Raw genomic sequence first — 71,362 nt, forward strand, 5'->3', positions numbered from 1 at the left:
TCCTCCCCAAACCCACTGCTTTCACACCTTCTGCTTTTGGTTCCATCTGTCTGGGCAGCCCTTCCCTCATGGGTCTCTGGACAACTCCTATACATCCTTCAAAGCCTTTCCTAAATGCCCTCTCCTAAGTATATTAGTATATTCCGAATCAGTGTCTCCCAACACACCTGGACTCCTACATTCCCTCCAGCCCACAGTGTGGTGTCTCTTCACTCCCTTGTATTGTTGATGTTGTGCATGTTACTTGCTCAGTGGTGTCTGACTCTTTGCGACCCCGTAGACTCTAGCCCATCAGGCTCCTCTGTCCTTGGGATTTCCCAGGCAAGAATACGGGAGTGGCTTTTCATTTCCTTCTCCAGGGGATCTTCCCAACCCAGGGATCGAACCTGCCGCATTGCAGGCAGATTCCTTACCTTCTGAGCCACCAAGGAAGACTGATGATGTTAAATGTCATGGAAAAAACCAAGTAAACTTTCTGGCCAAACCAATGTCATCATGTCAGTTCAGCTATGTGTCCCCCTGACACTGGTCCTCATCTCCAGGTTTTTCCATCCCCACAGCTACTCCTTCAGGCCTCCACATGTCTCACCAACACCCTGGTACCACCTCCTCACTGGTCTCCCTGCCCCAGTCTGGCCTTCCAGCGCATCACCACTCTGTAGCCTTGGTACTCAGGTCTGCCATGTCACTCCTCTGCTCAAAAACCGTTTGTAGCTCCCCACTGCCCTAAGGAAGGTGTCCACAGGAAAGGACACTACTTCCAGTGATCCTTCCTCCCTCTCACTCCACCCAACCGATGTCCATCACACCCTTGTGCAGCACACTCCTGGGCCTTTGCATAGACAGGGTCCTTCACCGGAAAGCCCTCTCCGTGTCTGCCAGGCACGCTGTGACCCATGTGCTGACCACACACCAGGGGCTGTTCTAAGTACTTTACATGAGTGAAATCCTTTAACTCTTACAACAGCCCAAGGAGAATGCTCCATCACTGTGTCCAGTTCATAGCTGGAAAAACTGAGGCCCAGATGGGAGAGGAACCATTCAGAAGTAGCAGAAGGATCTGATTGCAGCCCTCACTGTCATTTTCCTGGTGTGGGCCTCAGAACCGCCAATATCTCACCCCGCTCCCCTATGCATGCCACAACCACCCAACCCCAGATTAATGGCTCTCTCCTCTGTGGATTCTGAATTTGGTAAACCCATGCCTCACTGCACTGTGCAGGAATTAGCCGATCATACAGTAATCTCCATAGCAGGAAGCTTCTGGATAACTTCACTTTATTTCTCTGGGTCTGTGGTAACTGGGGCAGTGTATGGGGTTCAGTAAACTAGAATGAATGAGTGAATGGTTTCCAGGGATGTCAGGTCCTGAAGCTTTCTCAGTCTCGTCAAAGAAAATAATACATTATGCAAATTTTCTGAGGCCAAACCTCTTCCTTCTCCTCTCCCCTGCTCCCTCCTCCTGCCCCGCTCCCCAGTTTCTGGGAGGGCACTGGACCCTCCAGAAAATGCCCCAGGCTCTCTAGTGGTGCGTTTCCTGATTACTGATGAAACCAAGGCTTAAAGCTGATGAATCATGAGCCACCGCCAGCCAGGGCATGTTGGAGTGCCAAGCGGGAAGGGAGAAGCCAGACTCCCCACCAGCCTCTCTTCCCACCACTGTGTGGCCTCCCCCAGACTCTGGAGTCCTGGTGACACTAGCTGGAAAAGGACTACCCCTGGGGACTTCCCTGGTGGTCCAGTGGTTAAGACTCTGCTCTGCCAATGCAGGGGGCATGGGTTCAATCCCTGGTCAGGGAACTAAGATCCCATGTGCCATGTGATGCTGCCAAAAGATAAAAAAAGAAGAAAGAAAAGGACTAGCCCTGGAGGTAGGCGACTTGAGCAACTCCTAGACTGTCCCCAATCCTCCCACACCCATCCTTGGCCACTCCCAGATCCAAAAGAACCCACAGCCTAACAGTTCACAACCCGTGTCCCCATCCTTGATCTTCTAACTTGTTGATGATACCTAGGGAGGTGCTGCACCCCCATTTAGAGATAGGAAAACCAGTTCTGGGAGAGAGAACTATCCAGAGGAAGTAAGCAGGGCACAGGAAGTTGAATTCCATTTTTCTGTTTCCCAAGGTGGTCTGAAGCAGGACTGGCCATTTCTTGATTCAAAGGTCACACCCTCAGAGCAGGGGTTTCCAGCTTCAGGGATCTAATTCCTGATGATCTGAGGTGGAGCTGATATAATAATCATAGAAATAAAGTGTACAATAAATGTAATGTGCTTGAATCATCCCCAAACCATCCCCATTCTTACCCCGTCTGTGGAAAAACTATCTTCCACAAAACCAGTCCCTAGTGCCGAAAAGGTTAGGGACTGCTATCTTAGAGGACAAAGGAGCAAAAAATATGACCCCCCCAGCTCTGACCCAAGACACCTGGAGGAATCATATCAAACAGCCCAGGGACTGGAGAGAGGTGGGGAAACTACAATCCAATGGTTAAGGACTTATGTCCAGGTTCAAGTCCCAATCTGACTCCTAACAAGTCACAGAGTTCCTGCGACCTTGGACAAGGTCCTAGTTTTCGTAGGCCTCAGTTTCCCCATCAGTAAGATGGGAGCAATCCTGAGTACCTACACATCACAGGATTGCTGTGAGGATTGTCTGAGTTAACGCAGAAAGGGTTTAGAATAGGTGCTGCTGCTGCTGCTGCTAAGTTGCTTCAGTCGTATCCGACTCTGTGTGACCACATAGATGGCAGCCCACCAGGCTCCTCTGTCTACAGGATCCTCTAGGCAAGAATACTGGAGTGGGTTGCCATTTCCTTCTCTGTAGAAGAGGTGAGGCATATTCAATAAACAGCACAATTTTTTTAAAGCGTGTTTTGAAGGAATTGTCTCCCTGAGGAGGAAGCATTTGGAGTGAATTCTTGTCATCAGAGAAGAATGTTCCCCACACCTGCCTGATAGAAGGTCCAGGCCTGGGGCCTCCTTACAAGTCCCACAGCTTGTCTCACCCCAGACCTGGCAAGTCAGAGACTAGGCATGGGAAACAGCTGTTTTTAATAAGAGCCCCTGGGGGTGGCTTGGATCGTGCAAGTCTGGGAATCCCAGGGGCTGAGTACCATGTCTTTTTCTGTAGACTCTTCTGGTAAAACACTTGCCACCCACCTGTCGTCATATCCTTGGGGGAAAACCAACTTTCTCTTTTTCCCAATTAGTAATAATATTTAGCTGGTCAAAAAGACTCATGAGGGACTTCCCTGGTGGCTCAGTGGTAAAGAATCCACCTTCCAATGCAGGGGAATTGGGTTCAATCCCTGGGTGAGGAACTAAGATCCCATGTGCTGCAGAGCAACTCAGCCCGCACCTGGCAACTACTGAGCCCGCATGCTGCAACTAAGACCTGAAGTAGCCAAATAAATAAATAAATTTTTTTTAAAAAGATTCACTCGTGCCAGGTCCTATGTGGGGCTTCCTAGGTGGTGCTAGTGGTAAAGAACCCACCAGCCAATGAAACAGACATAAGAGATGTGGGTTTGATCCCTGGGTCAGGAAGATCCCCTGGAGAAGGAAATGACAACCCACTCCAGTATTCTTGCAGGGAAAATCCCATGGACAGAGGAGCCTGGTGGGCTACAGTCCATGAGGTCACAGAGTCGGACACAACTGAAGTGACTTAGCACACAGCACACACAGGACCAGGTGCTGTGCTGTGTGTGATGCTATCATGTCCAACTCTTTGCGACCTCATGGATTGTAGCCCACCAGGCTCCTCTGTCCATGGGATTCTCCAGGCAAGAATACTGGGGCAAGGTGCCATTTCCTCCCCCAAGGGATCTTCTTGACCCAGGGTTCAAGTCTCCTGCATTGGCAGGTGGGTTCTTTACCACTGGCGCCACCTGAGTGCTATGCTAAATTAATTCCATTCATCAACAGCCATCTGATGCAGGTCCTCTCTTTAACCCCATTTTATAGAGCCCAAAACTGAGGCCAGGGAAGTTAATAACTGGCCCAAGGTCACCACTGTGGGGAAGTGCCTAGATGCTCTGGCTCAGAACAGGTCTATCAGGAACTGGAAAGTCTTCCGTCTTTTTCCTGTCTTCCACTTCCTGGCCTGGGGCAAAAGAGGGCACTCCAGAGCCACAGAAAGTCTAGGCTTTGAGGCCCTGAAGACTGATCTCATCTCCCACTCCACCCATAATCTCCCCTGGCTCACTCATCTGCACCTTGTTCCAGGTCCATCATGTTGCTAGAATTTCTCTGGAAATGTCATGCCTTTGATCAAGCTGTTTCCAAGGTCAGGCACATCCTTCCTAATTTTAGGTTTCTGTGTAGAGAGGGTAGCCTCCTCCAGGAAGCCCTCCCTGACTGCCTTCTCTGGGATAGCTGGCTCCTGGGGCCCCCACCGCCCACTAGGGGATGACTGCCTCGAGCACTAAGGACGTTGTATCCTATAGGTCTGTCTCCAGGTTCTCTGAGCAAGAGAGTGAGATGTTGGAGAGGTGAGATAGAGAACAGGTGTCACTGATCTTCTTCTGGGTTAGGTGAGGGAAGAGGACAAGGTTAGGGCTTCCTCTGCCCAGCCTCTTCACTGGACATGACCCTCAGGCCCTCGATCAGTACTTCCTGTTGGGCAACCACAGGCTGGGACTGCCTGGAGGTGAGGAGGGCAGGGGCTATTTGCTTCCCCTGGGACACTTTGGCCGGCCTCACCTCTGTCTGCCCCCACTCCAGCTCTTCAGACCTGGGCTTTGAACAGAGGGTGATACTTCTTGAAGGTGTGAAGTGACATCTTGGTACCATTTTCTCTGGCTGGTCCCAAGGCCCCTGGGGGCCCTGCCCCGTCAAATATGGTGCATACAAGATGAGGCTGATGGAGTTACCGGCCCATCACCCCCACCCAGAAATGGGGGACTGAGGCCTCCAGAGCCTGGTCCAGACAGAGCTGAAGCCTTGTGACCCCACTGGGGCAGGATAAGACCTAGCCTCCTCCTTCCCCACTCTTTCAGGCCTTTCCACCGGCAAAGCAGGGGAGGGCTTTGGAGATGGGGAGGAGAATGAGGCAGGGCATGCAGATTGGGAGGAGGGCTGGGTCCTGGAGCCAGTGATGGTTCCTGCGGACACTAGACACTCTACTCCCACATTTCCGGCTATTCCGAAGACTGAGTCCTCCTTCCTTCTGGCCTTCCCCAGCAGGATAGGGGAGGGCAGTACCGGGGCCTGAGCTGGTTGCTTGGGGGCCCCTGCAGGGAGAGACTGAGGTCTAGACTACAGGGGGTGCCCGAGACACCTGTCCAAGGCACCTCCCTGGGGGCCCTTCTGATTCTCATAAACAGGAAGTCCGTCCCCCTGAAAGGTTGTTGCTGAACCACGGAACATGGGATTCTTGGCCTCCGGAGGAGAAGAATTCAATCCAGGGCCAGAGACGAGGCTTGATCACTCAGAGCTTTTGTGTAATAAAGTTTTATTAAATTAAAAAAGAGATAGAGAAAGCTTTTGACACAGACATCAGAAGCGGGCAGAAAGAGTGCCCCCCTGCTAGTCTTTACCCAGATGTTACATAGCTACTAGCAGTCCCCTAATTAAAGAAAGTAAATGTCTCAAAACTCAGAGAATGGCATCAGGCCCCTCACCCACAACACGCATTGAGATAACATTGGCACCAGATGAGTCATCCCGGGCCATAAAACGATTGACATGAATCTTGAAGAAAGGCAGATTTCCAAACAAAGATATGGTTTCATTAACATAGGTTAGGAAAACAATGTATGAGTATAACATACTGGTTTGTCAAGTCGGTTCTGAGCCTTTAGGCGGAATCAACTTGAAGACAGAGTCTAGGGTAAATACATAATACATTAACATAGTTTAAGACAAACATTTCTTAAGAAAAATGTATTGGTTAGCTCAAGGTTTGAGAAAAGTTAGCTCAAGGTTTGAGAAAAGTTAAGTTCAGGTGAAACCAGGTGTTATTATGGCAACACAGAATTTTAAGAGAAACCTCTTTTTAAATTTGTATAGAGAAGGGGAAAAAAATACAACACTAGTTTGTTTCCTCCTGCCGCTTAAGAGAGAGATAAAAAATGTGAAACGTGCAGCCTATTTCCTCTGTTTGGAGACCCCTGGTCTTCCTGCCTGTTACCCTCTCACCCCCACTCCACCTCCCTGTTAACAGGCCCCTGTGTATGCAGACACTGGACTCTGGAGGCCCAGCAGCCCTTGGCCTCTCAGGCTGCTTCCTATTAACGTGGCCAGAGGAGAGAGAGGCAGACGGAAATGGCCTGAGATAAGGGAGAGGCCTGGGAGAGTGTGAGCCCAAGAGGAGAAAAGCCCAGAGAGGCTGAAAGGAAGAAGGCCAGAAAAGGCCTGAGACATAGTAGGTGCTCAATAAATAATCCGGCTTGAGGTCAGAGATGGAGGAAAGGGTTGCTCTGGGGAGAGCAGCACAACTGGGAGAAAGAGAGGCTGGAGGTTCCCAGCCCAGGGTCCCTGAGTCTTGGCACATAGTAGGTGCTCAATAAATATCTGAGATGATGTTTAGGATAGGCGAGGAGGGAGTGTCCTTGGGAGGGCAGCACTTTTGGGAGGCAGGGAATAGGGGGCTCCCCTGGCCTGGTTGCTCCCTGTAGGTGGACAGCCCCCGAGAATCGACATCCCATTGTCCCTGTCTGGCCCCCACCCTGCCCTGTGGCCGGCTGGACCAGGCCACTGTCTCAAGCCTCTTTATTTCCACCCCAGACCAAAGGAGCAGTGCCAGCTACAGATCCGCCTGCAGCCTGGGCTTGGGGCTCTGCAGCAATCACTTCGGGGAGTGGCAGCATCTGCTGGATCGCAGTTTGGGGAGCCCTCATTCACATTTGGAGGCCAGAAATCACTGATGACTGTGACATTTCTTGTTATTAATATGGAAGGAGATGTTTTCATTTCACAATTACCGTGTGCACAGTGTCCTCAAGAGCTAAAGGTGAGTCCTCACTTACCTACATTTTTTCGTAAATATGAAGAATGGAACTCCAGAATAGGTGACCTTCTAACTATTGTATTGGGGGCTTAGACACTCAAGTCTAAAAGGTAAGGCTGTTTGTTTGGTTAAGGTTACTGAGGCAGGACATAGTCTCTCCAAGCAGGTTCCATGATCTTACAATGGGGATAAAAGCGCATGATGTCAGTACAAAAATCATGAGTAAAATATCGGCAAACGGAGTCCATACTACGTTAAAAAATATAGCACGACCAAGAGGGATTTAATAGAGGAATTCAACCGTGGTTCAGTGTTGGGAATTCTATCACTCTAAAGGCCAGCATCTTAACAGGGAAACACCAAAGGCCTTCTACCAAGATTAAGAAGAGGCACTGGTAAAGAATACCAAGTATCTCCACTATGATTTGTGCATTTTTTTTTTAATTAAATAAATTTATTTATTTTAGTTGGGGGTGCATTTGTTTTTAAATTAAAAAAAATTTTTGACTACACTGGGTCTTCAGTGAGCCACGAAGCCTCTTCCTTTTGGGGTGTGGGCTTTCTCTGGTTGTGGTACTCCAGTTTAGCTGCTCCTTGGAATGTGGGGTCTTGGTTCGCTGCCCAGGGGTTGAACCTGCATCCCCTGCATTGGAAGGTGGACTCTTAACCACTGGACTACCAGGGAAGTCCCCCTCCATGACTATTTAAATGGTACTGAAGTGTTAGCTAATAAAATTAGATCCGGGACAGTAATTAGAAGAAGAATTGGAAATGAAGAATTAAAACTATCTCTATTTGTAGATAATTTGATGGTACATTTGGAAAATTCTATGTAAGAAGACTAGTTAGGATATCTGTAAGGGAGCTGGATATTGAGTTAACTTCCAAGAATTAACAGCCTTCATTTTACAAAAGCAACAAACAGCTAAGGATATAGTAGAAGAGAAAGCCTCCATTTAAAACAACAGCAGAAATAGAAATTCTTAGAAATAACAAGAAATATTTAGAAGCCTTTAAGAAAAAAACTTAAAACTCAGAACCAAGAATGGACTTGAACAAATGCAAACTCATTCCTTAGTACTGGATAGTATCTCAACAAAATGGACATATCACTTTCCCTAAGTTAATTGGTAAATTTAAGGCAACCCAGTAAAAAACACATAATCAATAAAGCAGAAGTATATGTTTTTCTGGAATTTTCTTGCTTTTTCCATGATCCAGTGGTTGTTGGCAATTTGATCTCTGGTTCGTCTGCCTTTTCTAAATCCAGCTTGAAAATCTGGAAGTTTACGGTTCATGTACTGTTGAAGTCTGGCTTGGAGAATTTTCAGCATTACTTTGCTAACATGTGAGATGAGTGCAATTGTGCGGTAGCTTGAACATTCCTTGGCATTGCCCTTCTTTAGGACTGGAATGAAAACTGACCTTTTCCAGTCCTGGGGCCACTGCTGAGTTTTCCAAATTTGCTGGCATATCGAGCGCAGCACTTTCACAGCATCAGCTTTCAGGATTTGAAATAGCTCAACTGGGATTCCCTCACCTCCACTAGCTTTGTTCGTAGTGATGCTTCCTAAGGCCCACTTGACTTCACATTCCAGGATGTTTGGCTCTAGGTGAGTGATCACACCATCGTGATCATCTGGGTTGTGAAGATCTTTTTTATACAGTTCTTCTGTGTATTCTTGCCACCTCTTCTTAATATCTTCTGCTTCTGTTAGGTCCATACCATTTCTGTCATTATTATGCCCATCTTTGCATGAAATGTTCCCTTGGTATCTATAATTTTCTTGAAGAGATCTCTAGTCTTTCCCATTCTGTTGTTTTCCTCTATTTCTTTGCATTGATCACTAGGAAGGCTTTCTTATCTCTCCTTGCTATTCTTTGGAACTCTGGATTCAAATGGGTATATCTTTCCTTTTCTCCTTTGCCTTTTGCTTCTCTCCTTTTCTCAGCTATTTGTAAGTCCTCCTCAGACAACCCTTTTGCTTTTTTGCATTTCTTTTTCTTGGGGATGGTTTTGATCATTGCCTCCTGTATAATGTCACGAACCTCCGTCCATAGTTCTTCAGGGACTCTGTCCATCAGATCTAATCCTGTGAATCTATTTCTCACTTCCACTGTATAATCGTAAGAAGGGTCTTTGACGTTGACTGTGTAGATTACAACAAACTGTGGAAAATTCTTAAAGAGATGGGAATACCAAACCATCTGGCCTGCCTCCTGAGGAATCTGTATACAGGTCAAGAAGCAACAGTTAGAACTGGACGTGGAACAACAGACTGGCTCCAAATTGGGAAAGGAGTACACCAAGGCTGTATATTGTCACCCTGCTTATTTAACTTAATGCAGAGTACATCATGAGAAACGCTGGGCTGGAGGAAGCACAAGCTGGAATCAAGATTGCTAGGAGAAATATCAATAACCTCAGATACACAGATGACACTACCCTTGTGGCAGAAATTGAAGAGGAACTCTTGATGAAAGTGAAAGAGGAGAGTGAAAAAGCTGACTTAAAACTCAGCATTCAAAAACTAAGGTCATGGCATCCGGTCCCATCACTCCATGGCAAATAGATGGTGAAACAATGGAAACAGTGACAGACTTTATTTTCTTGGGCTCTAAAATCACCACAGATGGTCACTGCAGCCATGAAATTAAAAGACCTTTGCTCCTTGGAAGAAAAGCTATGACCAACCTAGACAGCATATTAAAAAGCAGAGACATTACTTTGCCAATAAAGGTCTGTCTAGTTAAAGCTATGGTTTTTCTAGTAGTCATGTATGGATGTGAGAGTTAGACTATAAAGAAATCTGAGTGTGGAAGAATTGATGCTTTTGAACTGTGGTGTTGGAGGAGACTCTTAAGAATCCCTTGGACTGCAAGGAGATCAAATCAGTCAATCCTAAATGAAATCAGTCCTAAATATTCATTGGAAGGACTAATGCTGAAGCTGAAAGTCCAATACTTTGGCCACCTAATGGGAAGAACTGACTCATTTGAAAAGACCCTGATGCGGGAAAGATTGAAGGCAGGAAGAGAAGGAGATGATAGAGGATGAGATGGTTGGATGGCATCACCGACTCAATGGACCTGAGTTTGAGCAAGCTCTGGGAGTTGGTGATGGACAGGGAAGCCTGACGTGTTGCAGTCCTCGGGGTTGCGAAGAGTTGGACACAGCTGAGTGACCAAACTGAACTGAACTGAATAAAAAGGCCCATGACTTAAAAGCAAACCAAATGCTTTATTGTGAAATAGTTGTAGATTCTGGGGAGTTGCAAAGTTAGTACAGAGCGGTTGTGAACATTGCTCAGTCGTGTCTGACTCTTTGTAACTCCATGGACCATACAGTCCTTGGAATTCTCCAGACCAAAATACTGGAGTGAGTAGCCTTTCCCTTCTCCAGGGGATCTTCCCAACCCAGGGGTTGAACCCCGGTCTCCTGCATTGCAGGCAGATACTTTACTAGCTGAGCCACAAGGCAAGCCCACAGAGAGGTTCAGTGTACCCCTAACCTAGTTTCCTCTAGTGACCACAGTTTTCATAACATAACAACCAGAAAAGGGACTCTGGTACAACGAGTGTGAATGTCTATGCCATTGCATAACGTGTGGGTTTGTGTAACTATACACCACCAAGACCAAAAACTGTTCTATTGCCACAAAGATCTCTCGCCCTTCCCCTAAGTACCCTTAACTACTAGCAACCCCTAATCTGTTAATTTTGTATACATCTCTGTAATTTTGTAACATTGAAAATGTTATGTAAATGGAATCATATAGCATGTAAATTCTCCTCTGTTCCTACTTTCTAAGAGTTTTAAATCATGAGTAGGAATTGAGTTTTGTTAAATGCTTCTTCTGCGTCAGTTGATATGATCATGTGATTTTCTTCTTTGGCCTGCTAGTATGGTGGCTTAGCTTGATTTTTTAATATTAAACCAGCTTTGCATCCTTGGAATAAAATCCTGCTTGGTCAAGATGTAGATGTCTTATATATTGCTGAATTCTATTTGCTAATATTTTATGACATATTTCCCCCTCTCTATTCATGAGGGATATTGGTCTGCAGTTTTCTCTTTTTTGTGCTGTCTTTGATTTTGGTATCAGAGTAATACTGATCTCATAAAATGAGTTGGGAAAAGTTTCTGTCTCTTCTATTTTCTGGAATTGTATAATTGATGTTTTTTTTATAATTAATTTATTTATTTTAATTGGAGGCTAATTATTTTACAATATTGTAATGGCTTTTGCCATACATTGACATGAATCAGCCATGGGTGTACATGTGTTCCCAACCTGAACCCCCCTCCCATTTCCCTCCCCATCAGATCCCTCAGGGTCATCCCAGTGCACCAGCCCTGAGCACCCTGTCTCATGCATCGAACCTGGACTGGCGCTCTGTTTCACATATGATAATATACATGTTCAATTGACATTAATTTTTAAAACATTTAGGGTAATTCTGTGAAACCAACTGAGCCTGGATATTTCTTTTTTGGAAGTTTTAAAAATTATAAGTTGAATTTCTTTATAAGTTATAGGATTATTCAAATTATCTCCTTCATATTGGTGAAATGTGGTAGTTTATGCAGTTCAAAGAGTTGGTCCTGTTCAAATAAATTTTCAAATTTATGTATATTGAGTTCATATTTCTTATGCTTTTGTATCTGCTGGACCTGTAGTTGTATCCCTTAATTTCTGATATTGGCAATTTGATCTTCTTTTTCTCTTCAGTCTTGCTTGAGGTTTGTCAATTTTATTGATCTTTTCAAAGAAAAAACTTTCTGTTTCATTGATTTTTTTTTCCCATCGAGTGTCTGTTTCTAATCTCATTGATCTACACTCTTTATCATTTCCTTCCTTCTGCTTGCTTTGGTATTTTAAATTATTTAATTACTGGCTGCGCTGGGCCTTCACTGCTGTGCGTCAGCTTTCTCTAGTCGCGGTGCCTGGGCTCTTCATTCTGGGGGCTTCTTATGTTGTGGAGTATGGGCTCTAGGGCACACGGGCTTAGTTGTCCCTCGGCATATGGAATGTTCCTGGACCAGGGATCTAACCGCATGTCCCCTGCACTGGCAGGAAGAGTCTTAACCACTGGGCCACCTCGGAAGTCTTTTTCTCTCTCTCTTTTTCTTAATTGTTTCTTGTGGTGCGAGGTTCGCTTACTGCTCTGAGAGTTTCCTTCTTTTTTAATGTGGGCGTTTGGTACTATGAATTTCTTTCCCATCACTGCTAGTATGTCCAACAAGCTTGGTATGTTGTGCCAGTGGCCTGATGTGGTCTGTCTTGTGCACATGAAAAAGTATTCCGCTGTTGATGGATAAAGTGTTCTACGAATATTGATTAGATCCTGTTGGTTGGTGTCATTGTAGAGTTTATCTGTTATACTTGCTGATTTCCTGTTTAGCTGTTTTATCAATTACTGAGAGAAATCTCAAACTATAAACATGGATCTGTCTATTTCTCCTTTTAATTCTATCAGTTTTTGCTTTAGAAATTTGGCATCCGTACTTTTGGGCGCATATACATTTAGTATTTCTAGGTCTTCTTGATAGAGTGATCCTTTTTGTTGTTATTGTTCAGTCACTCAGTCGTGTCCAACTCTTCGACCCCATGAACAGCAGCATGCCAGGCTTCCCTGTCCTTCACTTTCTCCCGGAATTTGCACAAACTCACGTCCATTGAGTCAATGATGTCATCCAACCATCTCATCCTGTCTCCCTCTTCTCCTGCCCTCCATCTTTCCTAGCATCAGGGTCTTTTCCAATGAGTCAGCTCTTCAAATCAGGTGGCCAAAGTATTGGAACTTCAGCTTCAGCATCAATCCTTCCAACGAATATTCAGCGTTGATTTCCTTTAGGATTAACTAGTTTGACCTCCTTGCTGTGCAAGGGACTCTCAAGAGTCTTCTCCAGCACCACAATTTGGAAACATCAATTCTTCGGCACCCAGACTTCCTTATGGTCATCCCTCTCACAAGACTACTGGGAAAACCATAACTTTGACTATACAGACCTTTGTTAGCAAAGTGATGTCTCTGCTTTCTAATATGGTGTCTAGGTTTGTCATAGCTTTTCTTCCAAGGAGCAAGCATCTTTTAATTTCATGGCTGCAGTCACAATCTGCAGTTATTTTGGAACCCCCCAAAATAAAGTCTGTCACTGTTTCCATTTTTCCCCCATCTAGTTGCCATGAAGTGATGGGACCAGATGCTATGATCTTAATTTTTTGAATGTTGTGTTTTAAGCCAGCTTTTTCACTCTCCTCTTTCACCTCCATCAAGAGGCTTTTTAGTTCCTCTTTGCTTTCTGCTGTTAGGGTGGTGCTATCTGCATAACTGAGGTTATTGATATTTCTCCCAGCAATCTTGATTCCAGCTTGTGCTTCATCCAGCCCAGCATTTCACATGATGTACTCTGCATATAAGTTAAATAAGCAGGGTGACAATATACAGCCTTGGTGTACTCCTTTTCCAATTTGAAACCAGTCTGTTGTTTCATGTCTGGTTCTAACTCTTGCTTCTTGACCTGAATACAGGGTTCTCAGGAGGTAAGTAAGGTGGTCTGGTATTCCCATCTCTTTAAGAATTTTCCACAGTTTGTTGTGATCCACACAATTAAAGGCTGTAACATAATCAGTGATCCTTTTATCATTATATAATATTCTTTTCTGTTCCTCATAATTTTCTTTGCTCTAAAATCTATCTGATATTAATATAGCCCCTGCTGCTTACTTTTGATTATTGTTTACATGGCATATATTTTGTAGTTTTACTTTCAACCTATCTATATTATTATATTTTTAAAATTAATTTTTATTGGAGTATAATTGCTTTACACTGCTATGTCAGTTTCTACTGTATAGCAAAGTGAATCAACTAGACATATGCATATATCCCCTCTGTTTTGGATTTCCTTCCCATTTAGGACACCACAGAGCACTGAGTAGAGTTCCCTGTGCTATACAGTAGGTTCTCATTTGTTATTTGTTTTATACACAGTAGTGTATATATGTGTCGATTCCAATCTCCCAATTCATCCCACCCCTGCCCCCACTTCCCCCCTTGGTAACCGTAAGTTTGTTTTCTACATCTGTTACTCTATTTCTGCTTTCCAAATAAGTTCATCTCTACTATTTTTCTAGATTCCACGTGTAATCAGTATTGTACACTATATTATTATATTTGAAGTCGGTTTCTTCTTTGTTTTTTTGGCCATGCTTGCAGCTTGGCCAGGGATGCATAGCTGTGGGTTAGTTCCCTGACCAGGGATTGAAGTGAAAGTGGTGATTCCTGACCAGTGGACCACCAGGGAATTTCCTAAAGTGAGTTTCTTAAACACAGTATATTATTGGTTCATTTTTTTTAACCCACTCAGTCGATCTGTTTTTAATCACTAAATACATAAATTAATTATGTATTTAGATCATAAACATTGAATATAATTATTAGCATGTTAGGGCTTATATCTACCATTTAATTTTTGTTATCCTCCCTTTTTTAATGTTCTTTGTTTTTCTGTTTTCTTTCTCTTGCCTTCCTATGGGTCATTTGTACCCTTTTTAGAATTCCATTTTGATTTATCTGTAGTAATTTAGAGTGTATCTCCTTGTGTATATTCTGTAACAGTTGCTCTAGCTATTACATTAAACTGGTATCACAGTTTGGGGTGTTGACATTTACCAGTTTAAATGAAATGTAGAAAACTTACATTCCTTTAAGTCTTTTTTACTTTCCCTCATATATAATGTAACTATCTTTAATATTACTTTTTAAAATATTTATTTTTATTTATTATTTTGTTTGGCTGTTTTGGGTCTTAGTTGCAGCATTTGGGATCTTTCAGTTTCAGCATTTGAACTCTTAGTTTCTGCATGTGGGATCTAGTTCTCTGACAAAGGGATGGAACCCAGACCCCCTGCATTGGGAACCTAGAGTCTTAGCCACTGGACCACCAAGGAAGTCCCTTAGATATGGTGTTATTTCTGTCTTGTGGCTTTCAAGATTATTTTCTTCTTTTGTTTTTAGAAGTTTGATTACAATGTATAGTGATGTAGATTTCTTTGGCCTTATCTTGGGAGTCCACTCAGTTACTTGAATCTGCAGGTTTATGTCTTTTGCCAAATTTGGGAAATTTTTAATTTGTCATATCTTTGAATAGTTTTCACTCTCACACTTTCTTCTCTTTTTTTGGAGCTCAGTGACATAAATATTAGATCTTTCATTATATTAATAGTACCACCTTTGCCATCAAAGGTCCCTAGAGGCAAAACTATTGTTTTCCCACTAGTCATGTACAGATTGTGAGAGGTGAACCCTAAGGAAGCCTGAGCGCGGAGAAACTGTAGTGTTGAAGACTCTTGAGAATCCCTTGGACTGCAAGGAGATCAAACCAGTCAATCCTAAAGGAAATCAATCCTGAATATTCATTAGAAGGACTGATGCTGAAGCTGAAGCTCCAATACTTTGGCCAACTGATTTGAAGAGCCAACTCATTGGAAAAGACCCTGATGCTGGGAAAGATTGAGGGCAGGAAGAGAAGGGGATAGCAGAGGATGAGATAATTAGATATCACCAACTCAGTAGACATGAGTTTGAGAAAACTCTGGAAGATAGTGAAGGACAGGGAAGCCTGGCATGCTGCAGTCCATGAGGTTGCAAAGAGTTGGACATGACTTAATGACTGAACAACCACGAGCCACTGAAACTCTGTTAGTATTTTTCAGTCTATTTTCTCTCTGCTGCTAATATTAGATAATTTATATTGCTTAATCTTCAAATTCACCAATTCTTTCTTCTGTTATCTTCTGTTGAGCTCACGCAGTGATTTTTTCTTTTCCTTTTGAAACTTTGACGTGACCAAACAATTTTTTCTTTTTTAATAAGCTTTTTTTTGTGCATTGACTTTAAATACAGGTTTTAATACACTGCATTTTGCAACTCAGTGTTAATAGTGTGCAATGTTATTTCCTTTCCCTGTGCACATATTTCCTAAGTAATAAGAAAGCCAGTAATTCAGTATAGTAACTCAGCCTTAATGACTGTCACTGAATTTGCTGTAAATGTGGCTCCTTAAACGTGTTCTTTTTACTATGGAACAATGCTAACGTGTTTATGCTCAGGTTGGCCTCTCACCTTCAAAGGTGGGCCCAGTGGAGGCGCTCCGTCACCATGGAAGCCCCGGGCATTCCTCCTGGCATGCCTCTTGCACCTGGTACCACTTGATAATAATGAGGTAGGCAGAGTTTCTCCAGTTCTTTCTGCCAGTGTTTAAATTCTTCCTTTTCTGCAGCTGGATTCTTATTGAACCAGTTAATGATTTCATTATACTTGTCCAGAATCTTCTATTTGTCCTCATCTTTGATCTTGCCTTCAAGTCTGTCATCTTCAGTCTTTGCTTTCATATAGAATGCTCAGAATTCAAGCGAATTTCTGGAATACATCTTGTTTCCTCTTCTTCTCATATGCAGCTTTGTCCTTCTAAGCCCCTTGGACCATATCCTCAGCATCTCCTTTGCTCAAAGAACCCTTGTCATTTTTGATGATAATATTGTTCTATTTTCCTGTACTCTCATGCATAGCAGAGTCATCTGGGATACCAATGGAATCCTGAAACTACTTCACTGGAAATAAATACGTTAAACCGTGTATCAAGTGAATACCACAACCGCATAGAAGAAAAAAATACAATCCATGGCACTGAACACAGTATTTTGATTATATATCTTCTGTGTAAAGATATAAAGAATAGAAAAAAATACCTTGAACTTCGTAAGTTTCCCATTGGTAGACAGTGTAGCTATTCTGAAACTCCCACTGTGTGTTCTCAGATTAAGCAAAGAAATAAATAGATTGATGCTAATGGGGGCCAAAGTTCTCAGTAGAAGATGGAATACACAATTATGAAATGGGATAGAGCACAGAACAACTCTGTAACGGTGGATCATATTTCAAATTTGGAGTCTTCAATATGAACTCATGTTTGCTCCTTTGGATTTTTTTTTTTTTTTTAGATTTTCTTGATATGGAGCATTTTTAAAGTGCTTATTGAATTTGTTACAGTATTGTTTCTGTTTTTATGCTTTGGTTTTTTTGTCTGAGAGGCATGTGGAATCTTAGCTCCCTGACCAGCGATCGAGCCTGTACCCCCTGCCCTGGAAGGCAAAGGCTTAACACCTGGACCACCAGGAAAGTCCTCAATTTTGTTTTCTTAGCTCTGCCATTGAAAGAACATAGAATCAATGGCATACCATAGCATTGAGAACATCTTGGTTTCTAAATACCATTCCCCTCTAAAAGGAATTATGACTCACTGGAGAACTGGCTGACTTCAGAGGTGAGTCAAAAAAGTATTAATACAAGATGATCCTGGAATATCTTGGGCCAGAAGATAAAGAAGTGCTCAAAAAATGATGGGAAACATGTCATAAAGACACAGGAGTCAGTGTGACAGAGCTCCTAGTGGCCAATTGAGCACCAAAATTGACAAAGAAAGTACACGTTGAATTTAAACGAGTTTTTGCATCCGAAGAAACAGAAAAGCAAAGAGAAGGAGAAGGGAAAGCCCTCATTTTTAGCAGAATGCCAACTAACAAACATAGAAGAACCACGGCAGAATCATTAGGAAGTCGAAGATAAAGGCAGCTGTTAGTTTAAACAGTGAAAACAGATTTTATTTGGTAACCACTGACAGTAAGGGAAAGAGCTAAACTCCATTCTGACTGGCACAGAGGGGACTGGGTGTTTCAAGGAGAGAATGGGAGTGGGGTGGGGAGGAGGCTCAAGTGAAAAGTCACAGAGAGCGGTCTGTAAATGTGATCAGCTGCGTCTGCTGCTGGCAGGGCTCCCAGGAAGGGTTCTGTCCCCACAGAGACTGGGGATAGAGGTCCACGTCTCAGAGGTCCTTGAGACCTCTCAGGTCCTTGAGAAAGACACTCCTGAGTTGAAGGAGGTACGGATACATCTCCAAGGGACAGAAAGGATTCTCAATTTTAAGCCCTTTTGAATAAATACTCTGGGAAACTGGGGCATACCACCTGGTATCAGTTAGAACAGACAGTAAATTATTTTGACAGCCTTGAGGCTTTTTCAGGCAAGAACTCAAAAGAGGGCTGGGTGTCCCAAGGATGTGGCTTTGCTGCCAGAGGCTGCGTTAAGGTTTGATCTTGTATCTTTGCTCTGCCTCCCCCCACCCCGCCCCTACCTCTACTCGATTTTTTTTAATCAAGTTTCTTTGTTCAGGGGTTTGGATGGAGTGTTTGTGTGCAGTTTTTATAATTCTCATGGGTTATATTACATATTCTCAAACATCTCTCCTCAGATTACTCATTAATTAAAGGGGGATTAATTTTACAGTGGAGAAATCTGGTGGGCATCCTCTTAACCTGGGGTGGACGTTATCATCACCAAGAGCAAGACCAATCAATGGTCATTGGATGGCCTCTGACTAAAGGCATAGAGGATACATCATGTACACAGCATGGCTGTCAATCACACGGAACCCAAATCCTATCAGTGGGAAGAAAGCTGATAAACCCAAATTAAAGAACATTTTGGGAAACAAGAAGCCTATACTTTTTTTTTTAAAGGCCAGTATCATATAGGACAGTAAAAAGTAAACTCCAGAGGAAAGGAATCTAAAGAGACATTAAAACTAGATGAAAAACCAGTGATTGATATTACTATAAACCTATCAGAATGGCTGAAATGAAAAATAGTGATAACACTAAGTGTTGGCAGAGATGCATGAAAACTGGATCACTTACATACTGCTGATGGGGATGTAACATGGTATAGGCACTCTGTAAAAAATTTTGACAATTTCTTTAAAAATTAAACATGTATCATTATACTAGAAATTGCTCTTCTGGACATTATGCCAGGAAAATAAAAACTTAGGTCCACACAAAAAACTCCCATAAAATTGTTAATAGTACCTTTATTTGTAACAGACAGAAACTGAAAATAACCCAGATATTCTACAACAGATGAATGGATAAACCAACTGTGGTCCACTAAAATAAAAAGATGCAAACTGCTGATACATTCAACAACCTGTATGATTTTCTAGAGTGTTAAGCTGAGTGAAAAAGGCCAGTCTCCAAAGATTACATGCTATGTGATTTCATTCAGATAGCATTCTGGGTTTTTTGGCCACACCCGAGGATCACAGGAGATTGAACCTGTGCCGCCTGCATTGGAAGAACAGAGTCCTAAGCACTGGACTAGTAGGGAATTCCCCTACGTAATGTTTTTGGAATGACTAAGTTATACAAATGACGAACACATTAATGTTTGGCAGAGGTTGAGGTGGGGGGTGGGGGGATGGAAGTAGGTGTGTTTATGAAGGGTGACCTATGGGATGCTTGAGTCCATGGACATGTTCTGCATGAACATTGGCTGCATTGGTGTTAATATCCTGGTTGTGATATTGTTGCAGAAACCAGTACTTGAGAAACCAAGCACCACCCTCGGAGAGTTGGAGAACTCAGGTTTATTATGCCGGCGGGCCCAGAGGAGTTAACACTCCAAGCCCTGAGCCCCGAACAAAGGAACTACAGAGTTTTTATAGACAGACTATAGTGGGCAACACTAACTGTTAATAGGCTGGATTAAACTAAGGGGTTTTGCGCACACGGGAACAGCAGTCAGGGTGGGAAGGGGAATGCCTGGCCTGGACCGGCATGATTAAGCAGGTTTGCAGAGGCTAGGTGATTGCAAAGAGCAGGACAAGGGTGAGTGAGATAAACTCCAGTTCCTAGTATTGCAAGTCCCCACTTTCTGAGACTACGTGACCTACGTGATCTAGCCCTTGCAAGGGGCAAACTGAGCTAGAGGCAGAAGGAGAAGGAGGTTATGTAAAATTTTAAATTTTCCTCTTCAATATGTGCCACAGTCCTACTAGATGGGAGAACTCGAATCTCTCTGCATGATTTCTTACAATTATCTCAAAATCAAAAATTTAATCATAAAAAACATAAATGAAGGAGATTATGGCTTAGATTCTGTATTGGAAAAGAGTTGATATAAAGGACAGTACTGGGATAGCTGGTGAAGTTTGAATATTGAATATTTTGAAAATAACGCACTGGTCATAGCAAACACCCTCTTCCAACAAGACAAGAGAAGACTCTACACATGGACATCACCAGATGGCCAACACTGAAATCAGATTGATTATATTCTTTGCAGCCAAAGATGGAGAAGCTCTATACAGTCAGCAAAAACAAGACCGGGAGCTGACTGTGGCTCTGATCATGAACTCCTTATTGCCAAATTCAGACTTATATTGAAGAAAGTAGGGAAAACCACTAGGCCATTCAGGTATGACCTAAATCAAATCCCTTACGATTATACAGTGGAAGTGAGAAATAGATTTAAGGGACTAGATCTGATAGAGTGCTTGATGAACTATGGACGGAGATTCGGGACATTGTACAAGAGACAGGGATCAAGATGATCCTCAAGAAAAAGAAATGCAAAAAAGCTAAATGGCTGTCTGAGGAGGCCTTACAAATAGCTGTGAAAAGAAGAGAAGTGAAAAGCAAAGGAGAAAAGGAAAGATATACCCATTTGAATGCAGAGTTCAAAGAACAGCAAGGAGAGATAAGAAAGCCTTCCTCAGTGATCAATGCAAAGAAATAGAGGAAAACAATAGAATGGGAAAGACTAGAAACCTCTTCAAGAATATTAGAGATCCCAAGGGAACATTTTATTCAAAGATGGGCACAATAAAGGACAGAAATGGTATGGACCTAACAGAAGCAGAAGATATTAAGAAGAGGTGGCAAGAATACACAGAAGAACTGTACAAAAAAGATTTCACAACCCAGATAATGAAGATGATGTGATCACTCACCTAGAGCCAGACATCCTGGAATGTGAAGTCAAGTGGGCCTTAGGAAGCATCACTATGGACAAAACTAGTGGAGGTGATAGAATTCCAGTTGAGGTATTTCAAATCCTAAAAGCTGATGCTGTGAAAGTGCTGCACTCAATATGCCAGCAAATCTGGAAAACTCAGCAGTGGCCACAGGGCTGGGAAAGGTCAGTTTTCATTCCAATCCCAAAGAAAGGAAATGCTGAAGAATGCTCAAACTACTGCACAATTGCACTCATCTCACACACTAGCAAAGTAATGGTCAAAATTCTCCAAGCCAGGCTTCAACAGTACGTGAACCATGAACTTCCAGATGTTCAAACTGGATTTAGAAAAGGCAGAGGAACCAGAGATCAAATTGTCGACATCTGTGGGATCATCAAAAAACCAAGAGAGTTCCAGAAAAACATCTACTTTTGCTTTATTGACTATGTCAAAGCCTTTGACTGTGTGGATCACAACAAACTGTGGAAAATTCTTCAACAGATGGGAATATCACACCACCTGACCTGCCTCCTGAGAAATCTGTACGCAGGTCAAGAAGCAACAGTTAGAACTAGACATGGAACAACAGACTGGCTCCAAATTAGGAAAGGAGAATGTCAAGGCTGTATACTGTCACCCTGCTTATTTAACTTATATGCAGAGTACATCATGAGAAACGCTGGACTGGATGAAGCACAAGCTGGAATCAAGATTGCTGGGAGAAATACCAATAACCTCAGATATGCAGATGCACCATCTTTATGGCAGAAAGCGAAGAACTAAAGAGCCTCTTGATGAAAGTGAAAGAGGAGAGTGAAAAAGCTGGCTTAAAGCTCAGCATTCAGAAAACTAAAAGCATGGCATCCGGTCCCATCACTTCATAGCAGATAGATGGGGAAAAAGTAGAAACAGTGACAGATTTTATTTCTTTGGGCTCCAAAATCACTGCAGATGGTGACTGCGGCCATGAAATTAAAAGATGCTTGCTACTTGGAAGAAAAGTTATGACCAATCTAGCTGCTGCTGCTGCTAAGTCGTGTCAGTCGTGTCCGACTCTGTGCGACCCCATAGGCTACTCCGTCCCTGGGATTCTCCAGACAAGAATACTGGAGTGGGTTGCCATTTCCTTCTCCAGTGCATGAAAGGGAAAAGTGGAAGTGAAGTCGCTCACTCGTGTCCGACTCTTAGCGACCCCATGGACTGTAGCCTACCAGGCTCCTCTGTCCATGGGATTTTCCAGGCAAGAGTACTGGAGTAGGGTGCCATTGCCTTCTCCGGTATGGATGTGAGAGTTGGACTATTAAGAAAGCTGAGCGCGGAAGAATTGATGCTTTTGAATTGTGGTGTTGGAGAAGACTCTGAGAGTCACTTGGACAGCAAGGAGATCCAACCAGTCCATCCTAAAGGAAATCAGTCCTGAATGTTCATTGGAAGGACTGATGCTGAAGCTGAAACTCCAATAGTTTGGCCACCTGATGCGAAGATGAGTCATTTGAAAAGAACCTGATGGCTGGGAAAGATTGAAGGCGGGAGGAGAAGGGGACAACAGAGGATGAGTTGGTTGGGTGGCATCACCGACTCAATGGACATGGGTTTGGGTGGACTGCAGGAGTTAGTGATGGACAGGGAGGCCTGGCGTGCTGCGGTTCATGGGGTCGCAGAGAGTCGGACACAACTGAGCGACTGAACTGAACTGATTGTTTCTGTTTTATGTTTTGGTGTTTTGGCCGTGAGGCATGTGGGATCTTAGTTCCCCAACCAGGGAGACCAGGGACCAACTCAGTCCCCCTGCTTTGGAAGGGGAAATCTTAACCACTGGACCACCAGGGGAGTCCTACTTAGCCTTTCTGAAAATTAGTATTCTCACCTATAAAACTGAAATAAAAATGGGGCCTCTATTAGGAACCTGTCATATAGACTGAATTAGGTTTAGAGCTTAGTAGCGAGCCTGGCATTTCTCAGGGACCCAGTGTACGTGAGGTTCTAAGGTGGAAGCGTTCACTTTCTTTTCCCCACCGGCTCTGCGTCACAGCGGGGTCCCCGTCCCCGCCCCTGCGCCGCCCCAAGAGCACCAGAGAACAGCGGGCTTTGTATTGTATCTATCTACCAGAAGTCATCGAATCTACAAGCCATTCAATTTTAAGATACCCAATTTAAGAAATTACATCATTGCTTCAAGAAAGAAATAAAATGCTGCCACGTGTATTAAATGTCAAACGATTGTAAAACACCTCCGAATGACTACGGAGATCTTAAAATGTCCAAACAAGAGCTTATTCTAAGAACCAGCTTAGGCCTTGTTCTGCAAACGGCGCTGCACATTCAAACGCGAAACCAGTTGCAGAGGCACGGACTCGGCGTCACGGGCGGCCGCCTCCGCTGAGTTTCGCTTTCAGTTCGCTGGAAACGAAAGCCTGGCTGCAGGGCGGGGGCGGGGACGGGGCGGGGACGGGGATGTGGGCGGGGACAGAGATGCTGGCGCCAGGGCGCCCGGTGCGCGGGGACACAGAGGGCCAGAAGTAGGGCACCGAGGTGAGGACAGGGGCGCGGGGACAGACGTGGGGACCGAGGTGGATTGACAGGGCCCTGCCCGCCGCGCCAGCCCCGCATCCTCCTGGAGGGCCCGACACTGTGGCTGAGCTTCCCCCACATTCGACTTGGCAGCGCGGGTCTGACGCGTTGCGGCTCTTAAGGCAAGTTTGGTGGTACTTACTGGAAACTTTATCTCCGGGGAAGATAAGGCGGGACTCTGCTCGTTGCCTCGTGGATACTTACGGGATTTATTTGGGCTCCGCGGATTATAATAATGGTCTGTATTCGTTAATAGGTGTATTGGATCGATGCAGTTTTCCCACGCTGATGTACTGATTTAGACTTTTTGCATGACTTAAAGAAGAAATTGCAAAACTGTCGAAGTTTGTAAAAAAAATTCCAAAAAATGCAGACAAATCTGTGAGATAGAAATAAGGTTTCTTTTAATCCTCAACTCGCTATCATTTTATTGGGTACCTTGCCAGAAATTTTTATATGTACAACTCTTCAAAATTGCTCTGTAAGTTTGCTTTCCCCATACCTAACAGTATATTATGGACATCTTTCCATGGCAAGAGATACGGTAGGTCCACCTCATTGTAAAAACTGGTGAAAAATATGAGATGTACGTCTTTCTATTTAAACACTACATGGACATTTAGGTTCTTTCCCGTTTTTACTGGTATGGATGATACAACAGTATCGTTTATAGTCACAGTTGTGCGAATATATGAGCATATTTGTGGAGAGTTCCTATAAGTAGAATTGCTGGGTCAGTGGGCATACAAACTGAGAAATTTGAAAGATTTTGTTAAATTGTGCAAATCAGAATATTTTAGTCTGAATTTAGACCTTTAAACCTAAAACTATTCTATGACCCCTGAAAATCTGGACTTAAAGTGTTTTGAAAATTAAAGCAGAGCCTTTACTTGCATGCTTTACGGCATTGAGGTAGCTATACTTTGAAATCGTTGAAATAGGGGCAAAAATTTAAAACATTTCTTTTTGGTGGCTCAGACGGTGAAGAATCTGCCTGCTATGCGGGAGACCTGGGTTTGATCCCTGGGTTGGGAAGATCCCCTGGAGAAGGAAATGGCAACCCACTCCAGTATTTTCACCTGGAGAATTCCATGGACCTAGGAGCCTGGTGGGCTACAGTCCATGGTGTCACAAAAGAGTCAGACATGACTGGGTCACAAAAGAGTCAGACCTGACTGAGCGACTGACACATACTTTCCATTTGGTGTTACACTGTGAGGGTGAGGTGGGGGCTTCAGCCTGGACATTTAGGAGGTCTGCTGTGCTCATAGGAACCGACAGGCCATCAGCTAACAGGGACACAGCTCCATCCTGGTTTTTGGATCTCTATCAAGGAACTGGAAAAAAAAGAAAAAAAGACTTTTTATATTTTTTTAACCAATAAAAATTCGGTGCACAGTATGGATGCTTTTATATTAAATATGGTGATGAGCTTGCAAAGAGGTTTCATCTGGAGTGTTTCAATATGTGTGCCCAGCGCATTACCATTACTGGAGAAGCACACACAAACGTGAAATATGAGCTCTGAATCTGTTGCCATGATGGGTTGGATTTGGACTGTGAGGCTTGCATCACATTCCAGGCTGATAGGTTTTGTTCCTCTTTGGGCATTTAAGGACAGAGTTGGTTTTCCTTGCAGAGAGTCTAGTAGTGAGTGAAGAGCCCAATTAGAGCCCGGGCCAGCCCAGGTTTCCTACATCGCGTCTTATGCTGTTTCTCTGAAGTCTCCGGTTGTTTCTGTGGCTACAATGGTGGCCAGTCTAAGCCAGCTGTTTCTGTCCTTCACATCTCCCATTTATTTATAAGAGTAAAAATTTTAGGAAGAGTGGGTTTAGTTTTGTTCTTTGGAACCTAAAATTTTATTAAATAAGAGACTATTTTTCAGAGCAATTTTAGGTTCGCAGCAAAATTGAGTACACAGAGTTCCTATATACCTCCTGCCCCTCCAGCCTCCTCCACAGTAAACAGTTTGTTACAATTTATGATCGTAGGTCATTATCATCCAAAGTCTGTGCTTTATATTAGGGTTCATTGTTTTGTGCTTTCTATGAATTTTGACAAATGTATAATGACATGTATCCACCCTGTATCAGACAGAATTGTCTCACTGCCCTAAGAATCCTGTGTTGGAGCTCATTTTTCAGTCAGGCATTGAGTTTGAAAATTCAGCATTCTTAAAATATTCCTCAAAATATATCCATTCTCCTGTCCCCCGTTACCACCTGCTTAGCTCACTTTCCCCATCCTTCTCAGATCTTTAAGTTTCGCTTTCCTCTCTTTTTTGCCCCACCTACCAGTGTCCTTTGTGACTAGCTCTGAAATTCCCTTCCTTTCTCTGTTGCCCTTTGGCATCTGGCCTCTCACCTCTCCAGATGGTACCTCCACTGGGTTTTACTGTCTTATTTTCAAGGTCTGGCAGACTGCAGAGTAATGTCTCTGGAAAACAGGCTGATCCCTTCCTACTGTTTCATCAGATTTCCTTCGATGTGGTCTCAAAGTCCTAGGTTTTGCTCATGAAATTGTCAACTGCCATCATTTCTCTGTCAGTTTAACTTTTCTAGGCTGAGCCTCATAAGAGGAGCTTATAAGAGGAACAACTGTTTATGACTATTGAAAATATTTACTAAAAAAAGAGACTGTTATCTGAGCCATTTAACATGAGTCTGTTAATTATGCCACTTATATTTAGCTGTTTCCAAGCTTCTTATGTTCTCCTCCCTTCACCTTTTATAAAAGGATTGAGAAAAAATTGTAAAACTTCTCATTCCTAATTCACTGATTTTTTGGATCTTAGAATAGAAACACTATTGCTAACAAAGGCTCCCTTAAAAGATATTAAATCTACGCCTTAAATGATTTATTGCTTATTTAAAATCATATTAATTATAGGAAATTAAGAGAAATAATCCAGGGAAAGACAAAAATGATTTGTAACCAATTGGAATTACGTTTTAATGACATTTTTTATATATTTTGTCCCAGTCTTTTTTTCTCTGTGTGTGTAGTTATGTTTTATAAAATTGTGCTCATGCTATGTAATTTGTAAAATACAGAAAGAAAATAGGCTGTAAAAATGAATTTTGGTGAACAGTCTTCACATAGAATTTTGTATGTATCTCTATTTCTTGAAGCCAGAATCCCGGAGCAGAGTCATGTTAATCAGTAGTCTTTCAGCTAAAAGTGTCAGGAACCCATTTCAGGCTAATTTTAAAAACAGCAGAGGGGATTCTGAATGGAGACCTGGGGGCAGGCATCTGGAGGCTGGGTTGGTCCAGGGCCTCAGCTGGTGGTCTCCGGACTCTGTCTCCTTCTCCGTGTCTTGATTCTGTTACCTGCCATTGGCTCTTTTCCTTGGCTGGGGGTTTTTCTCCCTGTAGTGGGAAAGATGGTCTGATTTACAATCTTCTGGCCTAAAATCTCATCTAAGAAGTCTAAAGGCTGATTATTAGCAGTCCTGATTGGGTCACGTGACCATTGCTGAAACAGCCACCATGAGCCCTGTGAGCCAGGCCTCTGAGCCAGGCATTGGGTGTGAGCTCCACCCAGTCTTCATAGTCTGAAAGTTGAGAGAGTTTTTGTAAAGAAAAAGTGAGTCTGCTACCAAAAGGTGGGGTACTGGGCTGCAGCAATGACAGCTGTCCACTAGAGTCGTTTTTGGGGTTGTGGTGCACGTTGCCGAGTGTGCGCCCAGGCTGACTGTGGTTGTCCACTCCCCGTGGCCACGTGTGGATGAGGAGCTGCTGCTGTGCACCTCGTCTGGGTCTGCACAGGTGACACCTTGAGATCTTCACTGCTGACGCCTTAAATGGAAATAAAGCAGCCGGGAAATCATGCCCCTTTAGGGAGAGCGATACTGGAACTGAACTGAAAACAGTCTTCATGAAATGACTTGAAGGTAGCTGGTCTACACGCACACCTCTGTGCCGGTGGTCAGGCCCCTGCAGCCTGAACTTGGTCAGTGCTTGTCTAGAATAGCTTCTCAGCTTTAACGCGCCCGTAGGCACATTTACCCGGGAATCTTGTCAAAATGCAGATTCCAGTCCTGCCTCTTTAACAGATTTCAGGTGATGCTGATGCCACTGGTCCAGAGACCTGCCTTTCTAGTGACAAGATATTAGACAAGTGGTTGCCAATATTTTAGCAAAACGAAAGAAAACCTCCCCTTCAGATAAGAATTATATTCTCAAAAAAAAAAAAAGAATTATACTCTCAATATCCATTAATTGAGAAAACACACTGGAAGTTACTACATATTCAGAAAAGCTTTTACACCTTTTGGCAGAACACTAAAGGGCTGAGTGTTAAATTCAATGTTTGTTTACAGGTGAGGCCATCTGCCTCTCGCCTGTGCTGAAATGCACTCCAATTTCAGCACATTGCTGGGGTTGAAGAATCGGAGGATCTTACAGCTGGTGTCGCCGGAGAAGCATTTGGATTCTCAACAAGGCTTTTAGTGTGGTTACTTCTTCAGTAGTTTCCAGTGAACAAACTGCAGGTGCTAAGTTCTGCAAACTACAGCATCAGGGTGTGTGTGTGTGTGTGTGTGTGTTATTGTTTGCTGCTGCTGCTGCTACTAAGTCGCTTCAGTCGTGTCCGACTCTGTGCGACCCCATAGACAGCAGCCCACCAGGCTTCCCCATCCCTGGGATTCTTCAGGCAAGAATACTGAAGTGGATTGCCAGTTCCTTCTCCAGTTAGGAAAGTGAAAAATGAAAGTGAACTCTCTTAGTCGTGCCCGACTCTTCGCAACCCCATGGACTGCAGCCAACCAGGCTCCTCTGTCCGTGGGATTTTCCAGGCAAGAGTACTGGAGTGGGTTGCCATTGCCTTCTCCGTTATTATTTGAATAGCCTTTTAATCACATAGTGTCTGCTATTCCGTAGTGTTTGAACATCTCACATTAAGTTTGTGGCAAAACCATTCCAAAATCTCTGATGAAGTACGACGAAACTGTCTCGCTGTCTTTCTCTGACCAGGATTTCTTGTTACATTCTTCTGTGCTATAGTTACCTCCTGGACACATACTGAAGGGTGTGAACAAAACACTGTATGCCAGACCTGCTATATAATTTGTGGGTCCCCTCGTAAAGTAAGAACATGGGGCTCCTTATTAAACAATTGTGAAGAATTTCAAGACTGCAACAGGGGAGCGTTAAACCAATCCAGGCGCTTCTGAGTGTGTCTTTGCAGCTACACCGGTTATGTACTCATCAAGCCAGCCCTGACTATGTCTGTGACCGCCAAACCATTCATAGCCTTCATCTTGTTTGTTCCACTGTTGATGACAACTGTATGACATTGACTTTTGAAAAACTGGCTTTCCAGTCTATAAATATTCTTCAGTCAAACTTTTTAGAAGAGAATCTGACTGGATTCACCATTAACCCATCATGCTATTTAAAATGGGCTCTGGTTGTTTCTGCCTGTTCAAATGCTTGGTGTATATGATACAGAAGTAGCACATTTAAAATGATCACTGTTTATTCGATGTGTACAGCAGAATGTAATTCAGAAAATTTATTTTTAGAAACGTATTCTCCAGAGCAGGTTGTCCTTAGGATTCATAGTTTAGGTAACTGTCAAAAGTCAAGCATTTGATTTCCAACCATTGAATTGAGTGACCATTTAAAGTCATCATTCAGATAAGAGTTTTTAACCTCCACAAGTAGACTAGATCTTAAAAAGAGCGGTGTGCTTGATTCATATGTATAGTCTCTGATTTTTGAAGTTTGACAAGTGTGAACAAACTGTGTTTTGGGCGTTTGGCTTCTTTTCAGATTTTTTTATATTGTTTCTTACACCTGGATTGAATAATGATTTATTCTTGATTTTTTGTAGATATTTTTGGAGTTTTTCCTCCTGATGATAAGTGGTAAAACTGATGTTCTGGTTTAAATTCATCTACACAAGATTTGAAGTATTTGCAAAAAAGAAATAATTTGCAGATACGGTTTTTTCTTGAAAGACTCGTGACTTAATTACAATTACATAATTAAAATTTAAATACAATTCTTACAGATTATTTTGCTTAATATGAGAAGCCTGACATACCAAACAATTTTGCAAAGCGTAGAATTGTTACACTCTAACTCTGTTATTCTAAATTACTTTAAAATTTAATAAAATTGCCTAACATAGCTTTGTAAATCAGCTATATTCTAATAAAAAATTTTCATAAAGTTGTAAGCCAAAAAAGACATAATATTCTCTATAAGCTATTTAGCAAACGTATTCACTCTTTACTACATGTATTTTCAATTTCTTTTCCTTTTTTAATTTTTTAAAATAATTTTATGCACATAATTAGTGGTCCAAACCATTCACTGTTGCAGCATCTTTCTTTTGAAATGAAAATTATGCTTTAGTGTCTCAACATAGAAAGTATATGAGATTCTCTACCCTAAGTTGTGTGGATCATTTGCAACTGGATCTTCAGATATTAAAGTTTATCCAGGTGACCCCCCTTTTTTGTTACACTGCTCACCTGAGTGGTGGCCACAGTGACCATTCAGTCACGTGCCAGTGCAGGGACACCAGAAGGGACACTGAGGTGGGCGTTTGGTTGTTGGCCTCTCAAAGGCTGAGGCCAAGGAGTGGATGGATCTTAGCTGAATAATAATAAAGTGAAGCTCTGCTCTGGTACTTCCTACTCCATCTGAAAAATGGAAGTCTTCACACAGTGTTTGGCGTGCGTTTGGATACAGTGCCACTTTCGTCCAGAGGTCTGGCTGTAGATGGGAACGTCTGGTCTTTCTGTCAGATCTAGGGTTTGGTGTGTTGTCTTTTACTATCTGTCCTTCAGGGTGTGCTCCGGTCTGCCTACTTGGTACTCTGCTCTGCCTGGTCATTCCCCTGCATCCCACTAGGGGGCAGGGCTGACGCACCCACATGATTCGGCTTCTGCTTTTCTCGCTGGAGACAGAGCTCTGAGGGAATCTGCCTTTAAGGTTAGGGTTCTTCTTAATTTAATTAATTAAACTGAGTGCCTTTGCGGAAAATCCTGGGAGTGATCTGTGATTCAGACTTGTCATCAGTTGGTCAGCTCCATGTTCCCTGCTGGGCTGTGCAGTGTGAGTGACTCCTTCATGCCCGTGTCAGACCTGTGTCTTCATGCCTGTGTCTTGTCTCTTCAGACTGCTGGCCTTGACTCCAAGTTCCAATTAATTCATTAGCTAGTGAATAATAAATAAGTGCTTATGAACCCCTTTCCCCTAGCTGGAACCTTACTGGCAAGTACATGCTTTCTGCTTGTCTCTTCCCTCTGCTTTCCTGTTGGAGGTAGTGGCCTTTTTGATCATAGTTATCCATTTAAAAAGCTTTATCTCCCATGCCCATTGATGCCTGAACAATGTAATATCTCATTTTCCTTGAGTTTGAATTACAAAAGAAATATTATATATTGTCTTCTAAGAATTGTCTTTTGACTCAGCACTGTTTCTAAGATTCACCCTTTCGGGACATGTTCACTCAGTATTATTTCACTGTGTAAATTTATTACAGCCCATGCACCCATTCTTCTGACCTTTTGGCCAAGTGTTTGGATTGTTTCCATGTTCTTGCTGTACAAACAGGACCGATGTGAACATTCTTGTATATGTTTTCAGGGATGCATGTAAGAATTTCTCTTTAGAATTTTTGGGTTGAAGTTAAGTGAAACTAGATGATGCCGAATTGTTTTCCCAAGCGATTGTACCATTTTACACCCCCCCCCCCCAGTGGTGTATAAGAGATCCTATTTATCTACATTCTTTCCAACACTTGGTTCAATCAGGTTTTTTTTTTTTGGCTGCACTGAGCCCTTGTTGTGGTGCACAGGCTTTCTCTACTTGTGGAGTGCTGGCTGTAGAGCACGGGCTCAGTAGTTGTGTCGTATGGGCTTAGTTTTCCTGTGGCATGGGGGATCTTCCCTGAACAGGGATTGAACCCGTGTGCCCTGCATTGGAAGGTATATTCTTAACCACTGGACCACCAGGGGAGTCCCCAGAATTCTTAACCGATGCCAACTGAACAGTGTAAAATGGTATCTCATTATGATCAAGGTTTGCAGTTCCCTGACCCCTAGTGACCACTTAACTTTTTATAAAACTTCAAATTCTGGAACTCTACATTTTTCCAGTCCTGACTTGGATTCACCTATGCAGATTTGCTCAGAGTCCTTTGCACACTCTTCCCACATGCTCCTCCCCCAACCACTGGGCTTCTTTGCACATCACCTGCCTTGCCCCAAGATGTCCTTTATTTTAAACCATACCCTTTCCTCCATAATAAACTCAGATCCAGACCAACTTTTCCCACAAAACTTGCCCTTGTGAACATCAGGGAATTTAGGTCACTTCATTTAAACACTGAGTCCTAATGGGCCTCTCAGCCAGTGGCTAAAGTGCAGATGGGTGCAAGGCATTTAGCTACGTTTATTAATAACCTTAATAAACCTTCCCTGGTGGTCCAGTGGTTAAGACTCTGTGTTCCTCATGAAGGAGCCTGAATTCAATCCTGGTCAGGGAACTAGATCCTGTCCACTGCAACTAAGAGATCCCTCGTGCTACAGCTAAGATCCAGCGCAGCCAAATAAATGTTAAAACCAAGCCCTTAACTTTGTACACTGTGACCTTGTAATTATATTTCTAAGAATCTCTCCCAAATATTGATTTAGCAACTGGTTGTATCTGATGGTCAGGTAAGTTAGAAAGCCACAGACTTATTTGCACTGGGATAGGGAAACGATGGTCATGAATTTGCGCAAGCTCTGGAGGATAAAAAACAGGGAAGTCTGGTGTGCTGCAGCCCATGGGGTCGCAAAGAGTTGGACACGACTAAGCGACTGAACAACAACAAGGGGAATGATTGAGCAAACAGTATGGGTTGTGGCCTCAGCTTAGACTCTGGGCAGGCCTGAGCCCCGAGCTGCCGGCAAAGCTGAAGCCCTTTCAGCAGAACTCAGTGAGATGAAAAGGCAGGAGGCAGTGGGAGGCCTGGGTGTGGATCCCACTTCCATGTCAAGTCTGCTTGTAGACACAAGGGAACCTTTGTGCATGGATCGCTGTGTTGGGCAGTGCCCTGCAGACACCCGTGTGTACTCTGGGCAGGTACGGACAGGGTACGGTGCTTGCGACCTTGTTCCGAGACTCCTGAGATTCCAAGCATACCTGGGGAGGACGCACAGGTAGCTGAAGTCTGTGCTGTCTGGAGGAAGTGGGTTCTGGTTCACATGACCTCGTTTACAGCTGTGGTTTTGTTGCATCTATGACCTTTGGTTTGCCTGAGGAAAAATCAAATACGTAGAGAAAGGTTTTATACCTAAAGATATTCACTGTAGTTTTTTTTTTTTTTTAAGTAATGGTAAATAATTGAAAACAACCAGAATATTCCACAGTGTTTGTTGCTATATTAGGAATCATTGTGAAATGGTTGATAATGTACAGCTTTTTCTATCTCATGTTACAACAAGAGTTTTCCCAAGTCATTTTAAGCGCTTTACAAATTTTCTTGTGTGCTGATATAGCAACAAAATTACAGGCCTCTGTCAATGACCCGTGACCATGGACGGGGAAAAGGAGGAAGCCCAGGGCAGGAAAGAATGTGTGATAAAGTTTATTATGTGAGTATGCACACATGGGCATGGTGTTTGGGTTCCCAAGGACATTTGCCAGTCAGTGCTGGCTGAGTGTCAGCATTTCTTGGTGGAGCCTGTGAAGAAGAAGGGTGTATACTGTGTGTGTGTGTGTGTGTTGTCTAAGAAAACTCAATAGACTGAGGACCTGCTGTTGACTTGCTCCTCCGTTGATGGTGTTGTCCCAGCTGAGATGATCGTGGGAGAGGTGTGCTGGGGAGCACCCTTGGGAAGACACCAGGGCGGGGGGCAGGGAGAAGTGAGCACAGCAGGGTGGGCAAAGGGGGAATTCGAACAGCCAGACTCTGTGACAGAGGCCTCAGCTGATCCTGAGGGGAACTCGGGACTGGGTGACCCTTCAGAGCTATCACACCTTCAGGCAGGTGGTAAGGCCCTCATGCCCCTCATTGTCCAACCCCTGGAGAGGGACTGGACCAGCTGTCTTCACTGGGGTGATTTCCTCGGGGGCCTCAGTGGGGGCTGTCGACCACCAGCACCCATCGGCCTGGGGAAGGGCTTCTGTCCTGCCAGAGTCTGGGTGTTGCCACCTCCCACCACAGGCAACATAGCTGTTCCCACATCAGGGTACAATGAGCCAGGTATTGGGATGGTCCTGTGCACCACACCCATGGGGCGTCAATAGCACCCAGGCTTCCCCGCCGAGGAGCCAGGACAGGCTTCCTCGGGTCCAGCGTGAGTGAGGACAGCCTTCAGGCAGTGGCACTGATGGCCTCCAGGGATGGTTTGGGCCTGGGATTGAGCAGCAGGGAGACCCAGGTGTATGGCCTGGACCCTTGGTGAATGTGGAGCCGTTCGCCTGAATAGAAAGCCCGGAGGTAGGGGGAGAGGTTGTGGCCATGGGTCTTGATGAGGAGACAGTCGGGACGAGGGACCACGAGGACAGTGCTCGCCAAGTTGTCGTTTCTCGCCCAGAGCTTTGTGGCTGGTCTCCCCAGACACTGACCCTCTAAGACTGGCCCTCGGAAGTCCAAACTGGTCACACAGATGTTCCTCTTCTTCACAGAGGGCCCCCCAAGGCCAGCTCATGAGAGCTCTTCTGCGAAGTGAGATCGAGCTGTCCTGAAGACGCCTGCAGCTGCCGTCGGTCCGGGGACCTTGGAGCAACCACTGATGGGTACGTGCCGGGACCCCCGCCGGTCCTGGCGGTCTCCACGTTTCTCGGCAGAGTGTATCGAGAAGGACGAGGCAGAGGAAGCCCAAGCCCACCAGCCGAGACCCTGCTTCTGCTCTTTTGTCTGCATAGAAACGCTTTGCTTATCCACTGGACCCTGAAGCCATGGAGCCGTGTGGTCGATGAGGCCTGCTCTCTTGTACCTCTACTTCTGCAGCTGTGCAGTGGGGACTGTTGAGCTCCTGAGCACATAGGCTTGTTGGGAAGAATGGGGACCACTTTAATCCCGCACCTGGCATGTTGTGGCCCCCAGCGCTCCCTGGGCGCTAGTGTGTCTAGTAACCAGGGGCTTCTGCTGAGTGGGGAGCAGACATCTGTGGCCCTGCTGGCCCAGATTCCTGGTTCTTGTTGCCCTAGCATGTACCCCAGAGCCCTTTCCCCAGGAACTCTGAGAAAGTGGACTCCCTTCCTCTTAAATGACATACCTTGTGGGGTCTGCTGAGCCCAGGATGGGTGGGAAGGGGGAGGTTGGTAGTTAGTAGGTCAGAGAAATGCTCTCTTGGTTTTCTCACATCCACGTAAGTTCCCTGTAGCTTCCAGCTTCTTGAGGTGAGTTTAGATGAGGTGGGTCCCCCAAGCTTTCTCTTGATTTCCTCCCACTGTGTGGTAGGGCCTGGGTAGGGCGTTTGCACCAGGATCTGGAATAGACTGTCTGGGAGGATGTTCTCGCCCCTGACCCCATGGATGCCCACCGTGACCCAGCTCTGCGGGGCAGCTGCCAGGCAGGGCTCCGAGCTCCTCCAGGTGCTGTCTGTAGTTTTCTCTTCCTCTGCTCTTACTGCTGCACTGTTAGCAGTTTGACAGCAAGTGATGCCCCTGGTTGTGGCGTGTCTCTTTCCTGGACGGTGGAGACTTCGGCTGCTGTTTCACTTTTCAGAGGCTGGTGTTTCTCTCTTGTTTCCAATTTGTTTGCAAGCTCCTTAGTGAATTCTTTGTGCCTCTGGGAGTCCTTCGTAGGATTGCACGTCCTCACGAGGGCCAAGAAGAATGTTTGGTGTTTGCTGAGTTCCATGGAGGGCCTTTCTTGCAGTGTCTTCCCTCTGCTCCTTGCAGGCCCAGTCGGTTTACACAACATTGGACAGACGTGCTGCCTTAACTCCCTGATCCAGGTGCTTGTTAGAAATGTGGGATTTGCCAAGATACTGAAGAGGTAAGACCATTGTTAAGGCAAATAAATGTGTGTATTGTTTTTTGTTTTTGTTTATTCAGTTATTCACAGTTATTTGGACTTTGAGAAGTCTTCTTTCAGAAGCTGCCAGAGAAGAGATCTTGTTTTGTACAATCTGGACTATACATTGTAATCATCTAGGAAGTTTGAAAAAATGTGAAATGCCGATCCCATCCCAAATACTTGGTTTCACTTGGGGTCTGGATGGGTGTCTAGGGTGGGGCCCAAGCATTGGTACTTTCCAGAAAACTCCTCAGATGATTCTAAAATGCAGCCAGACTGAGAACCACTGATTTGGTTAAAAGGAAGTTGGGGTAGTATCAGTGGGCGGGTCCGTGAGTCTGTTGATTTTTCTCAAAACAGCACACACACACACACACACACACACACACACAGAGTACACACACTGTGAAAACCCTTCTTCTCAGTGGGTTCTGCCAGGAAGTGTTGAGGCTCAGCCAGCAGTGACTGAGTGGAACACCATGCCAGTGTGTGCACATTCACATAATACACCTTATCGCTCATTCTTGTCTGCCCTGAGCTTTCTCCTTTTCCCGTTTCATGGACATGGGAGGTTGCCTGTAATTAAACAAATCATTGCCAGAATACACTGACGTTCCTTGCTGTGTCCTTCCCAGGACTAGACTTTACTTGCTGTTTCCCTTTGAAGGACTTCAGGATGGGCATGTGCTATGGACCCAGGACCTACTGCTCTTGCCCTTTGTCTTGGTGTGATTCTCGTGCAGGGTGGGGAGAGGGTGCCCCATCTCGAGAGGATGCTCTATAGCTGATTTGCTGACATGGCTGTCCTCAGCCTTGTCTGTACATTTTAGTCGTCTGGGAAATAAAAATTTTGATAACTGGGCCCCACCCCCAGAAATCCTGATGTGGTCCATCTGCAGAGTGGCCCGGACATGGAGATTTTTGAAAGTTCTCCCAGGTGACTCTAGTGTGGCCCTGGTGTTGAGAACAGTGGAGAGAGGGAGGTTTGTGGCTCTTCTCACCCGGCAGGATAACGGTGCCAGGTGGAGCTGAGGAGCAGAGGAGGAGTGTCCCCTTCCAGCTGCTCTTGCTGCTGGAGAAGATGCAGGACAGCCGGCAGAAGGCGGTGCGGCCCACGGAGCTGGCCTACTGTCTGCAGAAGTACAACATTCCGTGTAAGACGGTCCTCCTGCTCTGGCTCCTGGCCTGGTGCTCTGAGGGGAAGGGGAACTCTCTTGAAGGGGTGAGGGAGAGGGAGCAGAAGAGAGGAGAGTGGAGGAAAGGAGGGGCCTGATGGCCCTTGAGTGCACAGGAAGGAAACCCTCCTTGTGTTGGACGCCCGTGTATGGATCTGAAATACCTTAAATAGCCCTCATCTCGCAGGGACAGCATTCGTTTCGTTATTCATGTGTTACTTTCGTATTCACTCTTTTCCTGCCTCTCAGTGGAGTAAGTCAGCCTAAGAGTCTCCTCAAAGCTGGTTCAGCTGCAGGTAAAGCAGCCTAAAATGAAAGTGAAAGTTAAGTCGTTCAGTTGTGTCCGACTCTTTGCAACCCTATGGACTATAGCCTACCAGGATGCTCCATCCATGGGATTTTCCAGACAAGAGTACTGGAGTGGGTTGCCATTTCCTTCTCCAGGGGATCCTCCCAACCCAGGAATCGAACCCGGGTTTCCTGCATTGTAGGCAGAAGCTTTACTGTCTGAGCCACCAGGGAAGCATCCTAAGGAAACAGAATAAAGGATTTGTAAGGAGAAATCATATTCTACGAAAGGAAACTCTTAAATAGCTTAGTTTTTTTTTTAAACAGACTCAAATGAAATATACGTCACATACTATAAATTCAGTCGTTTGAAAGTACAGTTCAGAGGTTTTTAGGATTTCAGAGAGTTGTGGAATTCTCCTCACAGTCTAAATTTAGCAAATTTTTATCATCCCCCCAAAGAAATCCTCTACCCATTAATTGCTCACCATTCTCCTTTGTTTTCTTCTAGGTTTCATACTTCTAGCTCTTGGATCTAGACCCGTGCTTCATTTAGAGTTAGATTTTGTGAGTGGTGTGCGGTAGGGGTCCAGCTTCACTCTTTTGCGTGTGGTATCCAGTTGTTTCAGGGCCACTTGTTGAAGGTACTCCTCTCTTCTTGCTCACTGAGCTCTTTTTCCTTATCCCAGTGAGTGTCCTCTCACCTCATCCTGGCAAACTTCTCTCAGCCATCCTTGTGAGGCAGGCCTGGTGGTGATGATCTCTTAGTGTTTCTCTGTCTGGGAAAGCCTGTGTCTGTCCTTCATTTCTGAAGGACAGCGTTCCTGGATAAAGTTCTGTTTATCATCAGTCTCTCCTTTCATCCCTTTGTATATACCTTCCTACCTTCTCGCGGTCTGTAAGGTTTGTGCTGAGAATGTACTGATACCCTTATGAAGCGGGTTCCCTTGTGGGTGATAGGCTTCTTTTTTCATATAGCTTTTAAGATCTCTTTGATTAAAAAAAAATTATTTCTGGTTGCCTTGGGTCTTCGTTGCTTTGCGTGGGCCGTTTCTCTAGCTTGGGGGGGAGGTGGAGGCTACTTTTCCTTGCAGCGTGTGGGCTTCTCACTGTGGTGGCTTCTCTTGTTGCGGAGCACTGGCTCTAGGGCACGTGGGCTCAGCAGTTGCAGCTCCCAGGCTCTATCACACAGGCTCAATGTTGTAGCCCATGGGCTTAGTTGTGCTGTGACTTGTGGGATCCTCCCAGACCAGCGATTGAACCCGAGTCCTATCCACTGCACCACCAGGAATTCCTGTCTTTGACTTTTGACAGCATTATGATGTGTCTTAGAGAACTGCCAGTTGAGAGGAATATGTTTGGGTTCATGAACTTCAATGTCTGAATGTCTCCCCGGATTTGGGACGTCCCAGCCACTGTTTCTTGAGATACGTTTTCTACCCTTTCCCTTCTCTTCTTCTGGGACTCCGTCAAAGTGTAGGTTGTGTCCATGCACTGTAAGTTAGGTTGTTGATTTGAGATCTTTCTTGTTTTTTTAATGTAAGTATTTGTAGTCTGAATTTTTCCTCCAGCTTTGCTTTCACTGCATCCCATAATTTGGTATGTTGTTTTTTATTTTCATTTGTCTCTCAATATTCTCATTTTTTTCTGTTACACAACAAAGTGATTGAATATTTCTATACATTTCAAAATGAGCACCATAGGTCTAATTACCGTGGGCTACCATGAAAAGATATTATGTAATTATTAACTCTGTTCCCCACACTGTACATTTAATACCTGTGCTTCACTTATTTTGCAACTGGAAGTTTGTACCTCCTAATCTCCCTCACATATTTCTCTCCTCTCTCCACTTCACGCTGGAGACTGCTCAGGTTCCTTTGTTGTTGTTATTCAGTCGCTCAGTCATATCTGATTCTTTTGAGACCCCATGGAGTGCAGCATACCAGGTTTCCCTGTCCTTCAGCATCTCCTAGAGTTTGCTCAAACTCATGTCCATTGAGTCGATGATGCCATCCAACCATCTCATCCTCTGTGGTCCCCTTCTCCTCCTGCTATCAATCTTTCCCAGCATCAGGGTCTTTTCCAGTGAGTCAGCTCTTTGCATCAGGTGGCCAAATTATTGGAGCTTCAGCTTCAGCATCAGCCTTTCCAGTTAGGTTGTTTGTTTTCTTAGTGTTGAGTTTGAAGAGTTTTTCGTATATTTTGTATCTTTTTAAGATATCTCTTTTGTAAATATTTTGTCAATCTGTAGTTTGTTTTCTCATGCTCCTGACAGAGCAGAAATTTTTAATTTTAATGAAGTCCAACTTATCAGTTCTTTCTTTTATTGATTACACCTTGCTGTCATATCTAAAAAAATAATCACCAAACCCAAGGTTGTGTAGATTTAGTCTTATGTTATCTTTAGGAGTTTTATTTACAGTTTCGCATTTTACATTTAGGTCTGTTATCTATTTTGTTCATTTTTTCCTTTTTTAGGATGTAAGGTCTGTGTCCAGATTGGTTTTTTTCATGTGGATGTTCAGGTATTTTAGCAACATTTGGTGAAAACACTGGTTTCCATTGTGAAAGAGCAGTTGACAGTTGTTTCAGTCAGTTCGGTCATTCAGTCTTGTCTGACTCTTTGTGACCCCATGAACTGCAGCATGCCAGCCCTCCCTGTCCATCACCAACCCCTGGAGCTTGCTTAAATTAATGTCCATCGAGTCGGTGATGCCATCCAACCATCTCATCCTCTGTCTTCCCCTTCTCCTCCTGTCTTCAGTCTTTCCCAAGATCTTTCAATCTTTTGACATTGTTTGTTTTGATGTATTTTGGGGCTCTCTATTCTGTCCCATTGATCTATTTTTCTATTCTTTTATAATACCGCTTTGTCTTGATAACTGAGGCTCTGTAGTTTGATATTAGTCGTCTGATTTTATTTGATTTTTTCCTTTAGTACTGTGTTGGCTATTCTGAGTCTTCTGCCTCTCCAGGTAAACTTTGGAATAAGTTTATTAATATTCATGAAATAACTTTCTGGCATCTTGATGGAAGTTGCATTGAGTCTAGAGATCAGGTTAGGAGGAAGAACTGGCATGTTGACAATTTTTAGTCTTTGTATCCATGAACATTGAATATCTCTCCATTATGTAGGTCTTTTGATTTTATTCATCAGTGTTTGTAGCTTTTCTTATATCGATCTTGTATATATTTGGTGAGATTTATAAGTATTTCATTTCATGTGCTCTAATATAAATTATATTCTGTTTTAAATTTAAAATCTCACTTGTTCATTGCTGATGGAAAGTGATTGACTTCTGTATATTTGCCTTGTAGCCTGCAATCTAACCATAATCACGTATTGGTTCCAGGAGTTTTTGGTTATTTTACATTTTCTATGTGAATGATCATGTCATCTGCAAAGAAGGACGTTCTTAAATCTTCCTTTCCAGTCAGTATACCCTTTATTTCCTTTTCTTATCTAATTAGCTAGGGCTTCCAATACAACGTTGAAAAGGAGTGATGAGAGGGAACTTTGTTGTTTATTTTCCTGATCTTGGAAGAAATGCTGCTAGTTTCTTACAATTAAATGTGATGTTAGCTGTAGGTTTTTGGAAGATGTTCCTTATCAATCTTAGGAAGTTTCTGTCAGTTCTTAGTTGGCTGAGAGTTCTTATCATGAATGGGTTTTGGATTTTGGCAGATGATTTTCTGTATCTATTAATGTACTCATGTACATTCTTTAGAGCCTGTTGATGTCATAGGTTCATTAATAGGTTCATTAGTTGAGCTAGTCTTGCATACCTGGGAAAAGTGTTGGTTGTGGTGTATAATTCTTTTTACATTTTTTGGATTCTATTTGCTAATATTTTCTTACGGCTTTTGAATCTGTGTTCATGTGAGATACCAATCTGTAGTTTTCTTTTATTGGAATGTTTTTGTCTGGCTTGGTATTAGGGTGAAGGTGATCTCATAGAATGATTTGGGAAGTATTCCTTCTGCTTCTATCTTATGAGGAGATTTTGGGGAATTGGAAGAATTCCTCCTATAAATGTATGGTTGAATTCATCAGTGAACCCAGTGGATGCTCTGTTCATTTTTCCTCATTCATTTTTCCTTTCATTCTTCAGACTGTACAACCTCAGTTGACCTATTTTCAGGTTTGATGATTTCTTTGCCAACTCAGATCTGCTCTTGACTACTTCTGGTGAGCACTTCTTCCTTGTACTCTTCCAGTCAAGAATTTCAATTTGGTCTTTTACATCTTTTTTCTCTCTATTGATACTTTTTATTTGGTGAGACATTGTTTTCATTCTTTAGTTATTTTGGGTTTTGGGGTGCTTTAGTTCTTTTAACATATAGTAATAACTAATCTGAAGTCTTTGTCTAGTACGATAACATCTAGGGTGTCTCAGTGAGTTTCTAGTGATTGCTTTTTTTCCTGTGTGTGCACCATATTTTTCTGCCTCCTTGTGTGTCTTGTAATTTTTTGTTAGAAACTCGACATTTTAGATAATGTGACAACACTGAACATCAGAAACCCCCACAGTGGGATCTTTTCTTGCTGTTGTTTTTACTGTGGCTGTTCATTTAGTGACTTTCCAAGACTAATTCTGTAACGTTTATATTCCCTGTAGTATGTGGCCATGGGAGTTTTTGTGTGATTGGCTAAGTGTCAGGTAGTGATTGGCTAGAAATTTCTTTAAATGCTTTGCACCAACAAGTCTTCTAGTCTTTGCCAAGGGGCCCTGTGTGTTGACTGGGTGCATCTTCAAAGCCCAGGCAGTTTATGACACTTTGAGCCTTCATTTCATGCTTGCACAGAACCTTAAAATCAGTCAGATGGAAGAGACTGGGGTCCTTTTAGGTCCTGGGTGTGAAAATGACCTTCTAGATCACCAGGAATATGTCAGAGCCTTTGAAAGTGTGAGGGCTTCCCTGGTGGCTCAGATGGTCAAGTGTCTGTCTGCAATGTAGAAGAACTGGGTTTGATCCCTGGATTGGAAAGATCCCCTGGAGAAGGAAATGACAGTCCACTCCAGTACTCTTGCCTGGAAAATCCCATGGATGGAGGAGCCTGGTAGGCTACAGTCCACAGGGTCACAAAGAGTCTCACAAGACTGAGCGATTTCACTTTCACTTTGAAAGTGTGCAGTGAACATCTCATTCCCTTTTAAGATCTTTCCTTTGAGTTTCTGGCCAGGCTTTTCTTTCCTCAGCTGACATGGCCACCTTAGGTAACTTCATTGTTTACTGTTGCTGAGCATTTTCCACAGACACCCTGGGAATACTACAGGCTTTCAGCTCTGAGTCAGGTTAAATAACAGCAACCTCCTTTAAATGGGCTTTTCCCTGGAGCTGCTGTGAACAGGTCAGATCGTGGGAATGCTTCTGGCCAGGGCTTTCCTAGGTGCCCAGTCCAGCCCAGCCTGTCGCCTCTGGCAACTGCAAGGCTTCTGGTTTTCAAGGCTTCTGCAGAGCAGTGAAGAGTGTGTGGGAACCAGCCAAACTGAGGAAGCCGCAATCCCTGCTCTGCAGTTTTTCCTGAATTCCTAAGATTTTTGTAAACTCTTGGTTTTGTTGCTTTTGTGGAGGAGTGGGTTTACAGAGACCTTCTCTCTGCTGCCCCAGGTGTAGCTCATGTTTCTCTAGTTTTCCTAACAGTTTGAATGCTTGGGGAAGTCTTCTCTAAATTGTGAGTCCATAGATGCGAGTACATGGATACTCACCTTCCACTAGAATGTAGGTTTCCTGGGGACAGGAACTTTCTCTGGCTTGTGCAGTACCTGCATGTAGCAGGAGTGAAGGAAATTATAGGTTGGGCAGGGCTCCTGTATTTCTCAGATGAATTGGGACTCCTGGTTCTGGAATAGGCAGATAAGGCAGGACGTCTCGGCCTGGCAAAGTGACTTGACCCTCTTCATGCCCTGTATTGGCTCTGGGGCAGGCAGCCTGCTGAAAGTAATTCCCTAGAGACAGCTACTAGCTGTCTACTAGCTCAGTTCAACTTGCTACTAGCCTGTTAATCCCTGCTTTGGGATTATTAGCTTGGAATTTGGATTGATTAACTATTCAGCTGGGCTTTCCAGGTGACTCAGATGCCTGCAATGCAGGAGACCCTGGGTTCGATCCCTGGGTGGAAGATCTAATAAGTAATGCTCACCGATTATGTGCTGGTTATTGAGTTGGTAAGGGAATTAGACTGACAGAGTCTTTGCCTCCATGGAGCTGACAATTGAGAGGAGAGACAGGCCAAAACAAAATAAAACCCCCAAACACTGAGTACAAATTGTGATAAGTATCACAAAGGAAATGGTGTTGAGTTAGCAGGTATGAATTCTTAGTCCAGCAGCTGGGGCAGGAGGGCATGACCGGCATCCTGGGCCCTCCCCCTGAGAGTTCCTTTTCTCTTTGGCCAGTGTTTGTCCAGCACGATGCTGCTCAGCTCTACCTCACAGTCTGGAACCTGATCAAGGACCAGATCACAGATGTGGACTTGGTAAGTCCTAGAACAGAGAGCTCAGGAAGGGAGGGTACTGTCCTTGTGACATGTAGAAACTGAAAGAGGAAACATGTAAAACGCTCACCACAGGTGGGCAGTGTGGCCACTGTGACTTCTCCTCGGCAGCTTAGTGAGCAGGGGCAGGGGCAGGGGCAGCCGCTGTTTCCGGAGCTCTGTGTGGCGCCTCTAGCTCTGGATGTGGCTGACCTGCTCACTCGGGCTCTTTGGCCCTCTTCCTCCTGCCCCCTCCTCCCGACTTTCTAGGTGGCAAGGCTGCAAGCCCTCTGCACCATCCACGTGAAGGAGTCCTTGGCCTGTCTTGAATGTACCTTGGAGATGGGCAGAAACAGCAGCATGCTGGCCCTCCCCCTGTCTGTCTTTGATATGGACTCGAAGCCCCTTAAAACGCTGGTGAGGTTCCTCCTGGGGAGTTTGCTATTCCCTGCAGCCCAGTGTTGCCGGTGTTCCCTTGCTTCTTTAATGCACCCTTGGCTTTTAAAATCTAATTTCCATTTCCTAAGCATGGATCTGGCTAAGTTCTCCTTTGATTTGCAGGAAAAATAAGTCTCCTCCCGCTCCCCTTGTCCTTCCTGCTCCTCAACAAGTAGATCCTCTCTGAGATCCTGGCACGTGCACCACGCGGGCTGATGTTAGGGGGGCCTGGGGAGAACCCTCGTCTGTGGGGAGAGGGGTGACCCCAGGTGGAGTAACCCTGGCTTTCCCTGCTCTCTGGGGCAGGAGGATGCCCTCCACTGTTTCTTCCAGCCCCAGGAGCTGTCCAGCACAGACAAGTGCTTCTGTGGGAGCTGTGGCAGGAAGACCCGCTGGAAGCAGGTACTCGCTGCTGATAGAGGCTTCCCTGGACAGTTGGGGGGTGGGGCCCTTGGGGAGGGAGCACGCTGAGGGAGGGAATCCACCAGGCTGTGTCCAGGATCCTGGGGCTTCTGATGCCCAGATCTGTGGGTGCGCTCCTGGGGCCCCATCACTGTGGGGGTGGGGAGGGCACAAGAGCCACACTCAGGCCCATCCTCGCCTGGGCTCAGGGAGCAGACTCTGCAGTCCCCTACAGACCCCTGTGGAGCCCTGGGCTGCTCAAGCCTTCTGTGGGAGACCCAGCAGATTCAGAGGAGGGGTGCTGTTCCACTCCCTTCTTTTTGGGGAGGAAGAACATCCCGTTGGCCCTGGTGCTTCTTGGAATTGACCTGTTTCAAGTGCCTGGGACTCATCTCCATGGTGACTGTGTGTTTTCCAGGTCTTGACACTGACGCACCTGCCCCAAACACTGACCATCCACCTCATGCGATTCTCCATCAAAAACCTGCGGGCAGAAAAAATTTGCCACTCATTGTATTTCCCCCAGAATCTGGATCTAACCAAGCTCCTTGAGACAGAGGGAGAGCCCTGCAGTACTGAGGAGCAGGTGAGGGCCCTCGTGCTCCTTAAACACACACACACACACGCACCCTGGCCTCATCAAAGCCCATGTCTTTTGTCTGTCTCCCTCCCCACCCCTATCAGACCCCACGTCCTTTGTCTCCTTCCCCTGAGCTGCCCAGCATCACACACACCAGAGGTGTGTTTTGGGTTTGGGGCATCATCCTCTCCTCTGTGGCCAAGCTCAGGATGCACAGGGAGGAACACTCACCAACGTTAGGTGTGATTCATGGAAACATACTCACACATTCAAGAAACACTGATCTTTCAAATAAGGAGTTTAGAGTCTTCTCGAATAACAGCCATGGGGCTGTTAGCTTCACATTCCCGACAACATTGCTGTTGGCAGCTGCATTTCTGTTAAGACTCAGAAGACTTTATTTCTAATGACTGGATTTGTGCTCAGCTACCTCGCAGCACTGATGGAAGGAACCATACTTCAGAACCTTCCTTTTACATAGGATGTGCCACAGGTGACCCACGTCCTGGGTGCTAAGCAGCACCATCCTTGCTTCCTTCTCCCGACAGATTACACTTGCCTTGGGGATAAGAAAGCAGCCAGCACTTGGGGCCAAATTGATTTAGAGTAAAGTTGGATCCAGTTGTCTTGAGCTAGTAAGTTGTTGGGAGATTCTGAGAAAAGTGACATAAATGTCTTTTCTCTGTAGGTTTAAAATCGTCCATTTATTCCCATATATACATGGGGCCATTTTTGGACTGTCTGTTTTGTTCCACTGGGCTGTTTACTATCCATGCTCTAGAACTATGGGTTTGGTTTTTTTTTTTGAAAATTGAGGCCTGACCATGTGTTTGAGTGGCTCCTATTATAACAGGGTTTCCTTCCCTGTTTGGGGCATAGGATTCTGTTCTTTCCTTCTAGTTTCCTTATTTCCACTTGCACAGCCTACCTAATGAAGTATCTTAAAATTCTTTTACCTTGAAAAGATGTGTGAGGAATTATATAATGTCTCCCTGTCTACCAACAACCTAAACAGTTGTGCAGACTCACAGCCAGTCTTTCTTTACTTGTACTCCATCCTCTTCCTTCTCCAAACCTCTGCTGGGTTATTTTGAAGCAAATCTCAGATGCCATGCATGTCATTTGCAAGTATTTCATCATGTCTCTCTAGGGCTTCCCTGGTGGCTCAGATCGTAAAGAGTCCACCTTCAATGCTGGAGACCTGGGTTCAATCCCTGGGTCAGGAAGATCCCTTGGAGGAGGGCATGGCCACCCACTCCAGTATTCTTGCCTGGAGAATCCACATGGACAGAGGAGCTACAGTCCATGAGGTCTCTAAGAGTTGGACATGACTGAGCGCCTAAGCATGTAGCACATGTCTCTCTAAAGAAGAAGCACACTTTTCCCAAACATGACCAATTCCATCTCATGATTATGTAATATCCTCTAATATCCAGTCAGTATGTGGATCTCCTTGACTGTTGTAGTTGTTTGCTGTGTTTGAATCTAGATCCACATAAAATCTACACTTGCATTTGCTTCAGTTTGTTCCCTCCCTCCCTTGGCCTTTCTTTCTTCTGTAGGTTATGTTTCTTTGTTGTTCTCCCTCCTTTTCTTTTCCTTGAGATGCATTTGTTTGAAGGGTTTTGTGTACACCCAGAATTGGCTGGCCGGTCTTGTTTGGCGCATTCCTCTCTCCTTGTATTTCCTGTCACTGATAGTTCTATCCAGAGTTTGCTGCAGTGTAATGTTAAAAACCCAGCATAATGTCCTCCCATGAGAACAGAGAATGATTTGAGCCCTCCCTTTTAGGGACCAAGCTTTGTTTTGTTGACTGAAAAATATAATCACAACCTGAAAGTAGAGAGTTGTTTTATTTGGTGGGAATGTTTAGGACTCAAGAGCCCCAGAGACAGCATCTCAGTAGCTCTGAGAAAACTGTTCCAAGGAGGCAGGAGGACAGTGAACCAATGAAGTTGCTCAGTCGTGTCCGACTCTTTGCAACCCCATGGACTGTAGCTTACCAGGCTCCTCCATCCCTGGAATTTTCCAGGCAAGAGTACTGGAGTGAGTTGCCATTTCCTTCTCCAGGGAATCTTCGTGACCCAGGGATTGAACCCAGGTCTCCTGCATTGCAGGCAGACGCTTTACCATCTGAGCCACCAGGGAGTCAGGCTATATACAAGTTTGCAATGGAGGGAGCAGGCAGTCTGAACATCAGAAGTCAGGTATTAAGTTAAGGAGTTGGGCATTTTTTGTGTGGGAAGATAAAAGCCTCTGGGCTTGAATTCGTTCACCCCTTTTATGTGCACCTCAGCTACCTGAGCACCTCAGCCAATCCTGTTTCCTTGTTTACCTTGCTTCTTGCATCCCCGCCCCCCACTCCACCAGCAGTCACTGTGGGGGGTGGCAGCATCCGCTGGACCTCAGTTTTGGGGAGCCCTCATTCACATTTGGAGGCCAGAAATCACTGATGTCTATAACATTTCTTGTTTATTAATAGGCAGAACATATTTTCATTTCACAGTTTGTACCACCCTCATCCTGTCCCCTTCATAATCCCATTTCAGAGTCTCAGGTAAGGGACATTATTTGACTGTATTGAGAAGAAAAGTACAATTTTCCTGACTCTTGTGGAGATCTCACTCAAAATGAAAACTGTTACTACATTCCCTTTTCACAGAGGATAGTCTCTTATTTAGCCTTTCTGAGACCAAGGGAGTGGGCTTACTTACCCCAAACCTAGTCACTATGCTGGTCTTTCCCTTACCGTGATGCTTTCTTACTGATTTTACTCTGCTTCAAATCTGTCTCCTCCAGGCCTCTCTCCTGGGGCTTCTTTCTCCGCTTCTGGATCTTTTCCTGCCCATTTTTATTGGTATTTAGTTTTCGTCTCATTCCTTTTTCTTCCCTTTGTTCAAATGTCTTCTCATTAATTCTCATGGTTTCGATCATCTGAAACTGAGGACTTCCGAGTCCCTGTCCCCTACCCAGGTCTCACTCTCGATCCCCAAACCAGGGTGTCCACCTCCTGCTGAGTCCTGAGACTCGCTGTCTTCATCCCCAGACACCTCTGTTCCATGTGTAACTTTATAGCACCAACATCTTCCTAATTTCCAAGCCAAGAATCTGGGCTTCATCCGTGCAGTGCCCCCTACTTACTCCTCCCCACCGTATCCATCAGTTGCAGAGTGACTTACTGTTTTTCCTTGACTTTGCACAAATCTGTCCCCCACTTCCTCAGTACTGGAATCAAAAGCTGGCACTTCGGAGCCAGGCAGGCTTGGGTGGAGGTCCCACCTCTTTATGAGCTCTAAACCTGACGTGAGTTACTCTACTCCCTGAGCTCAGATTCCACATCTGCAAAATAGGATTGATGCCAACACCCCGTACACAGATTTGCTGTGGATATTAAATGAAATAGTGCATATCAATCACATTTATCTCTAAGCATAGAATCCTATTTAGTCATTAGCTCTCATCAGATGCAAAATCCGTTTCAGAAGGCATCATGTTAGATGAAGACATACGATATTATCTTATGGGCCTTTAATGTCTTGTTCTGAAGATGTATTATAATTTTAAACAGTGGACCCCCAGGGAAGTCCCCATAGCATCTTTTTTTAAAAAATTTTATTTATTTTGACTGTACTGGGTCTTTGTTGCTTTGTACTGGCTTTCTCTAGTTGTGGAGATCAGGGGCTACTCTTTATTGTGGTGAGTGGGCTTCTCATTGTGGTGGCTTCTCTGTTATGGAGCACAGGCTCTAGGTGTGTGGGCTTCAGTAGTTACAGCACCTGGGCTCGGTAGTTGTGGCTCACGGGCTTAGATCTGCAGCATGTGGAATCTTCCCAGACCAGGGATCGAACCTGTGTACCTTGCATCGGCAGGTGGATTCTTATCCACTGTGCCACCAGGGAAGTCCCTGAAGATGTATTATTAAGTGAACTGCAAAGTATTTCCTGCTTCTAATTCTTACACTTCTCATGAAAGATGTGAAGACAGTTTTCTCTCAGTGGCTAGACATAGTTAGGCATATTTTTTATGTACAGCATAGGTGTGTGAGTATGTCTGTAGTTAATAAAATTGTCATCACGAGACTGCTAAAGGCACTGTAAAATCATAAAAAGCTGTAACTTTTAGCAAAGTAATAAATAATACAAATCTAACAAAGAACCAGAATAATAATGTTTGTAAGTTTGTTTTGAAGTAGTTCACTTGAGCAAATATGTCATAAAATATTTGACTGTGTTGCTAATGGAAATGATCACTTTTCAAATTTTATATTGTATATACATTTGTATATCACTTATAACAATTCAAGTATGCTGTTAATATTATAGCACATAAATTATATATTTATGCTCATTATTTTTCTTACAGCATATGAACCTTAGGTTTCTAAAGAAAAAAATGATAGACTCAGCATCTAGATATGACTCTTTAGTTGGTCAGGAGGAATAAGAAACATTCAATTCACAATGCAAAGTAAATTTTTTCTTTGAGGGTGCTTTATGTTGTAACATGTAGAAGAATATTGTATTTGAAAATGAAAGTTGCTCAGTCGTGGCCGACTCTTTGCAACCCCAGCAAGAATACTGGAGTGGGTAGCCGTTCCCTTCTCCAGGAAATCTTCCTGACCCAGGAACTGGGGTCGCCTGCATTGCAGGTGGATTCTTTACCAGCTGAGCTCCCAGGAAATATTATATTTAAATCGTGGGAAAATAAAATTTAGTGCACTTTTGGGGAAAAAAAAAAGTATGTGAAGACTTAGCCAAATGCTGAAAGTTAGCTAGTAATTATCATGTTAATAAATGCTTGTTGTCATTTCGTGGTGCTCCTTGCGGGTGGTCAGTCTCTCACCACTTCTTCCTCTCTCAGCTGTGACTCTGCCTCACTTGGACTCTCAGGCCATTTTCATATCCCTTCACTCTGGTGTTGTCAAACACAAATCTGATGACACTGCTCCTCTGTGCAGAGCCTTCCAAGGCTGCCGCTGCTGGGATGTTTTGACTCCTGACTTGGCCTCAGTGGCTCCCTGCACCCCTGCCCCATCCCTCAACCCCATCCGCCACCACCATCCCCTGGGGTGTGCTGCCGGGCCTCCACAAATCTTTCAGTCAGTTTAAGCACATTGTCTCTGGGGAGCTTTCCTCAACTGCTCATTCCTTCTTGTTTTGGGGGCAGAGACTGGTTCCCAGATTTATCTGTAAACCTGGTATGAAACCTCGCTTCACAGCTGTGCTGTAATTAGGTATGAGCTGGCTCAGATGGTAAAGCATCTGCCTACAGTGCGGGAAACCTGGGTTCGATTCCTGGGTCAGGAAGATCCCCTTGAGAAGGAAATGGCAACCCACTCCAGGACTCTTGCCTGGAAAATCCCATGGATCCTGGTAGACTGCAGTCCATGGGGTCCATGGGGTCGCGAAGAGTCAGACACGACTGAGCGACTTAACTTTCAACTTTCATCTTGTGGTCAGAGATGGTCTTCTGGGGCCCTGGGTGCACCAGTGCCTGACAGAGAGGCACTGAGAAGCAGAGAGTCAGAATAGGAGGCGTGATGGGGGTCCCTTTGTCCTTGTGTCCTTCAGCGTGGAGGACAGTATGAGCTCTTTGCTGTGATCGCCCACCTGGGGAATGCTGACTACGGTCACTACTGTGCCTACATCCGGAGTTCTGCAGATGGAGAATGGTTCTGTTTCAACGACTCCAATGTTTGTTGGGTGAGAAGCGTCCTCCCAAACTGCCTCTTGCCCTGGGTTCTCCATCTCTAATGAGTTCTGAGCCAGGACTGGAAGGCCATTGAGACCCAGACACACTGAGGTCCTGTTCTCTGTGTTGGGGGGCCTTTGTGAAGTTTGAAGCCCTTTTCTGCATGGAGCCCCGTCTGGTTCACAGCTCTGCTACGGTCTGCTTAGCTTAGTGTCCCAGTTTCTGGAATTCTTGGCTCAGGGCCCTGCAACCTTGTGCTCTGGGCTAACCTATGAAGGCAAGAAGCTCTAGAAAGAGTTAGAAGACCTGGGCCCGGCATAACCAAGTGTAGATAATGCACTTGAGGGACTCGGTGTGCCGAGCGCCTGTCACTGGGTGATCGGGCCTGGGAGTAGTCAGACTGGTCTGTCTGGGGGAGGGAGGGCAGCTGGCAGCACCATCACTCTCTGGCCACTTAACCTGGTCTGTCTCTGTCCTTGCAGGTGTCCTGGGAAGACGTCCAGTGTACCTATGGGAATAACAGCTACCGCTGGTGAGGAGGGCTGGGTGGTGGGTCCCATGAGCTCACGCAGGGCATCTGTTGCTGTAGGAAAGGGCTGCCACTCACCTTTGGAGGCCCAGAGAATATGCTCAGCCTCAATTTTCAGCCCCATCCACTGCACTGCTCCTCTTCTAGTTTATTTTTTTAATTTTTTTCATAGATAAAAGTTTGACATTACGTATATATTTTTGAATTAATTAAAAAAAAATTTTGGCAGTGCTGTGTCTTTGTTGCTTTCTCTAGTTGTGGTGGGTGGGGGCTACTCTTTGTTGCAGGTGAGCAAGCTTCTCACTGTGGTGGCTTCTTTCGTTGCGGAGGACAGGCTCCAGAGCTTGCGGGCTCAGAGGTTGTAGTGCACAGGCTTAGCTGCTCCATGGCACATGGAACCTTCCCAGACCAGAGATGGGACCCGTGTCCCCTGCACTGGCAGGTGGAGTCTTAACCACTGCACTGCCAGGGAAGTCCTCCTCTTGCAGTTTAGACCCAGCAGTGCTAAAGTGTCTGAGGCTCCCAAACGTCACACCATCCCTGGCTTTGCATGTGCTGTTCCTTCCCCTAGTTTGTCCCTGAGGCAAACCCCCTTCACTCTTCCATGCTTCTGCTTGTGTCCGCCTGCCCTATAATGCCTTCCCAGCACCATCCAGGCAGGTTTACAGGAGCCCCTCAGGTGCTTTTCGTCATGTGATCACCTCTTCACAGCCAGGACCACGCTGCTCGGTCATCGTTCACCTACATAACATTCTTTCATGTTAACCATGAACTCTTTGGAGGCAAGGATCACTCTTGTCCTCCTCCATTGTCTGGTACAGAGGTATGGAGGCTTGACTTTAGTCAATAACAGTAAATATATTGTTGAAAATCAGTAACTACACAGAGGGAAGGCTGGAGAGGAGAAAGCTGGGCAGAGATAAAGCAGAGACTTTGCAAGTTTTTTCTGCAGAGCTTCTGGGTTAGAGGTGACATTGTACACTAAGCGTGGTGTGGGACGTGGCCCCAGCCGTACGAGTAGGTCTTCACTTGGAAACTGATAAACTGGGTGAAATTTTTGCTTGAAATCCTGCCCCCCCCCACCACAACCTGCTACTTTTCCTCTTCTCCTTTTCTGCTAAGCATCTCCCTTAGATACACTCTTAGATACACACTTTGTCACCATTTGGTTGTCAGTGATCCCCCGTTATTTAGATCAGGGTTTGGCAGACTTTTTCTGTCAAAGGCCAGAGAGCGAATGTTTCAGTTTCTGGGATACACAGTCTGTGTCTTGGCTCCTCGGCTCTGCTTCTGCAACACAAAAGCAGCCACCAGTGGTACGTGAGTAAGTATATGTGGCGTTGTTCCTGTTACATTTACTTAAGTTCATGGGGTCATAGTTTGTCAACCCCTGCTTGAGATGTTAACTAATAGCTCAACAGTAGTTATTTACCTGGGTCCCCAGTTTTGTCTGCACTGAGCTGATGGATAGATGAAGACCTGATCCAGTAATCTGGGAAGTTTTCTGACGGGTGTTCTATCATGAAGTAATAATGTAGTAATGAACTGTGACTGTTTCGTCTCAGTGATGCCCTTGCACTTTTTCTCTTTCTAGGCGGGAGACTGCCTATCTCCTGTTTTACATGAAGACTGAGTCCTAATGGATGTTCCCTAAACCTTCAGAGACCTACAGAGTATCATCTTCCTTTTCTGTTCCTGTCTCTGCAGATTCTTGTAAGAGATTCTGCAGTGAGGAGAGGCACCATTTTCAAACTGTTTACATTTTATTTATAATCAGTGGTGATTATTAAAATATTTAGCAGTGACACTACACACATCGGGATCGGTCAGATTGGGTGTCACTGGTGGACTCGTGGCTGGGTCAGGCCTGGGTTGCTCCTGCTGCACAAGGCAGTGACCCTTTAGCTGGGAGCTGCAGGGTCCAGGTGCTCCCAGGGGAGGACAGACCAGGCCAGTGCTGGTAGCAGGAGGTAGTTGGATAACAAAGGGCTGTGGTCAGAAATTACTTCAATATTCTACAGCTAATGTGACTATACTGGTAGGTACTGACTGTATATCATCTCTGTTTACAATTTTAAAACCTTTTAAGGCTTCTCTAGTGGCTCAGTGGTACAGGGTCCACCTGCCAATGCAGGAGATACGGGTTTGGTCCCTGATCTGGGAAGATGCCACATGCTGTGGAGCAGGTAAGCCTGTGCACCACAACTACTGATCCTATGCTCTAGAGCCCAGGAGCCGCAGGACAGAGCTCATGTGCCCCAGAGCCTGTGCTCTGAAACAAGAGAAGCCACTGCAGTGAGAAGCCTGTGCACCACAACTAGATAGTAGCCCCCGCTCACCACAAGAGAAAAGCCCTTGCAGCAGCAAAGTCCCAGCACAGCCAAAAATTAAAAAAAAAAAAATTTAAATGCGTATCAAGTGCTTTGTAATTGTTATTCATTTATTTGATAAATATGTGTTGATCACCTACTCTGTGAAATGGTATGCCAGACGTAGTAATGAATACAATTCTTTCTCTCAAAAAGAACTTTTTTTTAGTTTAATGGGGGTTGATTAAAATACATATGATACTGAGGGTTTATGCTACAGGAATTCAAAGGAAGATAAATAAAAATGCTTCTGCTGTGCGCCCACAGGAGAAGCCTGAAGGCTGGAAGGGGGCTGAGAGCGAGGACAGTCTGTTTACAGGGAGAAGCAGACCCAGTGGCATGGTTCAGGATTCAAAGACCCTCCACACACCTGGATGGAAGGGCGGTGGGGTTCAGCACATTGATCGTGATCCAGGCTCAGAAGTTTGGGTCTAACTTAATAAGTAATGAGGATTTTTTTTTTTTTTTTTTTGGAAAGTGTTCAAAAAGGAAAGGAACAATTAGTGGTGTTTCAATAAAATGGATTTGCTGGTGACGTGGGTTAAAGACAGGATGGCAGCATGGGTGGACAGGCGTGCACAGTCCCTGGAGCCATGTCAGAGGAAGAATGTGAATCACGGGGTGTCCAGGGAAACTCTGCACCAACCTGGGAAGAAGTGTGTGGACACCCCCCACCTACAGATGAAGTGACTCAGTCATTCACGTGTTTAACGACTTGTTCAAGATTTCATATTTTTTAAGTGGCAGAGCTGAAACCTCCAAAGTGAAATGAGGGTGATTTATTCTTTTTATTGGCAAGAATTTAGCCACGCGAGAGTAAATTCTCACCGTATAATAGCCAAACAATGTAGTCATGGACAGATCCTCTTCCTTAGTGCTGCTGCTAAGTCACTTCAGTCGTGTCCGACTCTGTGCGACCCCATAGACAGCAGCCCACCAGGTTCCCCCGTCCCTGGGATTCTCCAGGCAAGAATACTGGAGTGGGTTGCCATTGTCTTCTCCAGTGCATGAAAGGGAAAAGTGAAAGTGAAGTCGCTCAGTCTTGTCCGACTCTTAGCGACCCTGTGGACTGTAGCCTACCAGGCTCCTCCGTCCATGGGATTTTCCAGGCAAGAGTACTCGAGTGGGGTACCATTGCCTTCTCCGCTTCCTTAGTGCTAACGGTCGCTAAACAGGTGTGTGTATATTCCTATCTCTACTGTCACAAACTAGCATAAAGCGCTTGGCTGAAAGCCACAGAAATTGCTTTTTCTTGCAGTCTGGAGGCTGGAGTCTGAAATCAAGGTGTCACAGGGTTGGTTTCTCCAGGAGGAGAGTGTGCCCTGGCCTTTCTCCTGGCGCCAGCCCTGCTTTCTCGTGCCAGCCCTGCTTTCATCCCCTGCATGGACCTGAGTCCTTCTGGCCTCCACCTCCATCTTCATGCACTGTCTTCCCTATGGGTGTTAGTCGAAGACTCCAGCCATGGGTTAGGGGCCATCCAAGTGTAGCATGACCTCGCCTTCACTTGGCTAATTTAATCATTCTGAGGTTCCAGGTGGATGGGAATTTTAGGGGGACCCTATTCAGAGTAGTAATTGGAGAAGGAAATGGCAACCCACTCCAGTGTTCTTTCCTGGAGAATCCCAGGGATGGCAGAGCCTGGTGGGCTGCCGTCTATGGGGTCGCACAGAGTCGGACACGACTGGAGCGACTTAGCAGCAGCAGCAGCATTCAGAGTAGTAAAATGTATTGATCCCTCTAGGCCTTATTCTAGGCATTTGCATGCATATTCACAGATAGGAATAATTTTTACATAATGAATTCTACTGGACAAATTATTCTGCTCATTGTTTTTTCCTCATAATAGTGTCTTAGGAAAGTTTCCAAGTGTGAATGTAGATGGTAACATTCTTTTGAATTGTTACATTTACTCCATAAATAGATATACTATATTTTTTCCATTCCCGTATTGGTAAATATTTAGGACATTTCCATTTTTTCCCTGTTAAATGCAAAGTAAATGAGTACCTTTAGATGTGTTTTTGTACATGAGTAAATATTTCTGTAGGTATTGAGAAGTGAAATTATGGATCAAAGAGACTTAAGGGAGAAGTTACATGTAGACTCCAAGTTAAAGAGGAAGAGTACTAATAGATAAGGAATCAATTGACTTGAGTTTCTGGAAGTAGCTGGTTTCTATGCTATTTTGTTTCTTCTCCAAAAAGCTCCCTTACTCATCCATATATTCATTTGTCCAAAAATCAAAGTTCGCAGTGATGCCCGGTGCCTGACCTTGTGTGAACTTTGCTATGGTCTTGTTTTGAGGGTTTGGGGTCTTGTTATTTCATCCTTATGTATCCCTGCTGGCTGCTGCCCCAGACTTCTTCAGCACGTACACCCAATATCTTTGTCCCCTTCTTTTTTCCTTAAAAGTAGTACTTTAAGAAATTCCCTGGTGATCCAGTGGTTGGAACTCCACAGGGTGAAGGGCATGGGTTCAATCCCCAGTCAGCCACCCAGGCCAAGGACAAGTCCTGCCTACTGGGGTGCCCACAATAGTCTGCCCACATAGGGTTCCCAGAGACCATACAGCTCCATTACCGGTGACCAGACGGGAGTGTGCTGTTGGGCCCCATAGAGTGTCTCCTGTATGAGGCCACTTCTCCATAACAGCGAAGCATAAGCAACCTACATAACATACAAATAAGCACAGAGAATTAGGCAAGATGAGACAGCAAAGGAATGTCTTCCAAACAATGGAACAAGATGAAATAAGAACTAAGTGAAGTGGAGATGACAGTCTACCCAATGGATCTCAAAGTCCTGATCATAAAGATGCTCAGTGATCTTTGGAGAAGGCTGGGTAAACATAGAAGTTTAACAGAGACAATATTAAGAAGAAGCCAATGGAGCTGATGAATTAAATCACTAATTAATGCACTCAAAGAAAACAGTAGCGGATTAGATGACACAGCGGAATGGACGGTGAACTGGAAGACCATAGTGGGAGCCACTCAAGCTGAACAGAAAGAAAATTTTTAAATGACAGTTTAGGGACTTTCCTGGTAGCCCAGTGGTTAAGAATCTGCCTTCCAATGCTGGGGATGAGGTTTCCCACCTTGGTCGGGGAACTAGGACCCCACATGCCTCGGGGCAACTAAACCTGTGTGCCACAACTAGAGAAGCCTGCGTTCCAGAGCCCATGAGCCACATCTACTGAGCCTGTGCTCACCTCTGTCCCCGCTGAGTTTAATCTTCATCCTTCACCATAACTCACCTTGAGTATAACAGCTTCAGGGACTTCTGGGAGCCTCCACGTGAAAAAGCCAAGGAGGGGGTCTCTGGATCCCTGACTCTGTAGCTGGGGTCAGAAGTGGGGCGGGGGCATCGTGGGGCCCTCTACCAGGGAGGGCAGGAGATCCCAGGTGGTAGTTAGCTGAGTCCAAGGCCCTCCTGGGTATGAGGCATCCTAGCCCCCTTGGTGCATCACCAAGAGGCCAGCTCACTCCTCCCCTCAGCCCCCAGGCCTGGTCCCTGCTTCTGAGAAATTCCCTAGGGTGGGTCCTGGTGCTGGAGGTGCCCCATGCCATGGGCTCCTGAGTCTCTAGGGAGAATAGAGGAGTGAGGGGAGACCTGTCCACCAAAAGGGAGCTTCTGTCAGAACAGAGCCTGGGGCTGCTGCACCCCCACCTCCACCACCATCCCCAGGTCCACTGAGGCAGGACCATGAGAGCGAGTCTCCTTCCTTCCCCAAGACAGAGAGGAGACACCAGGTGAAGGCGAAGATGGGAGGGAGGGGCCCACGAGCCCAGGGATGCCTGGAGACCCCAGAAGCTGGAAGAGGCAGGAAGGACCCTCCACTGGAGCCTCTGGAGAGAGTACCACACTGGGACACTTGATCTCAGACGTCTGGTGTCCGAGACTGAGAGAGGACAGGCTTCTGTTCCGAGCATCTGCCCCAGGAAGCTCATGCAGCTGGTGGGAAGCTCCTGCCCTGATCTAAAGCCTCCATCCCATTAGGTGAGGTGGCCCTACAGACCCCACCTCTTCCTCCACGTCTAGTAGGTGGGAGACCCGCTTCTCCTTGCTACTCCAGGAGCGGCTCTGGAGCTGATCTGGGAGTGCTTCTGGGGTTTTGCAGGCTGAGCCCCTGTTGCTGTGCCCCCGCTTCCCCACACGAGCATCCAGAGCATGCTGTCTGCCTTGCTGCCTGAATCCCTCCTCCCTCACCCAGTATCCGCAGGAAAAGTCAGGGGTTCTGTAGCAGGGTCTGCAGGCAGTCTGCGTCTGGACCCATGTGGGAACCATGTTTTACTGTTTTCTCAGAAATGTCTCCTGGAATTTAATCTTACTCATTCCCTCTTCCTTGATCTCTCTCCCCTATCCTTAAGTTAGACGTTCTGGCTGACCCAGAGCATTAGTTAGATGCTGTTCTGCATGCAGAACAAGCCCCCTTATCTTCAAAGACCTTTCTTTATGACTCTTGTGTGATTACCTCTGGACCTCCAGGATGAAGCCTCCTTAATCCCTGCATTCTGGTCTATGTCTTCCTTTACTGCTCTTAGTTAAAGATTACAAGATAAGTTACCAATAAAATATGTGCTCAGCGTTTTCTCAGGGAGTTGCTTCTCTGAGAGCTCTCCCTGCACTGTCTCTTACAATCCCGTGTGTTTGTGAGAATTGTTCAGTGCGAAACTGCCACAGACCCACGTTCACATCTTCCCAGTAAACACAGTGAGAACCTCCCCTGACCTCACGCCTCATGCTAACCGTCTCCACATCTGGCCACAGGCCCAGTGCAGATGTAAAACTGGCTGCCCTCTCAGCCTCCTCACTGTGTTATCAGAGCTGCTGCAGCCCTTGGTCAAAACCCGTGAACCCACTTTCATAGGGGTGTCCTTGCTTACAAACCTCCAACCCCCACCTTTAGCAGGAGTTAACAGAAGTGTTTAAGTCAAAGGGTCCAGAGAGAAGAAAGGAAGCTACAAGGAAAGAAAACTAGATGGAGCCAGCTGGGACCAAGATAGCAACTGATTCTGACCTCCAGCAGACCCTGAGTTTCACTGTATGTTGATTTTACTGTATTATCTATCATATATTAAAAAGCAGAAACATACTTTGCCAACAAAGTTCTGTCTAGTCAAAGCTATGTTTTTTCCAGTAGTCATGTATGGATGTGAGAGTTGGACTATGAAGAAAGCTGAGTGCCGAAGAAATGATGCTTTTGAACTGTGCTGTTAGAGAAGACTCTTGAGAGTTCCTTGGACTGCAAGGAGATCCAACCAGTCCATCCTAAAGGAAATCAGTCCTGAATATTCATTGGAAGGACTGATGCTGAAGCTGAAACTCCAATACTTTGGCCACCTAATGCAAAGAACTGACTCATTTGAAAAGACCCTGATGCTGGGAAAGACTGAAGGCAAGAGGAGAAAGGAATGACAGATGAGATGGTTGGATGGCATTACTGACTCAATGGACATGGTTTGGGTAAACTCTGGGAGTTGGCAATGGACAGGGAGGCCTACCCGCTCAGTCTGATGTGATTGAGCAACTGAACTGACGTTGGATGGCTGCCAGAGGGCACTCTTGACCTGCTCACTGTCCGAGCAGTACACCAGGTAGTCACTGGGACTCCAGGACATTCAGATAAGTTTCCATACATAGACTCCTTGCTTCTAATAGCACAGACCTTACCCCCAAGATTTTGCACAAATGGACAGGGACAGAGTAGGGTATTTGTGACCCAACCACTCAGAAAAAGTGAGCAGAAAGCAGCCCTGCTAGCAGCAGCATTGAGGAGCTTAGATCCAGTGAAACAGACTGTTCCCTTGAAAGGGGAAACGAAGAAGAGACCGCCACTGTGCTATGACCAGTGCGCCCATCGCAAAGAGACTGGACACTGGAGGAATGAGCGCCCCCATCGCAGAGGGACATCTACAGGGTCAAAGAAGTTCAGTCAACCCAACAAAGAAAGGTACCAGCCTAAGCCGGCTGTCCAAAACCTTATCCTCCTGGCTGGAGCAGTATCAGACTAGGGAAGACCAGGCTTCCTGATCCTGGGCCTCTGAGAGCCCACAGTCATGATGAAAGTAGGGGGCCAATCAGTGAATTTTATGGTGGATACCAGAGCTGAACACTCCATGGTAACCACACCTGTGGCTCCCCTCACAGCATCTATTGTTGGGGCCACAGGGGACTTGACAGCCCGCTCATTTTGCAAGGCCCGTTTGTGTCAGCTAGGGGGCCAACTGATGACTCATGAATTTCTGTACTTAACCAGAATGCCCCATTCCCCTGCTGGGTAGAGACTTACTGACAAAACTGGGGGCACAAATCACCTTTACCCCCAGAAAGCCTGCGAGCCTCACCTTGGGGAGCCAATTGGCTCTGATGATGGCCGTGACCATGCCCAGGGAAGATGAATGGCATCTCTATTCCTCAGGGAGGGAACAAATGAATCCCCCCAGACTGCCAAAAGAATTCCTTGATGTTTGGACAGAGAAGGGGCTCCCAGGTTTGGCCAAAAACCATGCCCCCATTGTAGAGGACCTGAGGCCAGGAGCCAGTCCTGTTAGATAAAAACAATATCCATTACCATGGGAGGCACGCCTGAGAATTCGGGATCATATCCAGCGCCTACAAGATGCCGAGATCCTAATCGAATGTCAGTCTCTCTGGAACACTCCGTTCTTACCTGTCAAAAAGTCTGGAGGGAATGAGTGCTGCTCCGTCCTGGACCTCCACACCATCAACAGTGCAGTGGTCACCAACCATCCAGTGGTCCCAAATTCCTACACTGTCCTGAGTCTCTTACTCGCTCAGGTAAGCTGGTTCACCTACTTCGATCTCAAGAAAGCATTCTTCTGCCTCCAGCTGTCACTAGCCAACCAGCCATTGTTTGCCTTTGAATGGGAAGACCCACACTGGGAGAAAGACACAGCTGACTTGGACTCCACTGCCACAAGGCTTCAAAAACTCACCTACCCTGTTTGGTGAAGCCCTGACTGCAGACCTTGCTGCCTTTCCTGGAGAAACTTTAAATTGCACCCTACTCCTCCAGTATGCGGATGACCTGTTGCTAGCCAGCCCCACTCAAGGGGACTGCTGGAGAGGCACCAAAGCCCTGTTGGCTCTACTATCCACCACAGGGTACAAGGCGTCATGGAAAAAGGCTCAGCTCTGCAGACAGGAGGTCAAATACCTGGGGTCTGTCATCACAAAAGGGCATCAGGTGCTCGGACATGAGAGGAAGCAAGCCATCTGTTCAATACCTCGGCTGAACGGCAAGAAAGAAGTCCGTGAGTTCCTTGAGGCTGCTGGATTCTGCCAGATCTGGACACCAGGTTTTTCTGAAATTGCCAAGCCTTTGTTTAAAGCCACAGCAGGGTCTGGTAAGGACACCCTAGAGTGGGGATCTGAACAGGAAAAGGCCTTTGAGGAGATAAAGAGACTCTTGACCGGCGCTCCAGCATTAGGGCTGCCAGATGTGACACGGGACTTTAACCTCTTTGTACATGAGAAAAATCACACTGCACTGGGAGCCCTCACACAAACAGTTGGGCCATGGCAGCACCCAGTCGCATATCTGTCCAAGTGACTGGATCCAATGGCCATGAGTTGGCCGCCATGCCTCCGGGCATTAGGTGCCACTGTCGTTTTGGTCAGAGAAGCAGATAAGCTTACTCTAGGACAAAATATAAATGTACAGGTTCCCCATGCTGTTACTGCCCTGATGAACGGCCAGGGGCGTAAGTGACTGACCAACTCCAGGATGACTCGCTATCAAGGTCTGCTTTGCGAAAACCCATGGGTCCAACTCGAGACTATGTGGACACTGAACCCTGACACCTTTTTACCTATGGAAGCAGAAACCCCCCGTCATAATTGTGAGGAGGTCATAGATGAGATTTACTTGAGCAGGCTGGACCTGACAGATATTCCCCTCCAGAACCCAGAACTGGAACTGTTCACTGATGGAAGCAGTTTCATCAAGACAGGCAGCACAAAGCAGGCTATGCCATAACAACAACTGGACGAGATAGTGAAGGCTGAGGCCTTGCCACAAGAGTGGCCAGCACAACGGGCTGAGCTATGGGCACTCGCCCAGGTGCTAAGGCACGCCAAAGGGAAACGAGTCAACATCTATACTGATTCAAGGTATGCCTTTGCTACTTTACATGTACATGAAGCCATGTATAAAGAAAGAGGACTATTGACAGCAGGGGGAAAGGAGATTAAAAACAAAAAGGAAATCCTTCAGCTGTGAAGCAGTCTGGAAGCCTTTCCAAGTGGCAGTCATCCATTGTAAAAGCCATCAGCCAGGAACTGATCCAATCAGCAAAGGAAATCGGTTGGCTGACCAGGCAACCAAGGAGGTGGCGACACAACCGAGCCCCACGTGGGCCCTGAGTCAATCTTTAAGGTCCTCTTAGCACCAGAATTGCCTCTGTCCCCGAGAAACACCAAGGAAGAAGATCAATGGACTCTAAATGAGAGAAGAATAAAAGAAAAAGAGGGCTGGAGGAAGCTCCCAGACAAAAGACTCTTTGTCCCCAGCAATAAAGCAATCCAGCTGGTAAAACAACATCATGAGACAATTCATTTAGGAAAAACTGCGCTGGAGTGTTTACTGAGCCGCTACTGTTTCATTCCTAAGCTCCCAACCCTGTGTGCCCAGATCAGTGCAAGATGTGTGACTTGTGCACAAAACAACGCCAGCCAAGGACCAAGACCCAACACAGGGGTGCAGACCACTGGGACACTGCCCTTTGAAGATCAAGAAGTGGACTTTACTGAAGTCAAACCCTATAGGGGCTGTAAGTATTTACTTACAGTAGGTAGTCTGCACCTACTTGGAAGGGGCTGAAGCCCACCCCACATGCACTGAACGGGCACAAGAAGTGGCCAAGGCCTTACTAAGAGACACAATCCTGAGACATGCGCTGCCTCTCTCCATAGGGTCTGACAATGGGCCAGCTTTTGTGTCTGAGATAGTCCAAACTTTATCCAGGACACTGGGAATCAAATGGAGGCTTTACACTGCTTACAGGCCACAGAGCTCAGGGAAAGCTGAATGCATGAATCGGACCCTCAAGACTACATTAGATAAACTCTGTCAAGAGACCCAGTTATCTTGGGTCGACATGTACCCCTTTTCTTTACTCTGAGCCCGATGCACCCCAAGGTCCTCAGGCTATTCTCCTTTTGAGACCTTATATGGGAGAATGCCCCCAGTGATAGGACAACTCAAGGGAAACCCCTAACAACTAGCTGAACTGGAGATGTCCCAACACCTCCAGGCCCTGGGAAAAGTCTTCCACCACATCTCCTGAGAAACCTTAGAAAGGACACCCATTCCTTTGGGCAATTGGGTTCATCCCTATCAGCTGGGAGATGAGGTGTGGGTTAAAGACTGGAAAAAGGAACCACTTCAGCCAGTTTGGACAGGCCCTCATACGGTCTTCCTGGCAACCCCTACTGCTGATAAATTTACAGGCATCATCCCTTGGATCCACCACACCAGAGTCAAGAAGACTCTGTAATATGGACACCTGGAAAACAGTTCAGGACCCCCAAAATCCCCTCAAGGTCTGGTTCCAAAAACAATGGCCCTCACCCACGAAAGACGCTGAGCCCTGCTCTAGTCACTCCGGAAGCTGACTAGTCCATGCACGGCTGAAGCTTGAGGATTCTTCAGCCTTGCTCCAGCCACACTCTGACAGCTGGCTGGTCAATGCATGGTGGAAGCTTGAGGATCCGGCCATCAAATTATCAATGGATTTTCATTGTCAACCTTGAACTCTATCCTTGATTGGTATTATTGCTATGCTCTTCGCTACAGGACTAGCTTCAGTCACACTCCAGGACTAGGATTTGGGTCAGAAGCTGTGGTTAGCTGTCTACTTTCTCACTGTAGTGAGAAGCCTTATTCTTATTAGATGTCTCTTATGATCAATTCTCCCTACTAACTAAATTGCTCCACAGTACAGCTCTCCCTACTTCACGATAGGCTCAGTTACTATAGCCATGACAACCCAAAGATGGGGGGAAAACCTTTTGCTAGTGTTCAGTTATCTGTTATGTGCAGGCTGCTTTGCAGCCTTTTCTTGCTGTAACAGATGGTGCCATTCCTTATTCATCACGCACCTGTCCACATTACAGTCAACCCTTGGAAAATTGCTTACTTAATCATCAACTGGAACAATGTATAGACAGCCAATCCTATAGGCCGATCACCTACTGCCTTCATAACCAGGGGCCTGGGTGCCAAAAATGTTTTCCAGTTATGCCCCCAGCTGCTGCTACCTTTGTGCCACCAGAGGATCAAAACCCTAGGCAGTATCCCGACACCATGGTGTTGCCATCATGCCCCTGTGCCTTCATCCACCCCCAAATGCCACGCAAATGTTACAACCCAGAACAGGTGTCTGCCAAATAAATGGAAAAAGCCTACTGGACAGGGACAATAATGCAGACAAACAAAATCAAGGACCAACTTTGCCCTAAAAAATCAGGCTCTGCCTGTTGGCAGTATGACCCAGGTTACAGAGTTAAATCCCCCTTAGACCCTCATCTGTACCAGGTTCTTAATGAAACTCATCACCTTCTTAATAACACCAACCTCCAGTTGGCCAGGGATTGGTTGCTTTGCTTAGGAGCTCCACGGTACTTAGCTACAGCAGTACCATTAAATAATGCAACAGCCATGGGAACTCCTATAGATCCACCCTTACAAGGGCCAGTCTTAAGGGCAATTGAGTTAACTCAAAAGGCTCCAGAATGCTTTACAAATGATGGAGGAACTGAACCTTTAGGCAATTTAGCCAGGGACAAACGTAATCAAACTTTAATTGGTGAGTGGCCCACTCATCCTCCCACAAACACAATATGGTGCCGCCCCCATCAAGGCCTTTTCTTTGTTTGTGGGACAGATACCTAGTTATGCCTACCAGTTAACTGGATGGGTATCTGCACCTTAGCTCTCCTCACTCCCCAGATGAATATTGTCCCTAACAACCAGACTCTCACATACGTACCTCTGGCAGCACAGTTCAGTTCAGTCGCTCAGTTGTGCCCTACTCTTTGTGACCCCATGAACCACAGCAGGCCAGAATATTCAGGACTGATTTCCTTTAGGATGGACTGGATGGATCTGGCAGCACATATGGTTTATACTACTACTAGTTGGTCTAGTAATCACGGCTGGGATAGGTATGGGAATAGGAGGAATTGCTTCATCAGCCACCTTTTACCATACATTATCCAAAGACTTCACAGACAACGTTGAGAGAGTGGCCAAATCTTTAGTGGCCTTACAGGACCAACTAGATTCCCTGGCTGAGGTGGTTTTACATAATAGGAGAGGACTAGACCTACTGACAGCTGAACAGGGAGGACTCTGCCTTTTGAATGAAGAATGCTGCTTTCATGTAAACCGATCAGGAATAGTCAGGGACATGGCCCAACAACTAAGGGAATGAATCATAAAAAGGAGAGAGAAACTAGCAAATTCCTGGGGTAATTGGAACAATCTCTGTAGCTGGGCATCGTGGCTTCTCCCTTTAACCTGTCCTCTCTTCATGTTCTTTGCAGCACTCTTGTTTGGTCCTTGTATTCTCAGTCCAATTACCCAACTCATAACCACTCAGATTGAATCCATAAAGTTACAAATGGTAATAGCTCAATATATAGGCCCCTAAACTATGGGGAGCTCTAAATGTCCTACCAAAACATGAGATGATGCTCTCTACGAGTGATAGAAGCATCAGGAGGGGAGAATGAAGAGAAAAAGTTAAAATTTTTACATAAGCTCCTGTTCTTTCCGCCTCTGTAACCCAGCTTGCTCCTTATCAAGTCTAGATCACATAGGTCTCAGAAAGCGGGGACTCAACAATACCAGGAACTGGAGCTTATCTCACTCACCCTTGTCCTACTCTTTGCAATCGCCCAGCCCCTGCAAACCCGCAAACCCACTTAATCATGCCTGTCTGTGTATAAAAACTCTGTAACCCTTTGTTCAGGGCTCAGGGCTTGGAATGTTAATGCCTCTGGGCCCGCCGGGGTAATAAACCTGAGTTCTCCAACTCTCCGAGGGTGGTGCTTGATTTCTCGAGTACTGGTTCTGCAACATTTCGTGACGCTGAGCATCTTTTCATGTGCCTATCTGCTATCTGTAGGCTTTCCTCAGAGAAATATCCATTTTGATCTTTGGCCCATTTTTTTTTCTTTGTTTGTATGTATTTTTGATAATGAGCTGCATGAGCTGTTTGTATGTTTTGGAGATGAATTCCTTGTGGGTCTCTTCCTTTGCAAATACTTCTTCCTATTCTGAGGGTTGTCCTTGTTTTTCTTTGAGGGTTTCCTTTTAGTATACAAAAGCTTTTAAGGTTAATTTGGTCCCATTTTCTGATTTGTGGTTTATTTTTCATTTTTCTAAGAGGTAGACCCACAAAGAACTTGCTGCATTCATGTCAAATTGTGTCCTGTTTATATTTTTCCCAAGAATTTCATAGTATCCATCCTTACAACTAGGTTTTTTAATCTATTTGGAGTTTATTTTTGTGTATGGTGTTAAAGAGTACTGTAACCTCATTCTCATTTTCATGGCCGAAGGAAGCTTCACAATGTCCTCCAGAGTGGCTGTTACCAATTTACATCCCAAGCATTGGTGGAGGAGGGTTCCCTTGTCTCCACACCCTCTCCAGCAGTTATTGCTTTTAGTGTTTGGCCATGACCATACTGACTGGTGTGATATGATACCTCGCTGTAGTTTAGATGTGCATTTCTCTAATAAATAGCTATGTTGATATCTTTTCTTGTGATTATTTTAAAGGATGTGAGTTATTTTAAAGGATGTGAGTTAAACTTACTTCTTGAAATTGGCTTCATTAATGCCTGCCTTGTTTTGAAGTATTTTCCAGTGACCACCGCTGAGGCATTTCTCCATGCCTTAGGAGGGCAGGTGTTCTTTACTTTGTGAAATGAAAATATCTCCTGCCATATTAATAAACAAGAAATGTCACAGCCATCAGCAGTTTCTGGCCTCCAAATGTGAATGAGGGCTCCCCAAACTGCGATCCAGAGGATGCTGCCACCCCCTATTGTGATTGCTGAGGAGTGGGGGGAATGCAAGAAGCAAGGTGAACTAGGAAACAGGATTGGCCCCAGATAGCTGAGGTGCATAAGAAAGGAATGAATGCAGTGAGCCCAGAGGCTTGCCTCTTCCCATATGCTGCTACTGCTGCTAAGTCGCTTCAGTCGTGTCTGACTCTGTGCGACCCCATAGACGGCAGCCCACCAGGCTCCGCCGTCCCTGGGATTCTCCAGGCAAGAATATTGGAGTGGGTTGCCATTTCCTTCTCCAGTGCATGAAAGGGAAAAATGAAAGTGAAGTCGCTCAGTCGTGTCTGACTCTTAGCGACCCCATGGGCTGCAGCCTACCAGGCTCCTCCGTCCATGGGATTTTCCAGGCAAGAGTACTGGAGTGGGGTGCCATTGCCTTCTCCGTCTTCCCATATATAGGATGCTAAATTCCTTAACTGTATATCTGATCTTTGCTGTTCAGCCTGCCTGCTCCCTTTGTTGCAAACTTGTATATAGCCTGGCTCCTCTTGCCTCCTTGGAGCAGTTTTCTCAGAGCTACTGAGATGCTGTCTCCCAGGACTGGAGTTGTAAACATTCCCACTGAGTAAAATAACTTTCTACTTTCAGGTTGTGACTATATTTTTTAGTTGACAACTTCAGTTCAGTTCAGTTGCTTAGTCATGTCCAACTCTTTGCGACCCCATGGACTGCAGCACACCAGGCCTCCCTGTCTGTCAACAACTCCCCAAGTTTACCCAAACTTATGTCCTTGGAGTTGGTGATGCCATCAAACCATCTCATCCTCTGTCATCCCCTTCTCCTTCCGCTTTCAACCTTTCCCAGCATCAGGGTCTTTTCAAATGAGTCGGTTTTTCCCATCAGGTGGCCAAAGTATTGGACTTTCAGCTTCAGCATCAGTCCTTCCAATGTATATTCAGGATTGATTTTCTTTAGGATGGACTGGTTGGATCTCCTTGCAGTCCAAGGGACTCTCAAGAGTCTTCTCCAACACCACAGTTCAAAAGCATCAATTCTTCAGTGCTCAGCTTTCTTTATAGTTCAACTCTCACATCCATACATGACTACTGGAAAAACCATAGCTTTGACTAGATCGACCTTTGATGACAAAGTAATGTCTCTGCTTTTTAATATGCTGTCTAGATCGGTCATAACTTTCCTTCCAAGGAGTAAGTGTCTTAATTTCATGGTTGCAGTCACCATCTGCAGTGATTTTGGAGTCCAGAAAAATAAAGTCCTCCACTGTTTCCCCATCTATTTCCCATGAAGTGATGGAACCGGGTGCCATGATCTTACTTTTCTGAATGTTGAGCTTTAAGCCAACTTTTTCACTCTTCTCTTTCACTTTCATCAAGAGGTTCTTTAGTTCTTCTTCACTTTCTGCCATAAAGGTGGTGTCATCTGCATATCTGAGGTTATTGATATTTCTCCTGGCAATCTTGATTCCAGCTTGTGCTTCCTCCAGCCCAGCGTTTCTCATGATGTACTCTGCATATAAGTTAAATAAGCAGGGTGACAATATACAGCCTTGACGTATTCCTTTTCCGACCTGGAACCAGTCTGTTGTTCCATGTCCAGTTCTAACTGCTACTTCTCGACCTGCATACAGATTTCTCAGGAGGCAGGTCAGGTGGTTTGGTATTCCCATCTCTTGAAGAATTTTCCACAGTTAATTGTGATCCACACAGTCAAAGGCTTTGGCATAGTCAATAAAGCAGAAATAGATGTTTTTCTGGAACTCTCTTGCTTTTTTGATGATCCAGTGGATATTGGCAATTTGATCTCTGGTTCCTCTGCCTTTTCTAAATCTAGCTTGAATATCTGGAAGTTCATGGTTCACATACTGTTGAAGCCTGGCTTGGAGAATTTTGAGCATTACTTTACTGGCATGTGAGATGAGTGCAATTGTGCAGTAGTTTGAACATTCTTTGACATTGCATTTCTTAGGGATTGGAATGAAAAGTGACCTTTTCCAGTCCTGTGGACACTGCTGAGTTTTCCAAATTTGCTGACATATTGAGTGCAGCACTTTCACAGCATCATCTTTTAGGATTTGAAATAGCCAGACTAGAATTCCATCAACTCCACTAGCTTTGTTCGTAGTGATGCTTCCTAAGGCCCACTTGACTTCACATTCCAGGATGTCTGCCACTAGGTGAGTGATCATGCCATCATGATTTTCTAGGTCATGAAGATCTTTTTTGTACAGTTCTTCTGTGTATTCTTGCCATTTCTTCTTACTATTTTCTGCTTTTGTTAGGTCCATACCATTTCTGTCCTTCATTGAGCCCACTTTTGCATGAAATGTTCCCTTGGTATTTCTGATTTTCTTGAAGAGATCTCTAGTCTTTCCCATTCTATTGTTTTCCTCTATTTTTTTGCGCTGATCACTGAGGAAGGCTTTCTTATCTCTCCTTGCTGTTCTTTGAAACTGCGTTCAAATGGGTATGTCTTTCCTTTTCTCCTTTGCCTTTAGCTTCTCTTCTTTTCCCAGCTATTTGTAAGGCCTCCTCAGACAGCCATTTTGCTTTTTTGCATTTCTTTTTCTTGGGGATGGTCTTGATGCATCTAAGTCTCAGGCTATCAGAGGGGAAAATTAGCCAATGGATTAGATCCACCCAAGAGGAGCAGGCCCAGGTAGGATGGGGAGGTGGGGGATACGGAGTCCTGCCGGACCAAGGCAAGGAGTAAATGTCCTGCCTTGGAAGTTCATCCCCCAATACGATCAGTTTAAATGTCGAGAGTATGTTCAAAACTGCAAAGGGAAATATTCTTAGTCTGGAGAACCATGACACGTTTTTCTTCTGGTCATGACCTGGTAGTAGATTTTTTTTCCTCCCCTGAAAACAAGTACAGAATTTTCACAAGAGTGAAATATTTGTTGTCTCACATTGGGCACCAAGAGACAGTCCCTTGTGTCTTCAGCTAAGAGAGGATCAGCACATGCCCGCGGTGGGGGGAAGGAACCTACCAGGAACCTGTCCGGGAGAGCTCCTTGGACAAAGACTAGAGGGAACACCCTCGGGAGCTCTCCTGCAGTCAGGGGCAGCCTCTCTCCTCACCCACTGGGGCAAGGGGAACACAGTCTGGTAACGAGGGGAACATCAGATGGAGGACTCTGCAGGGTTTCACAGTGCACTGGGGAAATGTTGATCCTACGCTAAATGCTGACCCAGTAAGTCCTCGGTTCCCCAGTAGCACTCATGGATACAGCCCTTCCACTCTCCCACATCAGCCCTGGCTGAGTTCACAACCAGGGCTACCCTCTGCCCTGCCCTGCGACTGTTGGTAGTTCAGTCGCTCTGTCGTGTCTGACTCTTTGCGACCCCATGGCCTGCAGCATCCCAAGCTTCCCTGTCCATCACCAACTCCTGGAGCTTGCTCAAACTCATGTCCTGCGACTGTTACCTAATCCTATTAGGAGACCCACCCAGCAACCCCTTTTTGTCTGTCAGTAATATCTCCATTGATTATTGTATAATTTACCTCACAGATTAGAAGGTGCTCCCTGTACAAGCTAATGATGAGGCATTTGCTCCTCATAACTGTTCTTCGGTGAGGTGTTCATGTGTTGCATGCTAACAGGTTCTTACCACCTTCAGAGATGTCTGCCGGCTGAATGCCCAAGCTTATGTCAAACAAGAAAGTACTGGTTGCCTAGAGTGAAAGAAGTACTTAGCGTTTGTAGTATATTTTATGATGATTGTTAATATTAAAGCATGAAAATCTATATCCTGGTCTATTAATTTTGCTCATTACTTCCCCATTACTTGTTTCGCTTCTCTTGTTGTGTTCAGAAAAGTGTACAAAAGGCTTTTTACTCTAAACTGCAGGCTTGAAGTTGTAATGAATTATAATCAAAGAGTATTAGCTATGGAGGGGACTTTGGAGATCAACTCCAAAGTTGATCTTTGGAGATCAGCTAGCTTATCTTGTCGGAGAAGGCAATGGCAATCCACTCCAGTACTCTTGCCTGGAAAATCCCGTTGACGGAGGAGCCTGGTAGGCTGCAGTCCATGGGGTCTTGAAGAGTCAGACACTACTGAGCGACTTCACTTTCTCTTTTCACTTTCATGCATTGGAGAAGGCAATGGCAACCCACTCCAGTACTCTTGCCTGGAAAGTCCTATGGACGGAGGAGCCTGGTGGGCTGCCGTCTATGGGATCACACAGAGTCGGACACGACTGAAGCGACTTAGCAGCAGCAGCATCTCCTTGGTAGGAAGTGGCCACAGCAGATGGTATAGATCTGGCTATTCTGCTCTGGGACCCTGCTTTGAATAGTTCTCGTTGGCAGATGTCCCTGAGCTGGACCCCTAGGCTGGCAGAGGGCCAGGTCACCTTGAGGGCAGCCCTCTGGCTGCTCGGGCTCTGGGCAGTGCCTGCTCCTATCCAGTGCTCTCCAGGACATCCTTCACGGCACTACAGCTCTTAGGAGGTGGTGATTCCCAGGAAGGAGCTGCACCGAGGCAAGGGCGTCCAGGTGCTGGGCTGGCTCTCCTACAGCCTGTGCTTTGGGGGCCAGAGGCATGTTATCCACATGCAGTGCAAGAAATTATTTTGGCCCAGACAACTGCCACTGATGACTCAGGATGACCAAGGAGCCCTCCAGATGGACTACCCCTTCATCCCTTCAGACTGTTACTACCTCGGCTACCTTGAGGAGATTCCCCTGTCCATGGTCACCTTGGACACTTGCTATGGGGTCTCAAAGGTATCATGAAGTTGGATGACCTTACCTATGAAATCAAACCCCTCAAGTATTTGGAAAAGTTTGAACATGCAGTTTCTCAGATTGTGGCAGATGCCAGTGCAACAGGACCTGAGTTAGACCGGGACACAAGGAGGATAGGCAGCCACTGCTCCCTGAAGTTAATGAATGTCAGTAGAGCCCCTAGGGTTAGTCCTAGGTTGTTTGCAGCACATGGAGGATTTTAAAGAGGATTTGCTCAGTTTTCTAATTCAATG

At 45.3% G+C, this 71,362-nt stretch overlaps 1 protein-coding gene and 1 non-coding gene across 18 annotated transcripts; both read left to right on the forward strand.

The window, feature by feature from the left end:
• Window positions 1-1,727: 1,727 nt before the first annotated feature.
• TRNAG-GCC (transfer RNA glycine (anticodon GCC)) lies at window positions 1,728-1,800 on the forward strand. The gene has a single exon. It is a non-coding gene; the product is annotated as a tRNA-Gly (tRNA).
• Window positions 1,801-23,269: 21,469 nt separating this feature from the next.
• USP18 (ubiquitin specific peptidase 18) lies at window positions 23,270-53,469 on the forward strand. 17 transcript variants are annotated; one of them, XM_081591556.1, is made up of 12 exons: window positions 23,326-23,510; window positions 27,713-27,883; window positions 34,023-34,133; window positions 35,244-35,340; window positions 36,370-36,515; window positions 43,229-43,308; window positions 43,576-43,722; window positions 44,050-44,145; window positions 44,564-44,731; window positions 50,296-50,427; window positions 50,899-50,948; window positions 52,540-53,469. In XM_081591556.1, the coding sequence occupies exons 3-12, from the start codon at window positions 34,130-34,132 to the stop codon at window positions 52,583-52,585; spliced, it is 966 nt and encodes a 321-aa protein (XP_081447682.1). In that variant the 5' UTR covers window positions 23,326-23,510; window positions 27,713-27,883; window positions 34,023-34,129; the 3' UTR covers window positions 52,586-53,469. The 17 variants fall into 17 exon arrangements, with proteins under 17 accessions (XP_081447680.1, XP_081447685.1, XP_081447687.1 ...); XM_081591558.1 differs by having other exon boundaries at window positions 44,077-44,145; XM_081591554.1 differs by lacking the exon at window positions 27,713-27,883 and having other exon boundaries at window positions 23,270-23,349.
• Window positions 53,470-71,362: the final 17,893 nt, after the last annotated feature.

Source organism: Giraffa tippelskirchi, chromosome 4, assembly GCF_054371585.1.
Source record: "Giraffa tippelskirchi isolate mGirTip1 chromosome 4, T2T-mGirTip1v1.2.pri, whole genome shotgun sequence".
Taxonomy (NCBI): domain Eukaryota; kingdom Metazoa; phylum Chordata; class Mammalia; order Artiodactyla; family Giraffidae; genus Giraffa; species Giraffa tippelskirchi.

Bases quoted from the DNA above. Each gene is read 5' to 3' on its own strand.
- USP18 (XM_081591548.1), top strand. From the start codon at position 35,201: ATGGAGGGCCTTTCTTGCAGTGTCTTCCCTCTGCTCCTTGCAGGCCCA. The intron at 35,341-36,369 runs GTAAGACCATTG...CTCACCCGGCAG, and splicing joins TTTGCCAAGATACTGAAGAG to GATAACGGTGCCAGGTGGAG. The intron at 44,146-44,563 runs GTACTCGCTGCT...TGTGTTTTCCAG, and splicing joins GGAAGACCCGCTGGAAGCAG to GTCTTGACACTGACGCACCT.